Genomic DNA, 72089 nt, shown 5'->3' with positions numbered 1-72089 from the left:
TATTCAGTTCGAGATAGTTATATTGTTGCAAGACCAAGTAAACGCTGGATTACAGTTATTGTCAAATTTCCCCCCTCCCCCCTGCGACCTCAGTTTGGGCTCCAGGGGATGGTGTCAGAGGCCTTGTCGTGGCGAGGGGGCCCGAGCCTTGGCGCCTTATGCCAGGCCGCGAACTGTCTGACACCAACGCGTGACTAATAGCTGGCATACTACAGCTCAGGGGCCGTGATCGACGTAGGTCAACGTATAGTTTGGAGTACAACATATGAATGTCCCAAGTGTTTTAGTAAATCCAGGCAACGAACAGTTCCAGTTATCTTTTATATATTCCAAATTATTCAATATATCTAGTGCAATGATTATGGTACAGACGTTTCGTAATCCTATCCTGTCACAAAAATCATATACCCGAATGGGGACATCCTGAGACTTTCGATAACCCCTCAATTACTGATTTAGATGGGTTGTTACACTTCAAAGGCAATGTCTCGCTATGGTACGTAACATGTCTGGCAGAATTGACACGCTGTTGGTTTAACACGATACTAATAAAAAAATAAATCAAAGCCCTTACATTCCAGATCAATCAAAGCTTGTCTTTTTCTCCTGCCTGCTTTTAGAAGCTCGTTATCATCATCAGCATCATCATCATCAGCATCATCATCATCATCATCGTCGTCATCATCAACAGGGTTTCTTGCAACGTTTGGATTTGGTACAACTGCAATGGAATAGTTTTCTTTAAATCACATACAATAATTAAAAATGTGTCTATTGAAGGGATCTTCCTGCAGGATGACCATTGCGAAGCCTTGGAATTATTATCAGACAATAGGGCACGTATAATTGAGTGATAGGAAATAAAAAACCAAGTGTTTGAAACCTAGGTGTATGAAGGACATTGCTAGTGAATTTATTGGAAAATTGAAGACTAAAACAAACACTGTCACTCAGTTGAGCATATGGCAACTAAAATAAACGCGATAATTAAACGTCATTTACCGTTTTCTGCAGGCATTGCTTCACTTAACAAGAAGTTGTGAAGGAGGCAGCAAGCACTGATGATGTCATTGACTTTCTCTGGCTTGTAGTACAACACACCTCCAGACGAATCCAAACATCGAAATCGCGTTTTCAAAATGCCATTCACCCTTTCTATAACATTGCGACCTAGGTGACAAAAATGTTTACATCAATGTGTGTGCTCTATATAGCTCCTGCTTTAAACAAAAAGACTTAACAACAAATTGGTGCAATATTGAAGTCTTATATTATAGCCCTATATTATTGATGTAACAATATGTAGATTAATAAACATAAGTTACCTGACATGTGACGTTGGTTGTACCGTTGCTCATTCGGCGTTCTAGCTTGAAGAAGGGGAGTCATTAAAAATGGCTGAAGAGGATAGCCACTGTCTCCAAGAAGATATCCTTCAGGCATTTCATGATTCTTAAATCTCACCAGTACGCCACAGAATCGCCAAATGAAAGCATCATGAGTGCTACCACCCCATTAAGCCACAACATCCGTGATACGGGTTTCGTTGTCACATATCTGTAGCATGATAAAGGACTGTTAGTTGTCAGTTTGTCTATTGTTAGATAGAATATCATTTACCAATTGCAAATTAATGGAATAATTTCCATGCCTATCAAGATAGCCATTGGGTTCCTCAGCTGGTTTTTTAATTAGGATGTGGGTGCAGTCAATTGCTCCAAGAACATCAGGAAAAACGCACCTGGCTCTGAATGACGCCTGCAACAGTCGTATTAAATTTTAGAATTCTATTACACAATCTATCGTCTCAAAATAAATACCAACCTTGATAGCTTCCACTTCGGCATTTCCAGTGGGAAAGCGTATATAATGCTTCATCGTGGCATTGATCGCATCAGTCACTCGACCAATAGATCTAGTGACTGATAGTCGGCTCATTTCATGTTCGTAATTGCTTGCAAGGCTGTGTTGGAAAGAGCCAGAGCCATAGAAAAGCAAAGTAACTAAGACTTCGTCTTGAGAATGTATAAACCTTGGGGGCGCTCTTTCAGTAGATTCGGCGTTAAAATTTTGACAAGTGCCTCTACTTTAACCTTTGTCATTCGATACTGGCGCAAAAATTCAGCATCCGGCAAAACAAATCCATCTCCTCTAATTCTTCGATAAATTACACGTTCCTCTTCGTCTAAAGCAGCATCAGCCATCAATACACCACCGATCGCGGCCATTGTAGGAAAGAGAATAAATGCTGTCGTCTGCTTTCGGTGCGTTCAGCAATGAAATGTAACCGAAATCCCAAACTGGTTAACCGGGTTTTAAGGTTGAACGACATCTCTTTCCATGTAGAATTGTTTAAAATTCCCACCCATCATCTGCCTGTTTTTTCGGTCTATCACGTCACAGAATCCAAAATAGTGACGAAAGCGTTTCCGCCACTCAGAAGAGAGAATCCAATTTCGCTCCGGACCAATGAGCGAGGAGAATCCAAGTGGGCGCGGAAGGCTAAGCCTGCAGAATACGGCTGCAGGACAACTTGTGTAATGAATTTTAAAAGAACTATACGATCATATTTAATGCTTTTTTATTAAAACTTTATCAATGAAAAAACAGTTGACATCGCCAGTTATCATTTCAGTATTTACATGTGTGGACACCTTTCCACTAAAACCAATAATTATCCGTTAGAAATAGTTCCTACGATATTTATAACACAAGATTTAAGAAAATTTTAATCAAATCTAATATTAGATCTAAACATGTAAAAAATTACACAAAACCAATTAAAGTTTTTACATGACGAAGTTAACGGTCTAATAATGTGACCAATATCCCTGGTTTTCGTAAACCTCCCGAACTCTACTAGGCATTGAATGATGATACGCCTGGAATAGTTCCACGTTCAACTTGAGATCGCGCCAAGCATTTTGTACCGCTTCCAACAACTCAGCAGGGTTCCTGTCGTTGACATGGTCAACTTTCCGAACCATTTCTGCCCACAGGTTTTCGATTGGGTTCAAGTCACAACCTTTTGAAGGCCAATTCATCACCTTCATGAGAAATTAACGGTTGCAACGTATACAATAGAGATGAAATCAGTCTAATGTATTACATTGTTAACTACAGTCACAAGATATTTACCGTGAACCATGAACCGCACTAAGCCTTTCCAGAGCTTTAGTGTTCACTCTTGCCGTGTGGATCGGAGCTCGGTCGTGCATAAAAGTGAAGTTACCGTCGGGGAACCTTTCCAATATGCTAGGAAAGCAATCGTTCTCCAGGAGTTGGACATATCGTTGGGCATTGTTCCGTGCTTCGATATGAACCAAACACCCGGAATTCGTTGCCGATAGCCAGCCCCAAACGTTGATTGAGAAACGGCCGCTGCGTTGGACCTCGGCGACGTAAGGCTCATTGTAGCGCGTGCAGGCAGGTCTCCTCACCCATATCTTTATAACATTAAAGAAATATAAATATTTGAATACTCAAGTTCACTGATATTAATAGACTATGTTGATCTTATTTTGTCATTCATCTCATTGCTTCCTCTCAATAAATGAAATTACCTGCCCATTATATCCGACGACGAAACTTTTCTCGTCCTAGAAAACTACTCTTTCCCACTGCTCTAAATGTAAACGAGAAAATTCCAGCCTCCCTCCTCGGTTCATGGCGCTCAACTTTTCTTTAGGACTAGCGATCCTTCCATGAAGGCGTTGACTTGCCAAGACTCTTCGTACGGTCCTCACACTTGTCTGCAGCTCAAGTTCCGTTCTAACAAGCTTCGCTGTTAGAAATGGCTGTGCCCTGCTTGTCCTACCAATTAGTCGAACTTCTCTATTGGTTAAAGCCCTTGGTCGTCCTCCTCTTTGCCTATCAGCTCCACCGTTAAACTCGTTATTTCTGTCACGGTCAATCCAAGTAGCCACTGTCGTAGGTGAAACATTTAACTGCCGAGCGATTTCGCGATTACAAAACCTTGCTCATGAAGTTCAACAATTTGACGACGAATTAATACTCTATCAGCCATTTTACTTGTTCGGAGAATATGAAATTTAAGTGATAAAAAGAGTGGTTTGCGGTATCTTTTATATAGTAAACTTGCAATAGGTGAAAATATTTTTTCGTCGAGTGGAAGGTAAAAATTAGTTTTTGGTTGAAAATAGACATTCTTAAAAAATTAATTTAACGATGGAGGTGATAGGCAAGGAATAAGACCACCAAAGATTTGACCTACCGAGAAATGTTTTAAGCGTGATACTTGTGAGCAACTTCAAATAAGTTTAAAACCGTAAGATGAACTTTGGTGAGACAGAGTCTTTTTGAAAGCTTCGCGTGGCACTTAAGAAACGTGAAGTTTTTTCTCGAAAAGTCGAAAGTGGCTTCAATTTGGAACAGAGCAGGGTTGTTAATTTTTTTTTATTTTTTTCAAATAAAACAAAAAAAAATCCATTTTTTTATTTAAATCGGATTTTTTTTATTTTAATTGATTTATTTGATTTTTATTGAACTACTAGATAGTAAATTACCAACATGAAAAGTCTTGAGTCAAAATTAACCCCATGCAAAATAATCATGACATTTTAGCAGCTATTGGATATTGTTGCTATTCAAATGCTTGTATAAAAAGACTAGCTTGACCGCTATTTCATTTCTTAGCCTATCCAGCAAGACAAACTGAAGTTCTGGGAAAAACTTAAACTGAAATATAACAACATTATGATTGTTTTTAATTATAGGTCTTTTCTAGTTAAGTTTCTTCTCGAGTTTCTTAACCTACTTCTTGGAATCTTAGAAAACATTTTTTAAAAATAAAAATATATTCTTGATTTTAATCAAATGATTTTTTTAAAAAAATCGCTTGATTTAAATCAAACTGATTTAAATCAAGCAACCCTGGAACAGAGCACACAAATTAGACACTCGAGCAGTTAGAATGTATAGTCTTTACGAATGATAAACGTTTCGTCGTCGGACACGATGGCCAGGTAATTTTTTAGAGGATGGATGTGCACCAATTTATGCCCCATCCACTCGAGCACTCGAAAGGCTTAATGTGGTTTAGTAGGGTAAAAGTCTTAGAACGAAAGTTAAAGAATGCTATTTTTTTACAACTCAAATAATAGGATTTATATGTAGACTTTTATAATTTCTCTATTAGGTGATGAAATGATCTTCAAAAAGCTGCGATATCAAATAATCAATGGTTTTAGCATTTTTCAAATATTATAATTTTTATTAAGCGCTATTATTGCTATTTTAGTTTAAACCTTTTCGTATATTTCTATGTAAATATTGTAATAATATTGTAAAATATAATGTTTACCAAAAGTTCTACCGCTAAAAATTTTAAAAATCAATTTCTATTTATGTAAAAAGGCGGATCTCAGTCTGTTTTTCCTTCCAAGGGTTTTTATCCTACTAAGTACCATAGGAGCATGGATAAAAAAATCCGCGTGTGGAAATTTGTTTTCACGCTATAGGATAGGCAACTCCCCTATTTCTGACGACAGGTTATTCTGTATAATCTGATTCAGCTTGGGTTGTCAGCACGCGCAAAGCTGGGTCACAATGTAACGTAGCTTTTTGCGTGATGACAAGAGACGAAGAAAATAATGATTCTCTGGAGTTAAAATATCCGCGAGTTTTAGCTCAAATGTATGGGCGGAAATTCTAGTAGGCTTCGAAAATAGTTGAAGTGCCTCGACTGTCGAGTGTCGACTTCATAGTCGAGCCAGTGACTTTTAAAATTTCAAGTAATACTAATTTAGACTATTAGAGAAGGATGTTAGAGTTAGTATTATAAATATTTATTACGTTGCTAAATCTTTTGGGAATCTCAAGAAATAATTTTCACTATTTTTAATAGCACAACGTTCCTTGATGATGTTTGAAGGACCCACCAATTGATTATATACGACTATGCACGTATTTGAAACTAACGCCTACAGGTCCATGCATTTGAGATAATAGTCTCGCGGATATTTATAATCCTTTTTTTTCTTCGTCTCTTGTCAGCACGCAGAAAGCTACATAACATAGAGACCTAGCTTTGCGCGTGCTAACAACCGAAGCTGAAAATAGAGTATATACAGAATAAGCTGCTGTCGGAGATAGAGGAGTTGCCTATCCTATAGCGCGAAAACAAATTTCCTCGCGCGCATTCTTTATCCAAAACAGAAGGTTGAAATTTGGCAAAGAGTTTCCTGAGACCCCGTGAATGGTATGAGTAATTCTAAAACTCCCACAAGTGTTCTTTCAGTGGTTAAACTTACTTTTCCCTTGAAATGAATGAAAGTCAACGAATTAATTAGAAATAGTCCAATGCCTGATCTATTGCATTACCGGATTGCTGAAGTGTTTCGGATTATATTGATATTGTATTTTTTCTATGATGGGGATAATTATCGGGGGATTTTTCACTTTTCTCGGATAGGGTTAAAAATCGAGGATTTTGTCTGGGGATGGGGGATTTTGTACAATTTCAGTAATGGGATATTATGCCTGGGGTTCTTTGTCTTGGAAGGGTTTAGTCCGTATACCCAAGTGAATCGATAAAACCTAAAAGCTATTTTTCAGTTCTAATATGTAAATCGAGATATTGAACACAGTACCAGCTGTTTATACGTCAATCAATCCTATATCGCGTTTTTTGCATAAGAAAATAAACCGTCGTAAGTATACCAATACAGAAATTAGTACTGGAAGACCAATAAATCAAACCCATGTTCTATGCCCTATATACCATTTGTTGCTCAAATTTCAAAGACACCACTAATCTAAGACATCGAGTTTTTTTACATTGGGAACTTCAATTTAAATCTTAAGGACGTATATGAAAGGTCAGACACTTTAAGGCTTAACATCTATAAAATCATTCGTTATAATTTGAAAATATTCAAGATTTATTTTTTTCCAAGTATTCATGATGCATTTTTTCTCTATATATCCTTGAAGATTTTTTTTTCAAGATGGATTTTTAGAAATATTCACGAAAGATTTTTTCTTAGTTATCATGATTGATTTTTCTAAATTTTCATGATTAAATTCTTGAAAATATTCATGATGAGATTCTTAAAAATGTTCATGATCAAATTTTCAAAAATATTCATGATTAAATTTTTGCAAACATTCATGATAAAATTCCTGGATATTTTCATTAGTGAATAAACGTAAATCGTAACATCATCTCCAACGATGGCAGGCACTTGTTTACCGTGATTATACACTTTGGCGTGGCTGATGAATTAAGTGATTGCCATGCTGCAAGCTTAAAAAACAAGGCAGCCTACCTACTCGGAAATAAAATACAAAAGGTATTTTTTTCTCGTTTCATGAAGCCCAGCCCTATTATTATTATTATTATTATTATTATTATTATTACTATTATTATTATGAGTTGTGCTAACTACCTACGTGCAAAAATAGAATGTGTCCAACGTATATTCGTGGTATATTGTCAAAAGGTATTCATTAGTACAGCTCCCTATGATTACCACACATTACTAGGTATCCTTGATCTTAAAACTATAGATTACTTGTGTCGGTTAAATGATGTAAAATTCATTTTTAAATTGGTTCGTAATAAGATAAACTTACCTACACTCTTGGAGAAATTACAGTTTTTAGTGCCGCGAACGCATCGCTATCATAAAACCTTTTGTGAAGCCACGCGTATACTGAATCCCTTACAACGAATGCAAAAAACTGTTAATAACTTTGATAAAGAACTGGACATTTTCTCATGTAAATACGCTGATTTAGTTTAGACTTGATATTTTTTTTTATTTTAATTACTAAAATTGTTTCCTATAATATATAAATAACAGAGCGTTTTTTACCACCTGTAAAGTTTATATTTAAATTTGTATTGTCTGTGATATTGTGTATGATCGCGTGTGAATTCTCGTGAGCCGCAAGGCTTTTTTTACACACAATAAACTGATTCATTCATTCATTCATGATGTTGATGACTGTGTAAATTCCAGTGAACTACTTATATAGTTTTTTATATACACATTAAAAATCCATTTCATTCATTATTTGAAGACTACTTTTTTAAATACAACGTACTATAATTAACCTTAGATTCAACAAAAAATACTGGGTGTATCTGAAATGGACGTAGGAGCGGAAGTATTTGGGTTCCTGGGGCCAATATAAGGCGAAACTGTTCTATGACATTTTGTCGTACGCCATTCCATTTGGAAGTTACTTGAACCTAGCCCTTGCTAGTTTGCATAAATCACAGCATGTTGACTTCGTCTAAAACAGTAGGAATTAGGTTCAAGATAGGATGATTATTGCAAATCAGTGGTTGCCAGGTAAAACAAAAAAAGCCTCATAGCTATAGAGTAAATTTTTAAGGAGTAGAAAGTTGTACAGTTGGTGACTCATAACGAACATCATTGTAAAACAACATGTTACGATTAGTTCGTTGAAACAACTGACCGATACAAACGGGAAACTAACAGCGATAAGTAGCGCAAACTAATAAAGAACACCGACATTTTGCTTCATTCTTCAAACAATCGAAAGGTTGCAAAAGCGTTCATTTTGGTTTGTGTACAAGACTACATATCCGGCGACGTCTTGTTTCCATTAAATTAGCAAATTTATTTTTTACATGCTTTAAAACACTTTGAACCTTTAAAAGAAGAACCCTTTTTACCGTTTTTATTGGCAATTTTCATAGAATAATTCTAAGGAATAAGAATGTACATTTTCTTATGGGTACATTACACTGCATCTAGCATTGCACCTATGTCTCCTGTCGTTCTCAACGCTGGATTAGTAAACGTCATAAGTCTAAAGTTTTAGGGTGGTCTGCAAATTTACTAAGGTTTAATCGTTTATTAATTTATTTGCGAAGTTTTTTCTTAGTTTTAAGTTAACCCTCCACTTTTGGTTTTTTCTCAAATTTTCTTTAGTTTTATTTGCGGTCATCCGTTCGGTTCCGAGGTGAAGAACGAAAATTTCTTCTTTAAATGTTTTCTCTGCTATTACTTTTGGTGGTACCTCGTAATCAGTGTAGGCCAATCACGAGCCTTTCAACCCTTTCTTGAACACGTTAGTAGTGTGTAATCTTGAGAAGGAATGCTAGGTTTCATGAAGCCCACTCCTAAGTACGCTATTCAACATAGCGTTCCTAATTTGTTACGGGTGAAGTTTTGGGTGAGGCACCAAGAAAAATGCCATTACTCCCTCGCTGTAATTTTTTGGAGAAAGGAATGTTCCCTTTTTTGGTCACTTTGAACCATAAAAAGTTTTAACTCATTTTCAACATTTAGGTTTCATCAGTATTTGTTGATTTTTATAAGGATTAAATTTTACAAATTATGCATTTTACTGCTCAGTTTTAACAGGCGTTGCCCATCATCTATCCCAAACATTTGCCACTAACATTCATTCACCTATACCCATTTCGATGAGTTGCAACATTAACCTAATCTTTAAACTAAATGCAACCTTTCGATTGTTTGCAGATTGTTGCAAAATGTCGGTGTTCCTTTTTAGTTTGCGCTACTTATCGCTGTCAGTTTACCATTAGTATCGGTCAGTTGTTTCAACACACTAAATCGTAACATATTGTTTTACATTTATGTTCTTTATGAGTCACCAACTGAACAACTATCTACTCCATAAAAATTGACTATAAACTCTATGGCTATGAGGCTTTTTTTGTTTTAGCTGGCAATCACTCATTTTCAATAATGATATTTATCTTGAACTTGATTCCTACTGTTTTAGACGAAGTCAACATGCTGTGATTTATGCAAACTAGCAAGTGTTGTAATCGCGGGTTCTCACTCATACCCGAAAACACACGACTACGTAGTTTCAGTTAATCCAATATATTTATTCACATATAAATCCGGTTAAATTATATATACAATCCGTTAGTAAATAATTAATAAAAATTCCGTTAATAACAGTAAACAAGTAAATAAAGTCAATTAGTCTATAAAATAATGTTAACTGCTTCTGACGCCGGTACTCCTCCAACTGCCCTGATTCCCGGGCTACGTTTGAATTTATCCCCTCGGACCTCCGGTTTTATGATTCGAGAAACAATCCGAGTCGTATTTTGGTTTATTTTAAATTTATTATTATACTGTTGGAAAAATTCTTATACATTTCTAATATTTTCGGAGAGCTTACTATACGCATCTTCTTTCGTTCGATTTTACTTTGCCTCTGACCATATTTTTCGATATTTCTTTAAAATTTCCCTACTTTAACAATAGGTAGTCTTTTTCTGTATATATGTATATAAATAACTAATACTGTCAAGTTACTCTTCTTGGAAAAATTTCTATTTCGGTTAGTCATTTTATGGTCAGATATTTGTAGTATTTTAAAGTTAATAATATGAAGTAAATTTTTTATAAACCTTTTCATACAAATCAGTATACTTTAGATCCAATTTAGAGTCGAAATTATTCTATGAGATTTTGGTGTCCAGGCCACCTTTTAAAAATGATAATTTAGCATTTATTTAATTCAGTCATAAATGGTGTCAAAAATGTCATAAATCATCTTCGAATTTAAATCGCCAATAGAGCCAAGTGTAGTCTGGGTGTACCACTATTACAAAAATAGTACGGAGAATATGTTGTTTTAGTAACGCCTGTCTTTGGTGGTATTTTAAGACGTTTCTGACTAGTTGGGATGCTTTTTACCAATTCACTTTTGATGGTGCCACTCGAGAAGGTCAGTTTAGGAGTTTAGGAGATCTTTGGCCGATTGAGTAGTTGAGGAGATATTTCGCGACATTTCCTTAACGTTAATGTGAGACGCAGCAGATTGAGAAGATGATGGCTTAGACCATGAGTTAATAATACGTCAGCTCCCTATATGTAACTCAGGCAATTCATTTTTATACTCCAGTGTTTTCTCCCGCGCCGCCGGCTTCCCAATTATATGCGACGCTCTGCGGCCGCCACGTGAACGAAAATCATATTTACTCTTCTTTCCGGTTTTTCCCCGGAAGCGCGTGTAGTGGCAGCTAGCCAATGATATCGGAGCTATTTAAGCAGCCGAATACTTTGCTCAGTAGCCTCGGTTAAGAAAACAGTTAAGTGGATTGGATTTAGCTCAGTTGTATAATTTTCCGGTTTGAAGTCACAATAAAAACTTTTATCTTTAGAATTCTTTATCAATGTAGGTAATTTACATGAGTTCCTGCATTTTTTGTCTCAGTACTGATATGACACAAACGCCATGATTTAATGTTAAATTGTTAAAACAAACATTCAGGACTAAAACGCTCCCTTGGTGAAAAAGCAGCCGACGACTCGATGTCGAGGAACCGTACGAGCGGGATTTTTTTTTCGACAAGAGAGAGCGCAACATTCGGATTTTTTCCCGCGCGGGCGAAATGAGACGAAATCGCTGGATACATTACGCCTATGGAGCCTGAGTAACTTAAGGCCCTTTCAGACGATCCAACTTTTTGACTCAGCTTGATGGGTCAACTCGAGTTGAACCAACTAGTTGGATCGTGTGAATAAAAGCTGGATGAGTTGAGTCACCAAAAAAGTTGGCTAGGAAAAATTGGATCACTGATCCAATTTTTGCTGACTCAACTTTTTGATTTCATGTCTTCAGCCAATCAAAATGCATTACAGGAAAAAAAATAATAATAATAATAAAAAAAAATCGCGGGCTATTTCACCAAGGGAGGTTGCGTTTAAAAAGTTCCAGGCGTCTGCTGTAAAACTGAAGCTGCTAAACGGGGATTCGGGGAACACTATTTTATTTAACAATAAATTTAATTTTGCCGAACTTGAATTGCAATTTTGCAAATGAATTCTAAGCAGAAAAAGGTAAGTGAACTTTTAATAGTATTTGTTATCAAAAATAAAATGGTATTAGAATAATTCTTGATTGTTTTAGACAACCTTCCACTGGACAACAGAAAAAACTAGGCTCTTAATAGAGTTTCTTCAAAATAATGAGTTTTTGTACAATTGCAAAGATGAATTGTACAAGGATAATGAAAAAAGAGAAATCAAGTTTCGAGATATCTCTGAAATTATCGGATGTTCAGGTACATTCTTTTTTTCCAGTGTTTGAGACACTCTTGTAGTTATTTAACAAATTTTACTTATTTCATTAATAGTTTACGAGGCCAAAGACAAGTGGCAAAAGTTGCGAACATACTACAACAAAGAGCATACCAAGGCCAAATGTAAAAAAAGTGGAATGGGAACTGGTCAAATATACACCCCTAAATGGGAATATTATACATCTATGACGTTTCTTAGTTCAAGTTTGGAACCAGCACCGTCTACGTCAACTCTTGATTTTATGGCAGATGGAAAGGTACAGTCCCGGACAAAAGTTTCTGGACATTTTCATTTGGCTGCCATTTTGTTCCTATTTGAGCTAGAGTAACAAAAGAGGACTTTCTAAATAGGTTTACTTCTAAAAATTATTTTAAAATTACAAATGACACTGTGGCGCTAATAGGGAGTTAGCCATAGCGGAAATAGTAAAGCCCCCCGATAATGACGTTACGAAATAATGCTTCAAATGGATCAACAATGCTATCGTTGCACGCGTCTTGTCACGTTGAATCCTAAACTGTTTTCAAATTGTAAATCGGTTCAGACAATCAAAAGTTATGACAAAAAACGTGACGTTCAAAACAATAGCAAATAAGCCTAACGATTATTTATTTCTTCTATATCAACTTAGCTCAGTAGTAAAACATTACGATCAGAAAAACAGGATGTTCAAGCCATAGCATAGTTTTACTCTGAAATTATAGAAATGAGGTTTGAAGAATCACGTTCAGTAATTTATTTGTTTATTAGTTAATTGCCAGAAGGGTCTCGATTTTAAAAGGACAAGAATGTTCCAACTTAGAAATAACGGTTTTGGATGGCGCTTTGGAAAGTAGAAATTTTGGATTTGTGTGCAGGGTAGTGTTAAGTCTGTGAATTTGGAATAATAAGCAAGTTGTGATTGCTAAAGTGGAAGGATTTTTGACATTAGAAATTTTGCAAATATTCTATAATGCGCGAAGTTTGCGTTTTGGGTTGAATTCTTCTGTGGCTTTTCTGTAGTAAATGTTTTAAGCTCTTAAAGAATAAAATATTTTGTGTAGCTTCTGGGTGGGTGGATTTTTGATGATTAATGTTTTTGTGTCTTTTCGGTAAATAATGTTTGGGTGTCTTTTCGGTATAAAAATGTGTGGTTGGATTTTGTAAGGAAATGTTTTGAGTGCTTGGAGAATAAATATCTTGGCAGAACTCCAGTTTGCAGAATAGGTGACGTGTCTACCATGGAAATGACATGAATTAGAGAAGAATCTAACAACGACAAATTCTTGAAGAAGGATGCGACTATTAATTCTCATTGTAAAATGGATGGTAATCTCCGAAGATAATGGTTCGAATTATTATATTATTTAAATTAAAAAGACTCATTCGCCCTAATGACATGAAAATATTGATATTCGAATACTTCTCCTTTTGTCTGGAAGTTTAATTTTTCCACCACTTTTGAAATTAGACAACACCACGTTTGAAATTAGAATGCCATATATTTTTTGTTAAATCTAAGGTTAATTATAGAACGTTGTATTTAAAAAAGTAGTCTTCAAATAATGAATGAAATGGATTTTTAATGTGTATATAAAAAACTATATAAGTAGTTCACTGGAATTTACACAGTAATCAACATCATAATAATAATAGTAATAATAATAATAGGGGCGGGGCTTCATGAAACGAGAAAAAAATAGTTTTTGTATTTTATTTCCGAGAAGGTTGGCTGCCTTGTTTTTTAAGCTTGCAGCATGGCAATCACTTAATTCATCAGCCACGCCAAAGTGTATAATCACGGTGAACAAGTGCCTGCCATCGTTGGAGATGATGTTATGATTTACGTTTATTCACTAAAAAAAATATTCAGGAATTTTATCATGAATGTTTGCAAAAATTTAATCATGAATATTTTTGAAAATTTGATCATGAACATTTTTAAGAATCTCATCATGACTATTTTCAAGAATTTAATCATGAAAATTAGTAGTAGGGACTACCTAGATACGCATGGATCCAAGATGGCCGCCACCCCAAGATGGCCGCCACTACCCAACTCCAACCAAACTTCCCAGACAAGTCCGGACTGGCCCGAGCTCGGGCGTGTTATTTTTCAACCCTAGATTGATGAACTGCCAACCCTAGATTGTGTTATTTTATGGAGAAATCTTACCTGATAGTCCCTACCTTCCACCGTGCTATGGGTATTCCTGCCTTCCACCATGCTATGCCCCCGAACAAGTCTAAACCAACCCAGACTTGTGTTATTTTGCCAGATTTCTGTTTGAATTTCCCACCATAGAACCTTTAAATATGTCTGAGAAACAAAGACAAATATACAAATAAAGATTTTATTGTTCTTATCTCTAGTGTAAAAAGCATCTTGTTCAAAGTGACATTTTGATTTTCAAAACTTGATATTTTAGTCGAAATCTTAACTGAAAGCCGCTCTTTAAATCGTAATTAGCGCCACTAGCTTTCTTCATGCATTCTGATGGCTGACGTCAAGTGGCTTAAGATAAACGATGCCGGATGAATTTTGATGAAAGACAGGCAGGGTAATCGAGGATTGTTAGAGAAAGATATTTTAAGTAAAGTCCTCCATTGGTTCTCGAAGATCATGGACCGAGGCTTGGTTGTTTTTTCGTTACTTCTTGTGTCCAAAATGTATCCAGCGGAAGAAGTAGCAGGATTTAACTTAAACTCGATTTTCCTTCATTGCGGTAGTCAGTTGTATGTACACATATGACACCGCAATGAAGGTTGATTCTTGGCTATCAATTGGATCAGGGCTACTTTCTTTTTCCATACTATAATCGGTAATGTTTTATTTAATTATGAAAAACTAAATTTTTGTTATAAATGATTCCGAAAATCTTACTTGATAGCCAACTTAGAACCCGACAAGTCGGGTTCTAATGAGTCGAATTTGGTCTCTTCCCAGACTATTCCTGAGAAGAGCCAGATGGAACAATCGAATTTGGTCTCTTCTCACGCAACAAAAGCTGTGTGAGTCCACGATCGCCGGGTAAAGACATCTTCGTACTGGTACTGAGTAGTTTTATTTATAAGCGTCTAGTTAAACAACTGATAACTCTCTCTTTAAAACATGGTTCTTATATACTAAAAGATCGAGGTCAAATTTAATATTAGAAGAGTTCTCTAGGCAATGCTTTCGATAAATTTATTTGTTACCGACCCCCAATCTTTAATCTATTTTATTGGATGCGGTTTAATTAACTATTCACGACTTTCACGTAGATGCTGCAAGAATGACGACTTAAAACCTTCCTTGTTTTAAGGAAAATATTTTATTGGATGCGGTTTAATTAATTATTGACGTAGATAGTTCAAGGATGACGACTTAAAAACTTCCTTGTTTTAAGGAAAATATTTTATTGGATGCGGTTTAATTAATTATTGACGTAGATAGTTCAAGGATGACGACTTAAAAACTTCCTTGTTTTAAGGAAAATATTTTATTGGATGTGGTTTAATTAATTATTGACGTAGATAGTTCAAGGCTGACGACTTAAAACCTTCCTTGTTTTGAGGAAAATATTTTATTGGATGCGGTTTAATTAAGTATTCACGACTTTCACGTAGATGGTTTAAGGATGATGACTTAAAACCTTCCTTGTTTTGAGGATAATATTTTATTGGAAACGGGTTAATTAACTATTGATGTAGATGTTTCAAGGATAGCGACTTTAAAGGCTTAACAATTTTGTTGTTTTGATGAAAATAAACTGAGTGTTTTTCAAGATTGCCAATGGCTCAATGGTTTAAGGCAGGGTGTACTATTGTGATACCCAAAAAGGTGGCGAGTTCAAATCCCGGCCAGTCCACCGAGCCATTGGCAATCTTTTTTATGTATAAAATAACGTTAGCCTAAGAGATCAGTGTTAGTTGGTGAACAAGCGTCAGTCATGAATGACGCCTTTTTTTTAACTCTAGCGTCTAATACGTGTCTAGATATATATCCAAACAATACTCAGTCAAGTTTTAAAAATTATTTGCATCAGCCCCTTAACTTGACTAGTGATTATGAAGTTGGGTTGGCGGAAATCATATTTCCAAATCATATTCATAAGCGAAGAGTTTAACAAGTTTGAAATTCAGGTTGTAAGTGACCCAAACCGTGACAACTATGCAGCTGTTAGAGAGCCTGTTGAATATCAAAAAATAGAGATACCTGTCAATCGTTATACCAAGACCAAAGAGTACGAACTGCCCCAAAATTTTGTCGAGCTGTTAAATGATGATGTAGACAGTCATCCGTATTTAAAAGGCAAATTATCTTTTAAATTAGTGAATAAATATAAAGACGGGGCCCTGGGAAAACAGTTAGATACAAACTTTCCCGTTTACCTGCAAGTTTTAGGAGAGGAAAACATACGGTTCAAAATACCAGCTGATTCCCCCTTGACCACGCTATTTGAATTTAAAGAGAATAATTACGAAGATGTTCCCTATATATCCAAATATCCTGTATCAAAGCATGCTAAAAATATAAGTTTAAATTACACTAATAATTACGTGGAAATCGAAATTGATAATGTTGGAGATAGTTTTAAAAAAAAATTTGATTACAAGTACATTCCCAAGGCCGCCATTAAACGTAAAACAAACTACGAAGTTCCGCCAATAAGAAAAAAGCCTCAGCCGGAATATAGGCCTGTACCGCCATCTATACCTATTTTACCGCGAACTACGCCTTTTCTTCCGATACCTATTGCTACGACTGAACCCGTAGTATTTGTACAACCACAGCCATCCAAAATAACCCCTCCCCCACCACCACCCAAAATAACTATTCCAAAACAAACCTCTCCAAAGCCTTATTATCCAACATATTCAGGGCCTGACCCCTCTAAAACGCCAGCTTCAGGTAAACAGTTACCTCCAAATTCGACTAAACCGATACCTCCAAGTTCAAATAAGCCGATACCTCCAAGTTCGGATAAACTAATACCTCCGAGCTCAACTAATTCAGCCGCTACTACAACGATTAATTCAGCATCTACCACAACAACTAAACCAACATCTACTACAACAACAACAACTAGGCCAACCCCGTCTACTTCAGATCCCTTAAAGATTCTGACTACAGACCCACCAAAGGCTGAATTACCGAAGCCAAAGCCGGAGCCAACGAAGTCCGAACTACCAAAACCAAAGGCTGAATTACCGAAGCCAAAGCCGGAGCCAACGAAGTCCGAACTACCAAAACCAAAGGCTGAATTACCGAAGCCAAAGCCGGAGCCAGATCCCCTGAAACTTCCGGATTCCCCCAAAATTCCAGCTCCGGACCCATATAAGCCTGATCTATCAAAACAAGAGGCCCCGAAACCCTCTACCTTCGAACCACTGACGCCGACCCCCTCACCAACAGAGGTTGAGGAAATATATATATTTCCAGACCCCTCAAAACCTGACTTACCGAAACCCGACTCACCGAAACCCGACTTACCGAACCCCGACCTATCGAAACCCGACCTATCCAAGCCTGATCTCTCAAAATCTCCAGACTCTACAACATCCTCTACTTTTGAGCTACCCGTATTACCGACCCCCTCCCCACCATCGGTTGATGAAAAACCCTTGTTTCCGCAGCCGGTTGATCCGCCAAAGAAAACACCCGAGCCGATTATCTCTGAAAAGCCTAAGCAAATTAACCCCGAAGATTATGATAACTATAAATTATTGTTCTTACCGCAAACTTTTAGAGCCAGTAAAACGCCAGAGAAAAACGCCGAAGGGCTTTATCGAGCCGTAACGCGTACTTTAGAAAAATTAGTATTTAAAAAAATTGAAGTAACATATCACACTATAGATAATCGGGGTGATGCTATCATGTATAATTTTAAAACACCGGAATGGGTGGAAATTAAATTTTCTCCCCAACTAGCTAAATTGCTCGATCTTGACCCCAATAAATACTACACAGGACGCAATCAATCTGGTCCTTTGAGGATGACGGTACAAGAATATACCATAAACGAAAACAATGCGTATCTAGAATATCGAGTCAATAGAACCATAAAGCGCTATACCCCTTGGGAAGAACCGTGGCTTTATTTCTTTTTTAAAATGTCAGGCGAGTTTAGATCGACAGATGATTACAAGATTTATGAAGATATTGCCGAAAACCTACAAATAACTGCGCGCAATTTTGACCCTCTAAGATTGCAACAGGCCGAATTTAGCGTTATTAAACAAGGAGCGGAGCATTATTTTAGAGTCCATTGTCCGGCAAAAATTGAGATGCTCTTCCCAAAAGAATTGCGTGATATATTAAATTTAGAAGCTGAATACGTTGGTGGGACGTTTCTATCCACTAAACCTTTAGAGCGTAATTTTACGCATTTCAAAACAACTAATGACACATTTGTCAATTATCGCGTTCATGACTCGCTAATGTATCTATTTACTAAGACCAGTTTCACAAAAATCAAAATACCCGCGGGCGAATATACCTGCGATTTGACGGCGACCGGGGCCGTAATTCCCTTCTCTTTACACTTAAAAATTATAAATCAGTTATTGGGTGTTCAAGAATATATGCCCCGCCAGTATTTTAAAATGTACATTCTCAAAACGGAAACGGAAAATAGATACTATGTTCGTCTCGAAATAGAACCAGGTGTTCGCGTCTCGGTAGCTGGACCAATGGCCAAGTTATTTAACATTCCCGAAGAGGGAGAATTTTTTCAACATAGTCACTCGGGAGTAGCTTTGGTAAATCCCCGATTAAGATCAATGACCCTGACAGCTAATAATAATTTTTGGACTAGCGAATACGATGTTGATAGATTTCCAGAAGATCCCGACTATGCTGACCAACCGTATGTACCCGGATCTCAAGGCAAACGAGTTGACAATTACGCGTGCGAGATACCTCCCGGGGTTTGTTATCATATTAGCGATGTTTTAAGTGCTATGAGCGAAGCCATGTCCCCGGCGCATAGGAAAAGTCTGAAATTTACGCAGAATGTCGACGGAACCGTGACGGTTTCAAAACTGAACGATACGGTCTCAATTTTGTTTCCCAAAACAACACCCGGAAGAGGCCTGGGACGATTGCTAGGTTTTAGTAGTAATCAGTTGGATCGGTATCTCAATAACGAGACTTCGGAGTATCCCGCTGATATCATGAGAGGCGTCGATGCCATGTTTGTTTATACCAATATTATCCGTCAACAAGTGGTGGGTGGTGGTCAAGCCCCTCTGCTACGTTTCATAAAAATGCCAGCTTTTTCGCTACTAGACGAAGAGAACCAGGAAATATTTAATAATATCGATTTTATCCAATTTCAACTAGCGATATACAAGAAATTGAAATTGAATTGAAATCCGATTACGGGGAAAATATCCCGTTTAATTTAGGCAAAGTATATATTAAACTGTTTTTTAGGCGTCGACGTCAATAGAACTTGAGCAATGGTGCCTAATAGATACACTCTGTATTTCCAAAGAGGATCCTCCCTTCCGGCTTTACACGCAAACGTTTTCCAATCGGGGGGTCGTTTTAGTGTCGGCGGTATTTTCAATTCTTTATTGCGCAAAATTACACCCTTTATTAGGCCGGCCATTAATACTTTAGCGTCCGAAGCTGTTGGGTTAACGAGTAGAGTAATTAGCGATGCACAAAACCCCGGAATATCGTCTCGAGAATCGATTAAACGAAATGTCAAACAATCTATAAATTCCCTACTACATAAAGGCGTGGACCGGTTCGTCAACACTCAGAGCGGGACGGGCCGAAAACGAAAGAGGACTGCTAAAACAAGCCGGAGCAAACGTGTTAAGCGACGCACTAAACGCGATTTTCTAGACTAAACATGTCGACCTACGAAAGTGTTCTATCCGATTTTGAAATATTTGAAAAGCCAGTGGTGAATAATAATATTGTGGGGACTAAAACGACTGCTCATTATCCAATTGCCCCACTAACTAATGCTAAATATGTAGAATTTATCATTCCTCCCTCAAACAATTATCATGATTTGACTAAAACTCTTTTGAGATTAAAATTTCGCGTTTTACACGAGGACGGCACGGCCGTTCCAGATGCGGAAAAGAAAGTCTCGGTAACAAATTTAATAATTGCCTCGCTATTTTGTCAAGTAGAATTATTTCTTAATGGCGTCGCTGTCCAACAACCTAATAATATGTACCCATATATGGCCTATTTTAAAATACTTTTAAATTATGGACAAACGGCGGCCAATTCCTGGTTAACTTCTATGTTATATTATTTGGATACCATTATCGATCCGGCGACGGCTTTAGAAGACGCCAATATTAACAAAGAAGATAATGGTATTGGTCGTCGCGCTAAACGCGTGGCAAAATCAAAGACATGCGATGTAATTGGCGAATTATTTCTGGATATGTTCAAAACGCCCAAAATTCTTACTAGATAATATCGAGGTGCGAATTAGACTTCATCGAAGCTCCACGGATTTCGCTATTATTCACAATGAAACGGGCAAAAAGTATAAGATTGATTTAACGGAATGCACCTTGTTTACGCGCGAAATTGAGGTTAATCCCGAACTGCAACTAGCTCACGCTCAGATGTTAAACTCGGGAATAAACGCTCGCTACGAAGTAAACTCTATTGTTATGAAAAATTTCTTAATAACCACCGGAACGCAAGATTTTATTAGGGACAGCCTGTTTACGGGGCAATTACCCTCGCGAACTGTCGTGGCTTTCGTTACTAATAAAAAATTTGTAGGGGAAGCAACTTCCAACCCCCTGGATCTCCAACATTTCAAACTCGATTTCATGCAATTCTCTTTAAATTCTCAAAATTATCCTGATATTCCCTTTACGCCTAATTTTGACGACGATCAATACGTTAGATGTTACAATTCTTTATTCGAGGGTCTCGAGATATTAGGTCTTGACCGGGGAAATATAATTTCTTACGATTTATATAAGAAGGGCTTTTTTGTCGTTGTTTTTGATTTGAGTAGAGAACATCTCGCGTCGTTAGGTTTAAATTCCATGCCCCAGACTGGTAACTTGCGGTTATCGTTAAGATTTAGCTCTCCGCTAACCGAAAACGTCACGTGTATTGTCATGGCCGAATTTCCAAACATCAATTAATAATATCTAAAAACAGAGAAATAATTTATAATCACCCCAACGTATAAAAGACTAAAACTTTATAAATACAATATCAGTCGCGAGCCAATATGCACCCAGTACACACCGTCACGCCAAAGCTCGACATTTGCGTCATTGAGTCAATTGAACCTAAAATATTAATTCAAAGATCGGATACGCGTACAAAAACTATATTAAAACCTAACGCCTGGTACGCTTTGTTTCGGTTTCAAAATGAACTCACGTCCTTTTTTGACGGAAAAATACCTCGCTATCATATTTGGTTGCCCGTCAAAGAGCGCCTCAAGCTGGAATGCTTCGTCAACTCGAAAGATGAACGTATAATCGATCTTCGATACTATGAACGAGGCAGCGGCAGTCGTTATTTCCTGAACTTTAGCACCAGCGAAGGATTCAGCCTGAACAAAACAGGATGGCAGACATTGATTGATTTAAAGCCGCTGATTGACGAGGATCTCAAAGCTAAAGGGATAGCTGTCTGTCGCATGCGCGAATTAATTTTAAACGAGCTCACTACCACTTTGTTTGACGTCACTTCCACTTGCGCCAACGTCGAGTGTCGAAAACAAATATGCCACTCTCAAAGCTGCTCGGAATTTGACACAAATTTCAGCGATCGAGTCGAACGTAATTTGCACGAAGCGCTGCCTCAATTGGATCGTGAGAAAATTTTGCATCAATTTGAGACTGAACACGGATGGATCGAGGATCAAGAGGATATTTACGCTTATTTTGTCAACAGTTTTGCCGATTTAAAGAATGCCTTGATTTATGGCTATTAAAATGTACTGATATAGCGTATTTGTTTAACTGATATTGTTTTTATAAAATACCTTTGTGTGTATTAAATAAAGTTGTTTATTGGGAAACCATTTAGTCGTTATTTATACTTGTTGAGACATGGACGCTAAAATTAGAAAAATTTATTACGACGTGGCTAATCCGGCCGCCTATGGGTCGCTAGCGAGGTTACAAAAGGCCTTACCGCACGTGCCAAAAGCAAAATTAGTCGCCTTTCTCGAGAAACAACCGGCCTACACGAAACATCGTTTTAGACGCTTCCGATTCAAAACCAACCAGGTGTACGCTTCGAGCATGGACGATGTTTTTCAAGCTGATTTGTTGGATCTACCGAAATTGAAACGTTTTAATAAAAATGTTCGCTATGTTTTGTGCGTCATTGACGTCTTAAGCCGCTACGGATGGACAATACCTCTTAGAAACAAAACATCTGGCGAGGTTATCGAAGCTTTTAAAAAAATATTTCGAGAGAGGATCCCTTTAAAAATATACACTGACTTTGGTGGGGAATTTAGTTCGCGCAACTTTGCTTCCTTCTTGAAACGGCACAATGTGCAAATACATTTTGCCCGGAGTCAGCATAAGGCCAGTCTAGCGGAACGCTTTATTAGAACAATTAAGGAACAAATTACCCGGGTTATTACAGCCACAGGGAATAAAAATTACGTTAAATATTTACCTTTAATTACTCAAGCCTATAATGAACGGGTTCATTCAACTACTGGAATTGCACCGGCTCATGTTAATATAGATAACGAGTCAATCATTTGGAATAAACTGTACGGGAAATCAAACGGCATTAATCGATACGCACCGAGGCTTAAAGTTGGTGATCACGTGCGTCTCTCTATAGCTAGTCGGGTATTTAGAAAAATTAGCTCGGGTGGCACATTTACTGACGAAATATTTCGCGTTGTTGACGTCATACCCAGGTCACCACCCGTCTATCGCGTAGCGGATTTAAAGGGGGAGCAAATTTTGGGTGTTTTCTACGGCGCCGAACTACAAAAAGTCTCGTTACCTGAGACGGGCCTTGTCAAGAATAAATTATGAACACTTCGCAAATAAACGCTCTTTTAACTTGCGACAAAAGAACGCGACCCTACTATTTAGGATGCTTCCCCGTAAATAAACTCCCAGCACATCCTAAAAGGCCCAAATTTTGCTTTATATTCAATAACGAAGCAGCTGGAGAGGCTGGAGAACATTGGATAGCATGCTTTTCTAACAATGACACGGTAGAAATGTTTTGCACTTACGGAAAGTCGCCGCGATACTATAAAGTTAATTTAAAACGATACGGGAAACGAGTTGTTTACAATAAACAACAAATTCAACATCCATTTTTTCAACTGTGCGGTCTGCATTGTAGTCTGTACCTAGCGCTCCGTTGCGAGGGCGTGGCTAGACAGACGATATTAGACGCTATTTACGCTGATAACCTTAAACTTAACGACTATGTCGCCTTATTATATTTATCTTTACATTTAAAAAAACATGTACACAGATATTGTTCACAATAAAACCATTTTTTATTTGTCTTAATATTACATTTAATCAATATCACGCCATTTATGGTGTTTAGCTCTTCGTTCGTTAGATGGCACTACTGGACCGAGATTTTGAAGTTCGTCTTTCTTTTTCCGAGGTTTTTTCTGTTTTTTCTTGTTCTTCTGTTTAGCGGAGGCCGTCTCAAACAGGTTTTCCAAGTCCGTTAAATTGTCCCCGTTTGCCTCCGCTAAATTCTCTTGTTCATCGACAATTTCTTCTTGAAAAGCGTCCGGATTTGCATAACCGACAGCCCCTTCTTCTAGCTCTCTTTTTGGCGTAAAAAATGTGTTTTGCAAACGATTTGCAAGAACTTCGGCCTGCCGTTTCACCATATCTCCAACATAGGTCGGCCCATATTGCTGGTAAAAATCTTCTCGTGTTGGTGTCCCCGCAGCCGTTTCACTTTTAAAAACCTTTTGCCGAGGCTCGGTTCGTTTAGGCGTAGTAAAAGAACTGCCCGATGCGCTTGTTGTCGGTGATGACGTGGCATAGTTCGGCCATGACAATTGTTTTTTTCGCGGGGGCATTTTAGGGGTGACCGGTAATGGCGGCGTGGGGACATTGGACATTGTTTGTGTTACGACCTCAAATTTAGGTAAAGGAATTTGTTTCTCGATACTTAAATATTTCTTAAAAGCGTCTAAATATTTATATAATTTATCGTAGGCATTCAATGGCGATTTTAAAATATCCTCAATCTCTCGGTCCAAGACCGAGTGTTCTTGGGCAGCTGTTGAAGTTACTGCGCTAGCGGGCACAAGCACCATTTGTTTCATAGTTTAGCAGCTATGGCTTGGACAATTGAAGGCAAAATTGCTGCAAGTAGCGTCGTAAGAAAGCCACCTGATTGCTGCAACAACAGCTTTTTTTTGCTTTTCTGCGACAAGGTACTTGATCCGAGTTGTCTAATAATTTTCTTGTACTTTGCTAGCTTTTTCTTACGGTCTTTACTCAAATAAATGCCCCCGCCCTTTAAATTCTTACAAATTGTCTGAATGCTCTTTAATTGGGGCGTGCTACTATTGTTTAAGAGGGTTCGCCGTTGTTTACAGCTAGTTTGACGCAAACTTTGTAAATAAGGGACAAATTTGGCAAACTTTGTCGAGGGACGGGCTACGACGAGTCGGGAGCGTTTTCCTGATCGATGTTTAACGCGCGGGGCCATTATTCAAATGACAATTAAATTTAATCTACATAGACATACATAGGTGATTCGTGAGGTAGAACACGCGACCTTAATCGTAAATTTTCCGGAGTTTCTTGTTTTAAATCAATTAACAAATAACTATAGGGTTCTTTAGTGGCTAGTCTGTACGCATCCGTAATTCGTCTCGGGTTATCTGGACTTATTTGTTGCGCTAAATATCTAATAGAGGCAACATCTCGAGGATTTTTCATTATTATAAAATAGGAAGAGTTTTGAGAAATTATCCGCGATTGGCTACCCTTGGGAAACAGTTGTTGAGTAATAATAATGACCGTATACCCTAAATGATGCGACGTCACGCACACTAAATCGGCAATATGTGCTTGCTTAAATAATTGACTAGCTAAGTCGTCTAGTATCAAGTAGGAATCGCGATTCATTTCCCAAAAGTCTGGATCAGCCGTTGGCAATCCTTGAATAAATTGAATTCCCGGAATCAATTGTTTCAATTTTTCGTAGTTTGGCTGCCAGGCCGCGTAGCAATAAATAACCTTTTTATGCGGTGGGTCAAACATAAGCTGATGATTTTGCAATAAGTTACTTAAAAGAAAACTCTTCCCCGCTTGCGTTGGCCCCACGATTAGAAACTGAGCGGGTGTTTGGAACTTTAAAAAATGTGAGACTGACTCGGTTGGATTCATCTTGATTAATAAACATTTTTATTTTAATTAACAGTTTATATATATATATATATATATATATATATAATCAAAAATACAATTAACCCAAAGACCCTTAATAAACACAAATTAGAAAATATTTCAACAATATTAACGAAGCCCTTTTACCCAAAAAAAAATTCCCCTATGAAGTAATTGTTTTTTTAAAAAGTTTCTCTTCTAATTCCAGACAACGCTGGCGGAAGCGTTGGGCGTTGAGGAGGTTAAAGTTGACGCGCGACTCGGAGGGTGGTAAGATGTAAACACGCACTACTGTAGCGAACACGACGGATGGATGCGCACGCGCACTTTTTCGGTTCCCGACCGCTCTTCGTTGGTGGTTGGGCATGTCTGAACCAGATGGTCGCAAACATCCGTGCCATCGTTGGTTGGGAAGTCGGGAAACCCTTGCCGCAGTGGTTTGTTGTTGCACGGCTTTTTGGAAACCATCGCGCACGATGGACTGTGCTTGCGGTGCTCCCTGGATGGACTGTCCGTGCAACGCCACTGATACAAGGTGATGCCGCAAAAGGCGCATCGCGTCGTCTGTGTTTCTACATCTGCAAGATAGAAACCGGCTTTGGCCAGGGCTTCGATGGGAACGCAAGATTCCCACAAGCCCTCGAACGTATGTCTTCGCCTAGCCTCGTAATTCATGCGCGAGAGATGTTGAGGCGGATGCTGACTCTTTAAAACCGTACGGTCGACTGGTTCTCAAATCCGCGTTCAACACTCTTTTGTCCGAGGTTCGGCGAAACTTCTTGGTGAGCTTAACGGTCTCCAACTGCAGCTTGTATTTATCCCGTTTAAAATTAAAGGGGACATTGACTATAACTTCCTTTTCCGGATTCATCGCCACACTTTCAAAGGTTTCAAAGTCAATTTTTTCCAAATTTTCTCGATTTAAAGTTAGGCCTTTAATTTTTTTGACTTCTTTTCCTTTGCTAGTGCGAAACGAGTAACTTTTGGCACCGGTACTACAAAAGGAAGTTATATAATCACCGCCGAGTTCATCCGCCCAGCAACCAATATGGTTGCCAGTTGGAATGTCAAATTTTCCCGGTAGATGGCGGTAGATTATTGAGTCAGTGTCACAATACAAAGCTGCACGGTCTAATTGAAGCAGCATCTTGTTCAATTCGAGTCGCCCGTAGCACGAGACGAAGCTCCCCACGATGGCCGAACCCAGTTTGTAATCCGAAACGTAATCGCTTTTGGCCTTATACGATAAGAGAGCGATTGAATCTGTGATTGGCCGTAAGTCGACTAATTCCAGAGTGTAATCGCTCGCGTATCGTATTAATTCGTAATAGTTGTTGATAAAGATGCTGCGAATCTTTCCCGTATTTAACGCCATGCGACCCCAAAGAGAATTTAAATTAATTTTTGCGATATTACGCAGGGAGGGATTTGATTGAATATCCGCCACCGTCAGAGAAAGCTTTTCATTCCGGTTTATATCGGCGATATACGCTTCTTTTTGCAGAGGCGTTTGCGCATGAGCGGGAAATCCGGAATTCTTCACTTTCAAGGCGATAAAATCAGTCATGTACTGCGAGAAGAAGTATTCCTTTTTGGGATAGTGGTACACCTCGAATATATCGAGGAGTTTATAACCATGTTCCAAAGCGGCATAGACTTCAACCGTTGGCCAGACTGATTCGAAAGCCCGTTCATTAACAGTGTGATCGCAGGTTTCCGCTCGCAATTCTAAACACGTGCGACAAAGGGCGTAAGCTAATTTACCACCGCTGCGAAAGGGAATTAGGGGGATGTGAAGATCTTGGGGGGCCAGCAAACGGCAACTCATAACACCAAAATACCACCCCGGCGATTTGTCAAAATCTCTGTTATAGATAATGGGATGGCCGCTAGGGTAGGGAAAATCGCGACAGACTTTCGGATACAGAGAAATAATATCCTTGTAGAAAATTTTCTCCTCGCCTTGCACGTGGCAGTTGAGAACAAAATTTTCCGTTCGTCCCCCATAGAGAGCGCTACGAGCTGATATTTGAGGTCGAAAAGTTAAACTTTTGCAGAAAGCCTTAGCTTCGGCGTTTTCTTTTAAAAGCTTAACAAATTGACACTCAAAAATCGATGTGTACTCGTAGCCGGGCATCTGCTCTTTAATGAACAACTCTCTATCTAGAGTTCGCTCGTACAAAATCTGTTGCTGGCCTTGAGTTGGGTATTGTAGACATTTAGTTTTTGACATGGACAACCGTGATAGTAGCAACCGTGGAAATCAAAAATTTTGGGTGGAGTTTCGCTATAGCCGTCGACTAAATAGCGACCCACGCGATACTCGCCCCCGTAGCTTAAAGCCGTGCGCAATTTTATATTTTCCGTTTTCTCCACCCAAGCGAGATATTTTAAGCTAATTTGACTATGATTAAATTTTGCGTTATAGCCGTTAGACGGAACAATACCCATGCTGTAAGGTTTATAATAGTTGTTAAGATAAATAGTGGTTAGAGCACCCGCCAAAGTGATATTTTTTAAGCAGAAAGGGTCTAATTTGGTTAGATCTAAGTAAATTTTTCTAAAAGCTTCGACGCCTTGTCTCAGGACTCGGACATCTTGAATGCAATATTTAATAAGCTCCTCTTTGTTATTGTAAATAGATCCTTCCATTGACGCGTACCAAGCTTGAAAATCTCGATAATCATTGGCCTTCATTTGAGCTACGTTAAAGTACGAAGCTTCAGGGATGACGCCAATGTAATTGAGATTTTCTTCGGTATGAAAATCAAATGGAAAGAATCCTTTTGCCACATCGCCGAGGCTAAACATGCTGGTGAAATTACGCAGAGGCTGACTAATATAGTTATAGCTATCGAGGAATCTAATTTGCGGTCCCTCGAGATGAATCATGAGAATTTTACTGCCGTCAAAAATAACGGCAGGGGTGACGTGTCTATGCACTAAAGCGTTAAGAATTAAGAAGTTATCAAAAGCTTTCGCGTAATGAGCTACGACTTGCGTGTTAGTAAAGCGCGGTCGGTACGTTTTACGTTTTTGTCCAGTCAAAACTACCTGCTCTACGCTAAATAAATAATTTAAAAATTGCTCGACGCAATTGGCGCCGTAAAAAATTTTGGTTTCAAAGCCAGCTTCAGTTTCTACGTCGCACACTAGTAAAATGGGGACGTGGATATTATTTCTGAGAATAGTCTCAATGTCGTAATAAATAAACCGTGAGGCTTTCATTTTGGTTTCCAAAGGCATAACAAAATGCTCGCCAGGCGGATGAACTATTTTACATTGAGAGCATTCGGGATTGCAGTCGTGATCCTCGCCCATCAGCCGCCCACACTCTAAACATCGTTTTTGACTATCGCAGGTGCCATTAAGTAAATGAGTTTCGTAGCAGGGGCCCGGGAAAAAGTAGCGGTGGCATTCGTCGCAGCGTTTTAACGCCTCCTCGCTGGTTGAATGAAAAGCTTCTCCTTGGCAACGGAAACAGATATAGGGTTTCGTATCCTCGGGGCATTTATGCTCTTTTAACAATTCACGTTTGTAAAAAGATTTTAAGCATAAATCGCAAGAGGTACAACCGCCCATCATGCCGTGCCAAGTTTTCGCGGGGTGGATATGATCGCCAATTTTCAAGAGATAAATAAATTTAGGAGCTTGGGGTCCTTTGAAAAATATGGTAAAATTATTCGCAGCATCAACGATTACGATTCGATAATGGGGAGTTAAATAATTTTGAAATTTTTGAATATCCTCTAGAGTGACGAACCCTTCGGGGACTCCGGCTTTTCGGTGTAAGATTTTTGCAATATTACCTTGAAGGTCACTATTGCGTCTCAGTTTGTCAAAATTGTTCCGATTAAAGGGAGGACCTTGCTTATTTTGTTGATAAAAATTGCGATCGGCCATCTCTTTACCCAGAACTAAACTTCGAGCAAAACAGAGATTATCATTGTTCTCCATAAAAATAAACTGGTTATTTTGTTTAACAAAATAATCCAAATTAACCAAAGTTCTATTTTTAATGGATTTGTAATAAGTCCCTATATTCGCATCGAGGTTTAAAAAAATTATGTCAAACTGAAAATCTTCCCCATTAAAGACAAAGTCTCGACTAGATTGCGTCACTCTATAGATGGTCCGCATAATTCGCTTACTGGTGAATTTATCAATTTTTATAAATTTAATATTAACGGGGGTCGTCAATCCGGGGGAGCTTAAAACAAATCGAACCCGATTATACCCGGGATTCTCGGTTACTAATTTGCGAATAACTTCGTCGAGAATTTTTCGAAAAATTCGAAAAAAATCTCGCGTTGGGATATCATCCAAATTTTTAAAAGCTATTCGCAAATCGATTTGTTTACAATGCCATTTGCGACTCGTTTTGTCTAGCTGCCGCTCAATTGTGTAGTACCGGTTTACCTGCACGTTTTCTTCTCCCTCACTACCCTCCGAGTCACTCCCGCTACTACTGTCGCTGCTCATTTTTTGAATTTCTATCAGAAATAAGAAATTAGAAAAAAAACTTGGCTTGCAAATTCATTGCTAAATATATACGTACTTTGCTGGGAGGCTGCTGCTTAGCTTCCTCGTCCTGCTTTACAACCTCCACCAGCTTCTTGAAGGCGTTAAGGAATTTAACGCCTTCTTTGTTGTTTTTTTTTAAAACTATTTTCAGTCTTTTGTGGTTACACTCCCAGACCTTATCAGGCTGGGAGTTTCTAATATCGAAAAATTTATAGACTGCCGCGTCTATAAAGTAATCCCCTTGGCGTGGGGGGACTTTAGTTTCGTAGTACTGCCCTTCCTTTCTAACGCGAAAGGAGCCCTCAATACCACTGGACCCGACAATATTTTTCTGCAGGACGTCCTGCACAAAGCTTTCGTCGTCCGAGTCCAGCAGTATTTCGAGGGGTTCTGGCTTCAAGAACTGGGTGATGGTTCTTTTTCCACTGCTGGTAGAAGGGGCTGGAAAATTTTCTTGCGACGACGGCGGTGAATTAAGGAGCGATTGTGATAGAGACTGCGATTCTTGATACTTGTTCATGGTGGCAAGTTAGATTGTGAAAATACAATGCCGATGCTGCAGCTTTTATACCAAAATCTCAGGGCCATTTTTTTAGAATACAGGCCCAGATATGGTTTTTTTTTTATAAAACCACCTTATTTTACTTTTATTAAGTGTATCAACAAGCGATTTGTTAATTTAACCTTAAATGCATTTTTTATTGACGAGTTGATACTGGAGATTATGAAGGATATTAGCGTAGATACGCATATAAAAAACACCTATATAGTTTAATATTAATATACGTTTATTCATATTTAAATCATGTTAAAAATAATTTTACTTCCTTCCAAAATAATTACTTTTAACCTTCATCAAAAAATTTTCCTATAAGGAAATTTCATGCATATTATTCAAATTATATTATTCACATCACGCCCAGACAGGCTCAAACAAACTTTGCAGACCCATAAAAAAAAAACCTGCCCCCCTCGGCCTTCTGTCAAGGTAACTCCTTCTTAACCTTCGCGCATAAATTTTTTCTATCATACGATCTTATTTGAATTATTTAAAACACGCCTAGACAACTCTTTGCATATGGAAAATAAAACCTAGACCTCGGAGATATTTCTCATTCTATGAATATATACCTAATTAACTTTTTTCCTTATTATCGAAAAAATAGTTTCTTAAGAATCTTGAAAGCTAGAGACTATTAGATCTAACCTCCATAATTTACTATATAAGCCCCGTGTTTCAAGGTGAAAGTTATCAGTTGTTTAACTTCTGTTTCTTAAGCACTCTTTTACAAAGATGTCTTTCACCAACACACCTCGTTTGCCCTGCCTGGCTGTCATCAAAATACAAGCTCGGGCCAGTCCAGACTTGTCTGGGAAGTTGGGTTTAAACACAATCTAGGGTTGGTTCAGACTTGTTTGGGGCATAGCATGGTGGAAGGCAGAAATACCCCTAGCACGGTGGAAGCTAGGGAATATCAGGTAAGATTTCTCCATAAAATAACACAATCTAGGGTTGGCAGTTCATCAATCTAGGGTTGAAAAATAACACGCCCGAGCTCGGGCCAGTCCGGACTTGTCTGGAAAGTTTGGTTGGAGTTGGGTAGTGGCGGCCATCTTGGGGTGGCGGCCATCTTGGATCCATGCGTATCTAGGTAGTCCCTACTACTATCTATCACGAATATTTCGAAAAATCCATCTTGAATATTTGAAAAAAAATTCTTCAAGAATATATAGAGAAAAAATGCATCATGAATACTTGGAAAAAATACATCTTGAATATTTTCAAATTATAACGAATGGTTTTATAGATGTTAAGCCTAAAAGTGTCTGACCTTTCCTATACGTCCTTAAGATTTAAATTGAAATTCCCAATGTAAAAAAAACTCGATGTCTTAGATTAGTGGTGTCTTTGAAGTTTGAGTAACAAATGGTATATAGGGCATAGAACATGGGTTTGATTTATTGGTCTTCCAGTACTAATTTCTGTATTAGTATACTTACGACGGTTTATTTACTTATGCAAAAACGCGATATAGGATTGATTGACGTATAAACAGCTGGTAGTGTGTTCAAACCTTGTTCAATATCTCGATTTACATATTAGAACTGAAAAATAACTTTTAGGTTTTATCGATTCACATGGGTATACGGACTAAACCCTTCCGAGACAAAGAACCCCAGGCATAATCTCCCATTACTGAAATTGTACAAAATCCCCCATCCCCAGACAAAATCCTCGGTTGTTAACTCTATCCGAGAAAAGTGAAAAATCCCCCGATAATTATCCCCATCATAGAAAAAATACAATATCAATATAATCCGAAACACTTCAGCAATCCGGTAATGCAATAGATCAGGCATTGGACTATTTCTAATTAATTCGTTGACTTTCATTCATTTCAAGGGAAAAAATAAGTTCATACCATTCACGGGGTCTCAGGAAACTCTTTGCCAAATTTCAACCTTCTGTTTTGGATAAAGAATGCGCGGTAGGAAATTTGTTTTCACGCTATAGGATAGGCAACTCCCCTATCTCCGACAGCAGCTTATTCTGTATATACTCTATTTTCAGCTTCGGTTGTTAGCACGCGCAAAGTTAGGTCTCTATGTTATGTAGCTTTGTGCGTGCTGACAAGAGACGAAGAAAAAAAAAGGATTATAAATATCCGCGAGATTTTTATCTCAAATGCACGGACCTGTAGGCTTTAGTTTCAAATACGTGCATAGTCGTATGCATTCAATTGGTGGGTCCTTCAAACATTATCAAGGAAAGTTGTGCTATTAAAAATAGCGAAAATTATTTCTTGAGATTCCCAAAAGATTTAGAAACGTAATAAATATTTATAATACTAACTCTAACATCCATCTATAATAGTCTAACTTAGTATTACTTGAAATTTTAAAAGTCACTGGCTCGACTATGAAGTCGACACTCGACAGTCGAGGCACTTCAACTTTTTTCGAATCCTACTAGAATTTCCGCCCATACATTTGAGCTAAAACTCGCGAATATTTTAAATCCAGAGAATCATTATTTTCTTCGTCTCTTGTCATCACGCACAAAGCTACTTTACATAGAGACCCAGCTTTGCGCGTGCTGACAACCCAAGCTGAATCAGATTATAAGCTGTCGTCAGAAATAGGGGAGTTGCCTATCCTATGCCGTGAATACAAATTTCCTCACGCGAATTCTTTATCCATGCTCCTATGGTACCCAGTAGGATAAAAACCCTTGGAAGGAAAAACAGACTGATGGCGAATTCCACTGGGTCCTCCCGGAGCGCTCCCATGGAGCAATAAAAATGAGAGACCCTAATTACGGAAAAACAGTCTTTAACGATCCGGTAACTACTCCTCCCATGTTTATTGCTCCATGGGAGCGCTCCGGGAGGACCCAGTGGAATTCGCCATGAGATCCGCCTTTTTACATAAATAGAAATTGATTTTTAAAATTTTTAGCGGAAGAACCTATGGTAAACATTATATTTTACAATATTACTACAATATTTACATAGAAATATACGAAAAGGTTTCCTCTAAAATAGCGCTTAATAAAAATTATAATATTTTAAAGATGCTAAAACGATTCATAATTTGATATCGCAGCTTTTTGAAGATCATTTCATCACCTAATAGAGAAATTATGAAAGGCAACATATAAACTCTATTATTTGAGTTGTAAAAATGGCATTCTTTAACTTCCGTTTTAAGACTTTTACCCTACTAAACCACATTAAGCCTTTCGAGTGCTCGAGTGGATGGGCATAAATTGGTGCACATCCATCCTCTAAAAAATTACCTGGCCATCGTGTCCGACGACGAAACGTTTATTATTCGTAAAGACTACACATTCTAACTGCTCGAGTGTCTAATTTGTGTGCTCTGTTCCAGAGTTGTTTGATTTAAATCAAGCGATTTTTTTAAAAAAATCATTTGATTAAAATCAAGAATATATTTTTATTTTTAAAAAATGTTTTCTAAGATTCCAAGAAGTAGGTTAAGAAACTCGAGAAGAAACTTAACTAGAAACGACCTATAATTAAAAACAATCACAGTGTTGTTATATTTCAGTTTAAGTTTTTACCAGAACTTCAGTTTGTCTTGCTGGATAGGCTAAGAAATGAAATAGCGGTCAAGCTAGTCTTTTTATACAAGCATTTCAATAGCAGCAATATCCAATAGCTGCTTAAAAGTCATGATTATTTTGCTTGCATGGGGTTAATTTTGACTCAAGACTTTTCATGTTGGTAATTAACTATCTAGTAGTCCAATAAAAATCAAATAAATCAATTAAAATAAAAAAATCCGATTTAAATAAAAAAAATAGATTTTTTGTTTTATTTGAAAAAAAATCAACAACCCTGCTCTGTTCCAAATTGAAGCCACTTTCGACTTTTAGAGAAATGAAACTTCACGTTTCTTAAGTGCCACGCGAAGCGTTCAACAAGACCCTGTCTCACCAAAGTTCATCTTACGGTTTTAAACTTATTTGAAGTTGCTCACAAGTATCACGCTTAAAAAACTTCTCGGTAGGTCAAATATTTGGTCGTCCTACTCTTTGCCTATCACCTCCATCGTTAAATTAAGTTTTTAAGAATGTCTATTTTCAACCAAAAACTAATTTTTACGTTCCTCTCGACGAAAAAATATTTTCACCTATTCCAAGTTTACTATATAAAAGAGACCGCAAACCACTCTTTTTATCACTTAATTTTCATATTCTCCGAACAAGTAAAATGGCTGATAGAGTATTAATTCGTCGTCAAATTGTTGAACTTCATGAGCAAGGTTTTTGTAATCGCGAAATCGCTCGGCAGTTAAATGTTTCACCTACGACAGTGGCTACTTGGATTGACCTCGACAGAAATAACGAGTTTAACGGTGGAGCTGATAGGCAAAGAGGAGGACGACCATGGCTTTAACCAATAGAGAAGTTCGACTAATTGGAAGGACAAGCAGGGCACAGCCATTTCTAACAGCGCGGCTTGTTAGAACGGAACTTGAGCTGCAGACAAGTGTGAGGACCGTACGAAGAGCCTTGGCAAGTCAAGGCCTTCATGGAAGGATCGCGTGTCCTAAAGAAAAGTTGAGCGCCATGAACCGACGAGGGAGGCTAGAATTTTCTCGTTTACAGTTAAATTGGACACTAGAGCAGTGGGAAAGAGTAGTTTTCACGGACGAGAAAAGTTTCGTCGTCGGACATAATGGGCAGGTAATTTCATTTATTGAGATGAATTACAGAATAAGATCAACATAGTTTATTAATATAATTATCAGTGAACTTGAGTATTCAAATATTTATATTTCTTTAATGTTATAAAGATATGGGTGAGGAGACCTGCCTGCACGCGCTACAATGAGCCTTACATCGCCGAGGTCCAACGCAGCGGCCGTTTCTCAATCAACGTTTGGGGCTGGCTATCGGCAACGAATTCCGGGTGTTTGGTTCATATCGAAGGACGGAACAATGCCCAACGATATGTCCAACTCCTGGAGAACGATTGTTTTCCTAGCATATTGGAGCGGTTCCCCGACGGGAACTTCATCTTTATGCACGACCGAGCTCCGATCCACACGGAAAGAGTGACCACTCAAGCTCTGGAAAGGCTTAGTGCGGTTCATGGTTTTACGGTAAATATCTTGTCCCTGTAGTTAACAATGTAATTCATTAGACTGATTTAATCTCTATTTTATACGTTGCAACCGTTAATTTCTCATGAAGGTGATGAATTGGCCTTCAAAAGGTTGTCACTTGAACCCAATCGAAAACCTGTGGGCAGAGATGGTTCGGAAAGTTGACCATGTCAACGTCAGGAACCCTGCTGAGTTGTTGGAAGCGGTACAAAATGCTTGGCGCGATCTCAAGTTGAACGTGGAACTATTCCAGGCGTATCATCATTCAATGCCTAGTAGAGTTCGGGAGGTTTACGAAAACCAGGGATATTGGTCACATTATTAGACCGTTAACTTCGTCAGGTAAAAACTTTAATTGGTTTTGTGTAATTTTTTACATGTTTAGATCTAATATTAGATTTGATTAAAATTTTCTTAAAATCTTGTATTATAAATATCGTAGGAATTATTTATAACGGATAATTATTGGTTTAAGTGGAAAGGTGTCCACACATGTTAATACTGAAATAATAACTGGCGATGTCAACTGTTTTTTCATTGATCAAGTTTTAATAAAAAAAGCATTAAATATAATCGTATAGCTCTTTAAAATTCATTACACAAGTTGCCCTGTGATCTTATTTAAAACCTAATTACTTCCAATAACCGAAATGGCGACATTGAACTGCACGCAAACCTCTATCGCGTTTTTAGCAAAAGTAAATAAACCGTCAAAAGTATACTACAACCGGAAACAATACTCGAAAACCAACAAATCAAACCCGCGTCCTAAAGTGTTATCTAAACCATTTATTACTCAAACTTGAAAGACACCACTAATCTAAGACAACAAGTTTAATTTTAAACTCGAAATTTTAATTTAAATCACAAGGACGCCTACGGAAACCTCAGTAGCTTGTATGCTTAACATCTATAATTGCTTAACATCTATAGTTACTATTTGACTGATAATCTACTCCGAGTCCAAACAGCTTTACCTAGAGGTATTTGACTGATAATCTACTCCGAGTCCAAACAGCTTTACCTAGAGGTATGAAATTTTGCAGGGACGGTACTCAAAGGCAGTAGGCGGGCTCTTAGATTTTTTTCAATTCCTCATCGTCTTGAAAAATGGCGGCGTCTACGTGTTTCAACCGAATCTATAACATTTAAAACACTGGTTCCCAATTTCCGTAAGACTGACTTCATGTCTTTTGAAGCTCGATTTGCCACCTTCGTTTAAAATGGCGGCCTGAAATGTAATAATATATCTCGATGGGCAACGCCGGTTGTTTTTTTTGCTACTCTGTAAATACTAAAGATTGAAGATGGATTTTCTATTCTAAATATTCAAGTTGGAATTCTCCCAAATATTCATGATATAATCTCAGTAAAACTTCATCTGCGAAAAAATACATAAATAAAATAAAATTTCCATCCGAAAAACCTTGGAGAAGCTTCAACCTTTGAGAGGGCAAGAAAATGGTATTTAACTCTTTACATGGGCGCCCGTTAAATTTCCCATTTCAAGTAAAAAATCCAAGGCGTCTTAGATTATTGTGTAAATCTAAGTGTCCCTCTATCCATATAGATTATGAAACGTAAACTTTAAACTACAAAAGAATAATATCAAATTATTTAAGGGCAAATAGTCAAGGTTAATAATGGAAGCAGACTCAATTTAGTTTTTTGCCAAATTAACGATAGTAAAATTGAGGTATTAAATTCTCAATGTCACAAACCAAGGCTACTACCGACTATATTATAGCAGGAAAAGTATGGGCTATTGAGTCTGATTGTTTTCCGATGATCCTTGAAACTGCTCTACTCTAAGCTAAAAAATATATAGAGCAACCTTCATACGCTGAAACACGACACAATTGCAAACGCTGTGATTTTTATCGTTTGTAGGGCCTCTCTCTTTTTTTTGCTCTATGTTCCAAAAACAGCCATAATTTTCTAAAAACCAAATTCTTAAGTAAAGTTTAAAGGGATAGTTATCACGTTTAAAATGTGCTGGGAATAAGAAAACTTGCAAGAGTAAAGCCGAGAAAGCGGGAAATACGTTAAAATTATCCACGTCGTAAAATATTTTCATGTCATAAGAACTTGCGAATAATTTAACCTGTAGATATATATATTATTATAATTCAAACCATTCTCATCCACTTTGAATTGAACAATATGTCTTCTCAACCATCCTCATGAATTTGCCGTCGAAATATTACTCCCACAATATTATTTTCAGAGCCTTTCTCAACATCCAATTCTCAAGCGTCCAAACATTAATTACCGAACGTCAAATAAGTTCTGTTACACCTCTATTTTAGTCATGCCACCTATTTTGCTCCATAAACTATCTCTGTTACACCTGTATTTTAGTCATGCCACCTATTTTGCTCCTTAAACTTTCTCAAAGTATATTCATGAAACACTGTCCATCATTCAATACCACGGCTCGTCCAACTTTTAATAGCGATTCAACACATGACGCCGTCTGCCGTAAAATATCCGTCAAAAGAATTATCCCCAAATATCCACCCACTGTATAAGCAACTAGTAAATCATTAAAAATCTTTAAACATATCCAAATCTCTAAATATTTAGACGTTTACAAACCGCCACCAACAACCCTCCACTTCCCAAGACTGAGTCTAATTCATAAGTTCCCATTTCTCATATGTCAGTGTGGACCTAAGAATACTTGGGCTGGAACATCTTGTTTTTCTAATCGTAATGTTTTACTACTGAGCTAAGTTGGAAATAGAAGAAATAAATAATCGTTAGGCTTATTTGCTATTGTTTTGAACGTCACGTTTTTTGTCAGAACTTTTGATTTTCTGAACTGATTTACAATTTGAAAACAGTTTCGGATTCTACGTGACAAGACGCGTGCAACGATAGCATTGTTGATCCATTTTAAGCATTGTTTCGTAACGTCATTATCGGGGGGCTTTACTATTTCCGCTATGGCTTACGCCCTATTAGCGCCACAGTGTCATTTGTAATTTTCAAATAATTTTGAGAAATAAACCTATTTAGAAAGTCCTATTTTGTTACTCTAGCTCAAATAGGAACAAAATGGTGCCCAAATGAAAATGTCCAGAAACTTTTGTCCGGGACTGTACTTTCTCAAAATTAGCTCATCCTTTGCTCACAAATCCTTATTATTTCACTTACTTCTACGTGTATGATTACTGGTAGAGATTTCGCTCCACGAGTTTGAAAAATGCCGATTCTCTTCTCAAATTGTTTGAAGGCTTCAAAAGTTCTTTCCTCGCCCTAAAAAATTAATAAAGATATGATATGAGAAAATGCATAAGCCTAAATGATAAAGGGAGGTTGAAAAGGAAAATGACGTTTTTATAAAAGTTTCTACTAATTATAAGACCTATGCGCATAATGAAATATCCAGGAAATTGTTTTCTAATAAATTAAAATTCAAAATCGATTCACAATGTTTCACTATGCTGATATGTTTGATAATTATCAGAATAATAAATAAAAATAACTTGATTTTCCTTTTCAACTTCCCTTGAATGAACCTCAGCAGACCTTAAGCGTAAGTTCTACTTCTGACAGAGCAATAAGTACTTGCACAAACTTTTCTAAGTTTCTCTTGCACTCTTCGTAGGATTTTGTTCCAATTGTAAGACGAAACTCCAAGACAAACTATTTTTAAATATATTCGAAGCAAAAACATTCAAAACATGATGTACATACATATAAAAACAGGAAGAACGTAATATACAACTTTCCAATGATCAAAACAGTGATACTTGTCGATTAGTGCGCTGAAATCAAATTCCTTATTTGAATGAAGAAATTGTGTTCGATTTGTGAATGTCTCCCTTAAAATTGCTCTAATTGAACACCAGTCTCTGTCCTTTTGATTGCAGTCTTTTTTTAGCTTAGCAAGGAGCTCTACTTCCTTATTTTTGACAAAGGGTTGCCAGTGAAGTTCTGCCTTGAGTAACTTAAACGAACAATAGCTTTTAACTTTTCAAGCTCGTGTTTAAAACACAGCACACGAATACTCCTATCTTACCTTGCATTACTTTTCATTACAGTTTTAGTTTTGTTATTTAATGATTTTTGCCCATTATTTAAGCTCTCTTCATTTTATTTCGATGTGAACGCGTTATGTTCATCAGTAACGCTGTTATTTAAATCAATTTTAGCAAGTTTCAGAAACCATTTGGGTCTTTGGAATCACATTTCCTCTTTCCTCTTTCTTTCCTTATTCGTAAGCTCAGCGACTTAGTAAATTGCCTCTAAATAAAGATTACTTAAATTATTCAAAATATCAGATGAAAAACTATCACATTAAATCCGGCAATTTGAATCAGGGTCGTCAAGAGTGTTTGATAACCCAGGCAGAGATAAAATGAACGAATTTCCCCCCTCCCGGCGCCCCTAAAAGTAAAGGCCGAGGGACAACTGACCCAGTCACCCATCCCGGCAGTTGCTGATTTGAATTATCTCACTAACATAAGCTGTTGTTCCGCTCCTTTCCAATGAGGGATACTTTTGCACCATTGACAAACCAATATTTCTGTAGGCGCATTTATTCGAACAATCGGGATACTTAACATAGAGAACAGCACATTCAGAAATAAACGTGTCCCCACATAGGCGTAGAGTTCTATAGGCCCGTGGGGCGCGAGCCCCCAAAAAGTTTAGAAGTGGCCACGGGCCCCTCCAAAAATTTGTCATCCATAATACCGAAATCATGAAGATAGTGACCTCATAAAAATAATTTTTGCGTTTAACTGACCGCAAAAAAACCATTAAAACCACTACAGAGCAGTGTTTTCCGAACAGAGTAGTTTTATTTTGTTCTGTAAAATGTGAACAAGACGACCCAAGGGCTGGGCCATAATAGTAGCCACATCGTTAACAACTTAGTTATTCTTACTTCAATAAATTCACTTATGTTATAATTGAAATAGTGCGACATAAACAGAGAATTTGAAATTTACTTCTGTTATATTTGTAATAGTGCGACATAAACAGAAAACTTGAAATTTACTTATGTTATAATTGTTATAACCCGGTTCCGAGAAGCTTTTGCTTTTAAAATTCCCCACGATTTCTTTGAATGTTGATATAGGGGAGTGGGATTGAAAGCGTGAAATACTTGTCGACGGGTGATAGGAATTTTAAAGGGAGTAATAAACCTTCCATTTTAAGGCTATACCATAATCCTCTCACTCTCGCTTGAAACATAGAGCAAATGTGAACCAAACAATGCTTAACCTTACTAGTTAAATTTAATGCAATGCTTAATCATCTCATATTAACTCTTACTTCAATGACGAACGAAAAATATCACCTCACCACAATCCTCTCCCATCAGCTCCCATTGACTCTCCCTTCAATGAGGAAAGAAAAATTTTATACTGCCAAAGGCAGTACAGAGATACTCCTATAATGCCACCGCCAACAAGGCAGGTCATACTAATGTCCACATCGTAGATGCATATCATACGATGTGGCTAAAAAGTGTAGTTTCTAAGAGATTTTTTTTCCATTTCGTTGAAAAAGTGAATTAACGGTCAAGTCAGCAGCGGCTGGCAGCCCATCCTAACCAGATTGGCTGGTTTTCATGGTTTTCACGTGAAATAAATTTAGATACTACAACAATTTCGTTGACCGTTGACACAAATAATGGAAGGAATGAGGGATGGGATTGAAAAGTGCAACTGGTCTTCTGAAAATAACCCGTTTTTTGCATGCTCTAGTCTAGTATAGTCTGAAGGTGCCTTTGTGCCTGGAGGAGCTACACGATATTCTCCAACTCCTGGGAAAGAACCCCCCCTTTATGCGGAGGATTATAATTCGGTAGGGCGGCGATCCTTCCGCTTTAAGAACCGATTTACCAGGTACATAAAAAGGAACTAATATAAAGACTGAATATTCTTTAGTTAAAACTATACACAATACCAAAGATTTTTTGGGGGAGCGAGGCACGAAGATCTTATCAATCTGGGTAGCTTTTGCTTAGACTATTTAAGACGCCGTGTATCTGTTTTTTACGAGGATTTTATTCTGTTCTCGTGGCTACGTCGAGCGCAGCCGCTGGAGGGTCGGGAATCGGGATACCGCCGATACCTAGCCGAGGCTTAGTGTAGTTTTCGAGTCTACTATTATTCACAGAGCTATTTTTCTGTTGAAATTAAAAAAATTCTTATAATATTTAGTTGAAGACTTGTTAAATGACTCGAAATTTTCGAAACTTGAGCTTTAAAACGTTGAATATAATATTACGACTAACGAACGACACCGCAAATTTGCCTACCGAGCTTCCTGGTTATGTCGACGGCGAGGTCGAGTCGAGGTCCCATGCAAGAAAATAGTAATAGCCGTCGCCGATTGGTCTGGCGTTAAAGAGGCTATCTACGGTTAGGGGACTTATGATTGGTTAAAAGCTTTTTTGTTCGTCTGTTTAGTTTTTACTTCGAGAATGTCATGAAATATATGGCCAAAGCCATGGAAAATTGGGACTTACGTACTTTGTGTGAAGCATAATCCGCTTTTGGAATAGTGCGACGAATGTAAGGCCAGGGATACTAGATGCTTTAAGAGGGATTTGATGGGAGACAGAAATTGCGAAAGAGTTATCGGCGTGTCATGCGCAGTACAGTCTACCGGACTTCTAGATTTTAGTGCAATTCAAAGCCGAATCAAGGATGATGGCGGCAGGATGCGAAATCTGAGAGAAATAGGCGCGCTGTGGAACGGCTTAGGTCCGGTGGAACGCAATAAATGGGGGAATACTCGGAAAAGGAATTCAATTTGTCCTCGATAGGGAAAAACAAGACGGCGCGCATTATAGATACCCGTTAAAAAACCCTCTGCCGCACTCTCGTCTGAACGTACGTTAAAGGCTCGGGCTGATAATCCTTCTTTAAACATCTACTACCCCTGTTAAGGTGCGGCGCTGGTAAAACTCCATAGAGTTGATAAACAATTTTCAAAATGTTTTTCGAGGCACAAGTATAAATTAGTCTTATGGGTTAAGTCGCTAATATGGTTTTCTAAGTTGGTGATTTTCCCGAGTTTTGAAAGTGGTCTCGAAATTTTTGTAAGCATTTTTACATTCGCCTTGTAATGCTTAAATACGGATAAATTTGTTTTAAAACGGCCAAGATTATCTTTAGAGGAAAACATATTACATGGATATACTTAATAAATATAATATATAATGTAGTATATATAAATTTAGAACTTAATATTCGTTAGGAATTTATATACATCATATGCATCATATGCATCATATGCATGCATCATGCATGATGCTATCTATGTATTGGTCCAGGCCGGTTGGGCCGGGCCCCACCAAACATTTTCGAAACTCTACGCCTATGTGTCCCCATATCCATTATCTTCTAACGTTCCAGTTTCTAAAGCGCACAACATGATGGGAGAAAATTTAGGCAATTCAAAACCCTACATGTAAAAAAAAATAATTTTAAAAATAAACATTTTAGAAATTAATTTTAATAGACATAGCATCCACGGATAACAAAATAATGTTAAAAACGAAAGCATCATTTATAAATATCCCCCAAAAAAAGAAATATAAGCTGTCCATTAATATCTAAACTCTATGTGCCATAAAAAGATATTAAGTTTAACGAACCTTAAAGAATGTTGATTCAGTAGTATCTTTTTCCACTTCGATAATAGTTCTTTGTGTTTCATCTCCCGGAATCGAATTTTTTGCACTAGTCACGTCACTTTTTGAACTACCATTAACTTAAAATTGCTTGGTTAAAATTTTCTCCATTGGTTTTGAATTTTGAATGTTGATAATAGGCACTGGCGGTGAGGCATCTGCTTGAAGTGAGTCTGAAGCGATCAATCCAATTGACACTTCATTTGAATTTTTATCTGCGTCCATCTTAGGTAACGAATCAACTTTTTCTGGAACTACTAGAAAATTGTTAACAATTAAGCTATAGATTTAGACCTAGTAATGTTACCTTTTTCGTGTTTAGTAGGTAAGCATCCGCAGTATATGCACTTATTGTCATCTGAAGAACTTGGCTTTTCATAATCTTCACATTCGCCTTTACATTCTTTACATTCCCCCTATAGCATCCTTCTGTCCAGCATTTTAAACCTACATTTGTTTTAACAGCAATTACTCTGACACTATTTTAAAATCTTTATTTTTAAATTCAATTTAAGCTTTAAAATTGTTTAAAATTATTGGTGGATAGAATAATATATGATATAAGATCATTTGATTCCCACCTTTGAACTTAAAATCTAGTATTATTTAAGTGTTCAATGAAACAAGTATATTTGCTCACTATATAATTATTTGGTCCGAAGGTCCTAGTTGCTAATGGCCAGGGATTCTCCAAATCAAACCTTCTAACTACACTTCTGAGACTAGAAAATTCTACATGAAAGCTATTCAAATGCGGAACGTAAATTGATTTCTTAACCTCCCTGATGAGAAAGAGATGACATTTTTGAGAAGGTATTATTTCATCAATTATCGCAAATGATGGTGCCTTGTTGGACAAATTTGAAGTAACGATGCGTATCCCAGGTCTATATAGATGACCATGCACACACAGCTCTTTTAAAACTAAAATACTTGCAATGGGGGTTCATTTTCAGCTTCTAGACATGGGGCAATCAATATTTTTGTATCTCTGTCGAGATCGGTAACCTGAATTTCACGAGAAACTTTGAACTCATCACAGCTATACAGAAAATTTTCATTTGGAGAACCCAATGTATTACTTTGAAAATAGCAACTTCGCAGAAGATGATAACGACTCATACTGAGTGCAATATTTTTAAAAGAACCCCATTTGCGACCCTTAAACACATTGAAATGCGCCTCAAATCGCATACACCATTGATGACGTAACGGTCCAAAACGTTCTAACTGTCTAGGAAAATGAATAAGGTAATGGAACTTGGGGGTGAGATTAATGTCAGGATATTCGATTAAAAACATTTTGTGATGGTCACTTATGGCTGTTGCTAATTCTGTGGAACTTTCCTTCATAGCGTAAGGACTTGTACTTAAGAAAGTTATTCTAGCTAATAAGTTAAAGCAGAGAAGCTTTTTCTCATTGGGTGGCACTTTAGTTGCTAAAATGAAAGGCAGTATTTCTAAAAGCGTAAGGCAAGAGGATGCAGTTAAAGATATGTGACCCTTCCTAGAAAGCGCCTGGGGATCAATCAAAGTTGGTTTGGAGTTTGATTCTAAATAACAGTAATCGTAACATTCCAATTGCGTATTAAACCACTGTAAAGTAAAACATTTCTCCACAATAACAAAATGAGTCAACATGGCCTTAATCTCTAATAAGACAATGCCTTCCAAAAGCACGTGCATTGGGTCATGAATCGCTGTATCTAAACTAACATTATCGAGATCTAATTGAGCGGATTTACGGTTTATCCCATAGGCTTTACTCCAATCTTTTCTATTTGCCTTAGTTTTTATTTCGTCTAATATTTCACACATTTCTAAATGGTCCTCTGTGGTTCTTAGGGTAAACTCATCTTCTCTAAATTTCTCAAATATATCTGGCCTTTCGCCTAAACAAGTTCGGCAACATTTCTTTGCGAATGCCACTCCTTTTAACCACCAGAGTTGGTTAAAACAGGTGTATCAGCAGGGGTTCAAACGAGTAATGCTTTAAAAATTGTACCATTGCCTAAAAGATCTATCCCATGCTGAAATTCATTCATTGTCACAATGAAATCTGATAAGATACTATTCATTCCTACTTTCCTGATATCATCGGACTTTGCAATCGCTAGAAGCTGTTTCACATGTAGCCTGGAGCGAAACTGGGGGGGAATATTTGCTATATCATAGGAGAATATAGTTAGTTTGTGAATTTTTCTATGGGTGCCAATAGGGTTAACTGTCTCAATATCGTCCACGTGAAGAATAATTTGAAGACAAAGATTTAGACATTTCGTGTTCTTTAAAATATAGAGCATCACACCAGTCTTTCATTACGTTGTTATCACTACCATGAGAATTAAGAACCCAAAAATTTACATCAGGAACCTTAACCAAAGACTTAAGGCTCTCTAAAAACGGTACAGAATACCCATAAAAGTCACATGATTGTAGCCGTCCTTTAACCTTTTTTACCCGTCTTCCCAGATACACTGATTCAACATCTAACAACTGAAATTTACCTTTGTAAAACTTCTTTCGAGACTCATTAGCTAGGAACAATTTTGAAATACTACTAAAATCAAATCAACTAATTTTAATTAAAATACCTAGGCCACTGGTCCAGTTTTAAAAAAATCCTTATTTCCCTCACTGATCCATCTATCCTTCAAGCTTTTACAATCACCCATTGCATTATGCTCACCATGAATTAATTAAGGGATAGCGTTAGTTAATCCATGAACTCACTAATCTGCCTAAGTAAGGCAACTTAAGCCTTGGTCGAAACTAACATCTAAAATATAAATAAAAAGTGTATCTTAAATAAAGAATTTCAACCGAGACACACAATTGAACAAAAATTAGACCCACCAGTGAAGTTTTTAAAAATTTTAGTGTTATAGTTATTGAAAAATATCAAGTTAAAGATTCAAGGCGGTGAAATGGCAATTTAGCGTCGTCTACTGTAGACCAATTAGCGTCGTCTGCTGCCCCAGTAGAACGAGTGTTCCGCGTTCGAGTCGGTTCGAGGTAGATTCGTCGGTTTATGGTCCAGTCGGTAGTTACGACTAAAATCCGACTCTTATCCAACTTCAGTTGCCAACTCCGCTTTGCAGTCGGCCGTGAGAACAATAAAATAGAGTTGGCTGATAGTTGTCTTTAAGTCGGTTAATGTAATGAAAGATTAGGTCGGCTGCTCGACTCGTTACCAACTAACATGCGTTTCTATCAAATAAAGGATAACAACAAGGGTCTAGAGGTCGACATATCCGACGGCCTACCGATCACACTGAACATTTCTGATTTTGTTGTAATGAAGCTTCTTCCGCGATTGAGTCGGTTCGAGGTGCATTCTTCGCTTTATGGCCTAGTCAGCACTTAGGACTAAAGTCCGCCTCTTATCCAACTTCAGATACCAGCTCCGCTTTAAAGTCGGCCGTGAGAACAAACAAAAAGAGTTGGCTGATAGTTACATTTTATGTCGGTTGGAGTAAGAAAGGACTAGTTCGGCTGCTCAACTCCTTACCAACTAACATGGGTTTTTATCAAAATAACAACAATTAAGGGACAAGAGGTCGGCATATCCGACTACCTACCGATCATACTAAAGATTTCAGATTTAGTTATAATGAAGCTTCTTCCGCGTTTGAGTCGGTTCGAGGTAGATTCGTCGGTTTATGGTCTAGTCGGCACTTACAACTGAAGTCCGACTCTTATCCAACTTCAGATACTAGCTCCGCTTTGAAGTCGGCCGTGAGAACAAACAAAATGATAATTAAGTTGGCTGATAGTTACATTTTATGTCGGTTGGTGTAAGAAAGGATTAGGTCGGCTGCTCAACTCCTTACCAACTAACATGGGTTTTTATCAAAATAACAACAAGGGACAAGAGGTCGGCATATCCGACTTCCTAGCGATCATAGTAAAGATTTCAGATTTAGTTATAATGAAGCGTCTTCCGCCTTTGAGTTGGTTCGAGGTAGATTCATCGGTTTATGGTCTAGTCGGCACTTACAACTAAAATCCGACTCTTATCCAACTTCAGATACCAGCACCGCTTTAAAGTCGGCCGTGAGAACAAACAAATAGAGTTGGCTGATAGTTTCATTTTTTTTTCGGTTGGTGTAAGAAAGGATTAGGTCGGCCGCTCAACTCCTTACCAACTAACATGGTTTTTTTTATCAAAATAACAACAAGGCACAAGAGGCTGCATATCCGACTACCTACCGATCATACTAAAGACTTCAGATTTAGTTATAATGAAGCTTCTTCCGCGTTTGAGTTGGTTCGAGGTAGATTCTTCGGTTTATGGTCTAGTCGGCACTTACAACTAAAATCCGACTCTTATCCAACTTCAGATACCAGCACCGCTTTAAAGTCGGCCGTGAGAACAAACAAATAGAGTTGGCTGATAGTTACATTTTTTTTCGGTTGTTGTAAGAAAGGATTTGGTCGGCTGCTCAACTCCTTACCAACTTACATGGGTTTCTTATCAAATAACAACAAGGGTCGAGAGGTTGGCATATCCGACTACCTACCGATCAATACTAAACATGTCAAATTTCGTTATAATGAAGCTTCTTCCGCGTTGAGTCGGTTCGAGGTAGATTTGTCGGTTTATGGTCTAGTTGGCACTTACAACGGAAATCCGACTTTTATCCAACTTCAGATGCTAACTCCGCTTTGCAGTCGGCCTTGACAACAATAGAATAGAGTAGTCTGATAGTTACATTTTAAGTCGGTTAATGTAATGAAGGATTATGTTGGCTTCTCGACTCCTTACCAACTAAAATGCGTTTTTATTAAAGTGCACTAGTGTAACAACGGTTTAAGATTATCTTAAACATTAAAATAAATATAATTAATATTATATATTTTCTTTGATAATTATTAACCTTATTGCGCGTTACATTTAAAAATAACTATTGAACATTCTTGAGAGACTAGACTAATATTGGCGTTTGAAATGAAGTATACGCCCATTGTTGTCTTACTCCAATCGGTACATAAGGTTTCGAATCTTAGTAATGGATAATAACAGCACAATTGCGTGAACCTTTGGTGGAAACTGCACCATTGGGAAACTAGAAGTTTCTTGTAACCCTAGCCGATCGCTAACCTTAACGATGATGAAGGAGTAGAAGCCAGTAAGTACACACTGGTGTCCATGTGGGATGGAAAAAAGACCAGATGAAAGTGGTGTTTAGAAGACAGTAACTACAACCCTTAAAGCCGACCATAAACAAGCCAAAAGCCGACCATAAACAATCCATAAAGCCAACCATAAACAATCCACAAAACCGACCAAAAACAATCCATAAAGCCGACCATAAACAAGTCGTAAAGCCTACCATAATCAAGTCTTAAAGCCGACCCTAAACAAGCCATAAAGCCGACCATAAACAATCCGTAAAGCCGACCATAAACAATCCGTAAAGCCTACCATAAATAATCCGTAAAGCCGACCATAAACAATCCACAAAGCCGACCATAAACAATCCATAAAGCCTACCATAATCAAGTCGTAAAGCCGACCCTAATTAAGCCATAAAGCCGATCATAAACAATCCATAAAGCCTACCATAAACAAGCCATAAAGCCGACCACAAACAAGCCATAAAGCCGACCACAAACAAGCCATCAATCCGACAAATAACAGTCGATAAAGCCGACCGCAATTAGATTAATAATCCGACCATAACCAGATAACAAAGCCGACTTCTTGTTTGATAATGTAAGAGCTGGTCACGCTTACTTTTTAGAGTCGGTTAAAGTGCTGGCAAAATTTCTACAGCCGGAAGTCGGGCCAACGCTTAAAGCGGAAATCTGCTCAATATTGCCCCTTGACTTATACTTCACCTCTAGACACCAAAAAAAGAGAGAAAATGTGCTGCCACCTATAACTTTAAAATTTCGTTTATGAGCAGGGCTATTTTTTGGTACCAGTCCTGGAAATAAGCTTATTTTCGTTCACCTTCACCCCTCCCCCACTCCCCACCACGCCAATTCCACAGCAGACGATGTTTGGGTTTCAGGACAGAAACTCGATTTAGTAGTAGATAAAAATATTTCGTTTATCATGAAAAAAACCGAAAATGAACTGTTTTCCATTGTTAAATGTGAATGTGGAGACGCTTCGCTAACGTAAATAAAATACATAAAGGCAAAGTTTATTAAAATTTTTATTTTAATCCTTTTTGGCTAAATTGAAGAATAGCCCCTGCTCTTCCAAACATAATAAATCATATACCAAAAGAAAGCTTACGCCTTCCTCTATTCATTGCACACCATTATAATCAGCGCAAACAATAATTAACATTAACATTAAAAACTAATTATATATATACAGGGTGTTTCTGAAAAGTCCATCACAAATTAAGGGGCGTGTTTATGGAACCAAACTGAGCGGAAAGTACCAAAGAACATGGGGTGTACAACATTTTGTTACGGAGATATGGCCTTCCAAACATTCGCCCCTAAAACAAGGAAATATCCAAAAATGAGGAGTAACACTTAAGACCGACTAACCAGCTTGTTTAAAATTACTAGACAATTTCAATAGCCTTTAATCGAACAATTGATTTCTACCTTTACTAATCAGAAGCGTATAAATGAGTAGAAGTATGCCTACGGTGGTAATGTAAAATTAATCCCAAGTGACATGATGTTTCAAGATCTTCCCAGCACCAAGTAAAATGGTTCTGATTGAAGGGACTTTTATTAGCACAGCGTAAACAACGTTATTTTCAGGAATTAGTCCAAATGTCCACGGGCGGCATTACAAAAACGAGGCAGTATTTCGAATGATACTTGGACATGTTGGAAGATCCCTGGCTTGTTCCTGTTATCTCAAACCGTAAAGAGCTACGCAAATCTTCATCATCACGGACAACACTCTTGTACGTTAGGTATGACCTTGAGAAAACCTAAAAGGACATCTCGAATGTATTTGAAAAACCCATCTCCAATTAAGGGGCGTGTTGTTTGTTTCCAACAGAGTAAACTCGCCCAGAGAACAATTACAATGCAGAGCCACGTTTCGGCGTTAATGGCCCACAAAGGTGGTCCCAAACAAAAGAACAAACTTTAATTTGTTTCGTTCAGTAAGTATTTCATGTGTCATAGATAAAACGCCATGATTAATGCACAAAGAAATAGGCATACTTCTACTCATTTATACGCTTCTGATTAGTAAAGGTAGAAATCAATTGTTCGATTAAAGGCTATTGAAATTGTCTAGTAATTTTAAACAAGCTGGTTAGTCGGTCTTAAGTGTTACTCCTCATTTTTGGATATTTCCTTGTTTTAGGGGCGAATGTTTGGAAGGCCATATCTCCGTAACAAAATGTTGTACACCCCATGTTCTTTGGTACTTTCCGCTCAGTTTGGTCCCATAAACACGCCCCTTAATTTGTGATGGACTTTTCAGAAACACCCTGTATAGCAGTGCCAAGGGCTTTGCCGGAACTCGCTATGATGATACACGCGTCCGGTACCAAAAAATATAAATACAATTATAGTTTCAAACATTCGAAGTTTCAGTGATCAAAGAATCGCATTTTTAAAAATACAAACCGCACCTAACCAAACCAAACCTAAAATAACGTCTATTTTTTTGCCGCTCCATGGTTATTTACAATACAATAATACAGTATGTGAAAATCAGTACTTTCACGACTCCCATCGCTAGAGAATGTGATAATTATTGCAATTTTCAAAGGAAAACTTACTTGGTCATAGGTCATTTTCTCTGATTTTATTATATTCATGACAATTTCCTTACTCTGACGCAAATGAAGCCTATGGACACCTTTTGTAATAATTAAATAATAACAGCGTGAAACTCAAATTCAAAAAATTTTATTTTCCTTGAATATTTAAAGAATTTATTTTATATTAATTAAAAAATTAATCGACTAGATAATTGGTTTTGGTCTAGACATAATTGATTCGCGTGCCCTTATTACAGTACATCGTAAATACAACAATATAAGTAAATCGGCCAATAATAATTTTGCAATAGAGTAATGGTAGTTCCACGTATGTAAACGTCATACCCTTCGACCTCTTACCTCAGTGTCATCCCCCTACTGTGTTAGAACAGAATTTCCTCTTACAAGAGCGCGCCCAGAGGGAAGCATACACCGGCGTCTACACCCCTTTCTACCACCAGTAGTCTATTCTAATGTGTCAAGTTTATACAGCAACCTTCAAAGCACGCACTAACTCGCATGCTACTTAAATTTATGTAGAGTGGGACATAAACTCAAGAAATAAAATTACTTCCCAATAAATACTTACTCCACACTGTGGCCACGACGCTGTAAGGTGAGATACACCGTGGCTACGACGCTATAACCTGCGATATACGGTGGTCACGACGCTATAACCTGCGATATACGGTGGTCACGACGCTATAACCTGCGATATACGGTGGTCACGACGCTATAACCTGCGATATACGGTGGTCACGACGCTATAACCTGCGATATACGGTGGTCACGACGCTATAACCTGCGATATACGGTGGTCACGACGCTATAACCTGCGATATACGGTGGTCACGACGCTATAAAGTGTAAGTCGCAGAATACAATCATAGAAAGTGTAAATTTGACGATTTCATTTCCCCAAAAATAAATGCTATAAATTCTATTCAAGGGGTTCCCGATTTCTATTGGATTTCGAAAACAACACCATTGCAATTAATCTCCTCCCAATAAGGAGAGGCGTTCATTTAGTGTCACTAAAGGTTTAAATATTGTATTATTTGGCCGACTTTTTCAACTGAAATTGGCCACATTTCAGTATTTAATTGGCACTGGAGAAGATACTGTGTAAGTCCTGAATTTAGTATCAACAGTCGCGTGCCAAGGGAAGTGAATTCTGCTACCATACTAGTTTCTTTCCTTACCGACTGAAGATGTTTTCATAACCAGTTGCTTGACATACTTGTTTTTCGTGCTACCTTCATAAAGATAGACCAACTACGCACCATCATCCGTCTGGTTATAACATAACCACACGTTCCCATGGGTAATGTTGGAAAAATGGGTTCTGTAAAAATGCACATGGGGAAAAAAAAGGTTTATGTTGAAAGAGGTGACGCGGTGCCACATCAAGCACCGATACCAAAGGTATATTGTGCACCCCGAGCTGGTTAGACTGCAGCCAGTCCTGTCGCCTCAATGAAGCGGAGAATCCGATTAGCCGCGATAGAACTACGCACCATTATCCGTCTGGTTATAACATAACCACACGTTCCCATCGGTTATGTTGGAAAAACGGGTTCTGTAAAAATGCACATGGGGAAAAAAAAAATTTTATGTTGAAAGAGGTGACGCGGTGCCACCTCAAGCACCGATACCAAAGGTATATTGTGCACCCCGAGCTGGTTAGACTGCAGCCAGTCCTGTCGCCTCAATGAAGCGGAGAATCCGATTAGCCGCGAGAGAACTGTATGGAATGGATATGAAAGTGCTCCAACCTCAGAGCCGCGAGGTAATCGCAGCTACAGATGATATAGGAGGAGGTCCCTTCTGCCTCCCTGCAGAACGGGTCATCAACGATGCCCATTAAATACAGGACTGTATTAAGCCGACACTGTCCAGAGTCGGTCTTTGAACCGTCAGACGGTGATAACTACAATGTCATTCGCATACCCAAAACAGTGACAGCTCCTATCCCCGAGCCGACCCAGCAGTTCATCCACCACCAGGCACCAAAGAAGAGGGGAAAGAACCCTTCCTGACGGCAGCCACGGTGAGTGGAATCTCCAGGGATTCCCCGAGAAGAGACACCATCACCCTACGATACGCGAGCATGGATTGTGTCAAACGACACAAATACCAATCCACTCCCACCACGAAGAATAACTTCCGTGCTTATTCAATGAAAAGTACTAGAGTCAACCACTAGGGTTGAGCGTCTAGGCACATTTCATGTAAGGTATATTTTTTTAAGGTTTGTTTCCTTAAAAGCGGGATTGATGTTTTTCCCGTAATTCCTCCTTCGAAGGACCCGGCACCATTCCACGTGTTTTGGAAATCCTCAATGGATGATCTTCCTCTAGGTCTACTTTTTGTTTCAAAGTACCCTACAAAGCATAACACCGCGTCACTTACATTGCCGAATACAAAAACGACAGTTTTTACCTTGAAATTCTTCCTCTCCTCAAAAATGGAGAGCATTAGCTCTTCAATATATAAATATTTTTTTTTCATAAATGGGTACGATGTACCACGCCTTGGTACGTTTGCTATAGGCACGAGTATCCCTGTAAACCAGAATACTTAGTTTTGTTTGAAATGATCAAACTAGCGCTTGCACGAGTATAGAACGTTATGTTATTTTGCCACGAACATAATAATAATAAACATAGTTACTTTGGTTTCCCATCTTTGGTATACGCCCTCTGCCTGTCACAGTGTTGGTTGTGGTCAATGGCGGCCAACTTGACCCTAATTTGGTAGCCCCAGTACCTGTGCCACATATTAGTGTCTAGCTCATGAATTTCCAAAAAAAAAAAAAAAACCTCTTACCCGAAAGCGATTCTTTTTGGTGCATACATTAGTATTAAACTGTGGTAGCTCTCGAGAAAGCCTGTGTGCCTGTTAAAAAAAAATTGTGGACTACTAAATGATGGTAATGTCGAGGTTCTGATACATACCTAAATTTTGTGAAGTATCCCATGTTTTTTATAAGGTACTTCCTTAAAACTTCACTCCTTAGTTTAATGAACGTGGGAGAGTTGGCTTCCAGCCACGGATGTTTCTCCCGCTGTTCATCAGTTAGGGGCTCGTGATCGCAATGGTTGAACTTGCCAATTTCCATGTGCCACTCATGCTCGTTCAGCACATGATGGAGGCAAGTCAACCACAAACTCTGCGTTTTTGTTTAATGCATAATGTTTCTAGGTCTGGTAAAATTGTTAAATTACCTTCATGGTAAACACCTGACCCTCGCAATTCTTTGCACACCACCAGAAGTGATTCCTTAAAAGTGGAGCCCAATGGCACAGCGCCCGGTGCTCTTTGCTTTTAAGTCCAATCTATTGGAAGTTCGAATAAGACAAACTGCCAATAAAAATTTTGAAAAAAATTGCATACATCATTTAACCTCTTGAGAATAATTTTTCCCCCATGCCAAGTGTCCCAAGAGTGTTTGACTCCAGGCAAACATGACTCGTCTTTTCCTGTAAAAAAATTTATGTAAAGGAAAAATTGGCAGAACTGTGGTTAGTCTAGAAGACTAGAACTAACTTAGCTCTCCTGAAATGGCCGAATGAGCGTCTGTAACGACCTCCTCCACTCTGACATTGTGTTGTGAGCCAAGGGTCAACACTTCTTGGGCAGCAGCTTTGAAAGCTAAAAGTTCCATGTTAGGACTTTTGCCCTCCGCATGTCTTACATCTTTGGTCATAACAGAGACAATTTTTTTTGTCTCCGTGTCCGCCAAAGTGTAAGAACAAAACATAGCAGAGTGTCCGGGACTGTCCATCCTTCCATCACCAGCTAGAATGAGTTTTCGTCCTGATAGTGACTGAAAAGTTTCCTTTTGGGTTTTAACCCAGAAACGGTCAACCGCAGGTTTTAAGAAATGGAGTTGATAGCTGAATGAAATAAAGTGTAGCGAATTGTGTAAAGGTCATAAGAAATTATAATTTAATGCCGTTATAATAGATTAACTTTAACTAACATGTCAATCCACTACAAAAGTAACAAGGGAAAAGGATTAGGCTATCCGGGTTTCTCGCTACTTGACTCATTTCAGGAAGCGTAAGTAATACTAAGATTGATTTTCTACTTCACCCTCCCTTTAATGGCTTAAAAGTCATAAATACTGATCCTCTTTCATCTTCGGTTCTACCGCTGATGGCCACACACACGAATATATCTTATCTTTAGTCCTGCTACCAATTAGGCAGACCAAGCGCACCCGTACAATAAAGTAATACATTTACCAATTCTATTTTACTGGTACCTTTTGCTGGTATGTACGTTAAAGGCAACTCTCAATGCTTTTTAGTGAAATAAATGAATAATAAAGATTGTCAAAATTCGTTGGAGGGAAACTGCTAAAAGAAGGGCGAACCCTTCTGCTTTGAGTAAGGGAAAGATAAGGACTAATGACTTGAGGATATGGTTTTATGACTGTTGGGATTTGAAGGAGACTTCTTTGGCCAAGGAAGTCCGAAATTGGCTTATCTTCAAAATCTACCGGAATAGAATTTTTGCAGGGAGGTAACAATTATACAGGGTGTTTCTGAATGGTCTATCAGAAATTAAACGGGGGTGTTCTTTGGGTGATTTCGACTCAAAAATATTCTATGCCATTTTGCCCTAAAAGAGCCACCGTTTTAAAGTTATGATTGGAGTGTTTTACGGATGACCCCTTAGTTAATTTAGCATCGCCTTTCAGTTTCTTAATTAAATTTAAGGGATCATCCGTAAAACACTCCAATCATAACTTTAAAACGGTGGCTATTAGGGCAAAATGTCATAGAATAATTTTGAGTCGAAATCACCCAAAAAACACCCTTAATTTCTGATAGACCTTTCAGAAACACCCTGTATAATTTCGTGGTATTCACATCAGAAAAGATCATGAAAGGGACTTTAGGGGTAATTCACATGTTAGACTTTCATTATACTGGGGCTTCTCAATATTGACCCCACTTTTTTGGCGTCTTTGGTTTTGAGGAGATCTAGTCAGAATTTAGTGAAGATTTGCCCAAATAAGACGTTCAAAAAGTAACATGGAGGAATTGCCTATCGCGATGAGATCGGGCGCTTTGGAGCCGTTCAAGAACTGTTGTTCTTGTCGGTCAGTATGTTCTCGCGTTAGTGGCCGCCTATCCTGCCCTTGCAAGGCCAACGGTGTGGAATGCACCGAGCGTTGCAATTGTGGGTTGGTGGGGAAGAAGGTACTTGTATGCCAAAATCAGGCAAGACCAAGTACCTCAAGTGCCCCACCACCCGAAATTCACGATCGGGAAAGGTTGGTGGTGGAAGAGGAAAGGGCCAGTGAGGAGTCGGACTCCCAAAATGAGGAGCCGCCAGAGGCAGCCTCTGAAGAAGAACCTTCTGTGGTGGAGGTAAGCTTCATTTATTTTCTTCTTGGTAAGGGCATACCCTAAACTAGACCTCACATTACGTACTTAGCACCCACCTAATTTCAGTATAGGCTAATTTGTGTATTTGATTAATGATCTCGTTTATCATTACAATAGACTACTCCAGCGGAAACAAGGCCGAATATACGGGAAACAAGGCCGAATATACGGTCGAGGAAACGACCTCGCCTGTCCACAAGGGGTAGATACCCTATGGACCCAGCCATGAGGGTGGCATTCGTCGAATTGGCGGCTTCGGACGAAGCAACGGCAAGGTCATCAGGCGTCGAAATATCTAGATCTGTCGATGTATGATAACTAAATGGTTCTTTATAATCGAATTGTTAAGTAATTGTAACGAAATTTTTCTAGGATATTATCGACAATCTAGATACACCAACGAAAGATCAGTTGCTTCGTCGGTTGGCGCGTATGATTCCAGAAACGGAATCAATTTTAGGCGAAAGTAAAACATTTTCTATTATATACTTAGTCAACCCATCCCTGTTTTACCTTTATTTTTTTCTCCCGTGTATTTGAAGTTTAAAATTATCATTTGTTGTACAGTTTTACGTGGAAATGAAGCAGCACCACCAACGTCTCCCACACCCCCAGGGCAGCCACAATGGTGCGTTTGTGGGGTCTGCCAGCACATGCCCACAGACAGAGAAAATGTGTGCTGTGGAAGAGTCAGGTGCTTGACTCTTGGGCCCCAATTTCAGTTATTTTGCTTAGAACCCATGGTTCTCATTTTGACGATGCGCTTGAGGGGCGAATTAATCCTGGAAAGAGGGTTAGACATAGATAACGAAAACTTGAGATTTCAGGCTTACGCAAATCTGTGTCTAACCCTCTTTGGGTTCCTTGGATTGGGAAACAGGATGGTATTGCCAGCCTGTGGCGTAAAGCGCATCCGACAGTCATTTCCCAGCCCAGATGGGAACTATCGAGGGTTTCAACCAGGGAGATTCCCTGGATAACTGGAATCGGGGCTCAAGGGGGGGACGGAACAGTTTTGTAAATAATTTTGTGTATAGTTTTGTAAATAATTTTGTATATAGTTTTGTAAATAATTTTGTATATAGTTTTGTAAATAATTTTGTATATAGTTTTGTAAATAATTTTGTATATAGTTTTGTAAATAATTTTGTATATAGTTTTGTAAATAATTTTGTATATAGTTTTGTAAATAATTTTGTATATAGTTTTGTAAATAATTTTGTATATAGTTTTGTAAATAATTTTGTATATAGTTTTGTAAATAATTTTGTATATAGTTTTGTAAATAATTTTGTATATAGTTTTGTAAATAATTTTGTATATAGTTTTGTAAATAATTTTGTATATAGTTTTGTAAATAATTTTGTATATAGTTTTGTAAATAATTTTGTATATAGTTTTGTAAATAATTTTGTATATAGTTTTGTAAAAAATTTTGTATATAGTTTTGTAAATAATTTTGTATATACTTTTGTATATACTTTTGTAAATAATTTTGTGTATAGTTTTGTAAATAATTTTGTGTATAGTTTTGTAAATAATTTTGTGTATAGTTTTGTAAATAATTTTGTGTATAGTTTAAGTAGTATACTACTATAATATTTTAATAGTTTGTTTATTAATTAAAATGATTTTGCATCTTTATGTTATTAGTTTCATTCTATTTACACATTTGCGGTTTCCCCCTCCCTAGACAGTTACATTCAGTGGCTACATTTCATCAAAATATGTCATTATACTAGGAAGGAAGACTTTCCTTAACCCTCCCACAAACCTATATAAGCACCCAAACATGGTGGGATCAAAAGAAAAACTGGGATGTAAGCTGTCTACAGATGAGAAAAAAAACGGATAGCCCCACTCTCCCCCTTAGCGGTGGGGGTTCCGGTAGTTGAATACATAATGTATGTAGAATGACGTGGGGGAGGACATAGAAAGAGGAGAGCGAAAACAGTTTTGGGGTAGTAGGTCTCTACTACCTACTCTGAAAATCTAAAAAAGAGGCGCGCCTGAATGGATTCGATCTTAGGGTAGCTAGGAATGAAAATTTTATTTGTACAAAGGAAGGTCCCAATACAATTTGAAGGGAAGGCGACATGGGAAGGCGATTTTATCTACGTTTATGGCTCCGGCCAGTCGTGGGTAAGACTGGTTAAAATGTCAAGTTCAATAAGGGTAATAGCGAGGAAAGGCTAAAGTACCTCCCATTTTTCTTCGTCCCTTCTTTACAATTTACCTATAGTTCATCTCCAATAAATCGCACAACTAAAAACATTCCTGAAACACAATCGTGTATCCCCTTAATTTCTAATAACGTCACATTTCAAATAATATTAATGAAACTTTCTCTATATGTCTCTTCTATATTGGGGAGAAAGTAAAAGCACCCCTTTCTCTATATTCGGCGTCTCTTCTATATTGGGGAGAAAGAGAGTGGCGTCCGTGGGTGGTCTGTGGCTACCGCGTCCTATAATTATAGGCCCATACTTTACATCTTAGATTTTGACATTTTCTTATCAAGCATGGAGGTTGCCAAGAAAAGATAATTACCAAGATAATAACCATAACTTTGTAGGCGGTTTACTAGTGCCTAATGTGCTTAATAGTATTAATGCAACACATGGTTATTTTTGTATTAAATTTAATTCAAGTTGGCAACCTCAAGCAGCTGCATTCCTTTAGGGTAAGCCTATCTCCAAAGACATATCCCTAGCCATTTTCATTTATTTTAATAATCTTCAGAACCTCGCTCTACCCAATAGTGAATTTACGCGAGTTACCCGTACCAAAATTTGAGTAAGAATTCAGAAACCAAACCTAACCATCCAGCATAATCTGATGTATCACGCGCAAAAAGTGCAGTAGTGCACGAAAATTACCAACTTGTTTTTCTTCACTCAAAAAAGCCCGCGAGAATTCAACTACCTTTCTTTCCTCTCTCTCCTCTCCGAGCGGGATGCCCCCTCTCCCTCTTCCCCCTCTCACTAATATACCAGCCTACCAGGCAGGCAGTTCTCTCTCTATGCGTAGCTTCGTTTCCCTCTTCGTATTGCCATCGCGTACGGTAGCGATCTCTCTCCCCCCGCACACTTTCATTTTCCCTCTTCGTATCGCCATCGCGTACGCTAGCGATCTCTCTCCCCCCGCACACTTTCATTTTCCCTCTCTCTCTCATCGTTCGCGTCAGTTTCCTTTCTTAAATTTTACCGGAATAAAATTCCGTGTAAAATCATAGAGACTAGAAAACCCCATATAGTCTCTATGGTAAAATTAAAAAGCGCTCGTGCTTGGAAATTGGGCCTTCTATTCAAAGGGAGAGGAAACTGACTTTTCCCCCTGGCTCATATCTTAACTTGGTTCTGCGCACGGTGGTACATAAAGTAGAACAATATTCAGGGATTTCATTGTCCTAAGGTGTTTGGGAAGCTAGAGGGGCAGGGTTCATACTCTGTATATGAAATTGTGGATTACCTGAAAAAAGTATCTTTTCCGAAGAAATGCACTTTGCAATGTTTCATGAGCAATGCTATTTTTCCATACTGATTCCCAGAAAGAACTATTCCATTGGCAAGTGTTAAATTTCCAGAATATAAGCCATGGAAATTGGGTTGGCTCTCCCATTTGCCCTAAAAATATTTCAGGAATTTGATTGTGTAAAATAAAAAATCCAATAATAGCATTAGGAAGTAGGGACAATTTACCTTTAAATGTTTTCCACCTGCTCCTTCCGAGCATTTCCATGAATATATCAAGGCAGTTGCTCGCTTATGGATTTTATAGTCCAACTTTGAGTGACAATAGGAACACTTTGTGCCAAATGCTTTTTGAATAAGAGACGTTAAAAAGGGGGTGTAAACAAAACACAAGTTTTCACTTATGATTTCGTTTGCACTCAGTTTTTTGGGTTCCATAGGCGGGGGCTAAAACGCAAGGTGTAATTATTCATAAATGTCCTAGTGACTTTTGAACTCTGGAAAATTTACTTCATTATATTCAATTACAAAATCTTCATAATCAGTTTCTTCCTCATCTTCGGAATCAGGTGATTCACCTTCAATGCTTTATATATTTTGTAAATTTTCAAGCCATTTCTTTAGGTAAATATTATTATAAAGTAATACTCAAGATGTTCCATTTGTTCCCCAAAGGTTTCTTGTTCGATAGGGTCAGCTTCCCTATGTTTTTCACCCCCCTCTTCCTCTTCCTCCTCCTCCTCCGGCTCTCTAAATTAATTATTACATTTATGAACAATGAAGTTTAAATAGTAATAGACCTCAGTAGGGTAATTAGTATGGTGTATTACATGTCTAGTTCCTCTTCTTCCATTTGAAACAAAGACCGCTTAACTCCTTTTATTGGTGAAGGGGTTCCTTTAGGGGGGGGTATCAGCGAGGGGAGACTCCATGGCCAAACCAAACTTTTTGTAGAGCGGGGTCTCTGGTTTGTCTATGAATATTCGAAATTTTTAAACCCTTTCTTTTAAATTTTAGATATAAATTTTTGTAAAATATGAACCTTTCGGTCTTAATCGAACATATTTCCTTTGAAGAGGAAACCCTGGTGACGTTTCCATTTCAAAAGTGGTAATGGGTTCTGTTTGAATTTCCTTTGAGAGCATGTTAGCACTCGCTTGGGACTCTCTGCTAACCAAATCCTTGTTTCTTTATGATTTCGTAGGCATAGATATATTAGTTACCGATATATTTATTATCATATACTTTTTTCAAAGAGATATTGTCTTTGTATTACTTAAAATGACCGTGGATCATTTTGGTAAATTTTAATTTTTGAGGGTCATATTCGGGGACTATAACCTCCCGAGCAACAACTTCGATTTTTTAATTGATAACATATTTGAATAGATGCATAAATAAGCTTTTATATATATATATATATAAATTGACCCTGCTATTTAGTTTCTAGGGCACAAAATTGACGTTTTTGCTTTTTCACGAAAAATGATACTTTGAAAAAAAAAAATTAAATCAATCATTTTTTTTTGCAAGAGCTCAAAATTTCTACTTCAAATAGTGATTGAGCGTTACCTAAACAAATTTTAGGAATAGTTTATTTTTCTGAGCCTCTAGTACGAGATTTTTGGAAAGATTTAACTGGAGCTGGCAAAATGCATAAAATACAATTGATACGAAACATTTGTTTCTATCGACGTCCATGATACTTTGCACCTAATTTTGTCACATTGCATAAATATTAGAAGAAAGTCAAGTTCTTCTTTGACGGCTTGTTGTACCTGGGGCACATACCACTCTTTATCATATACCGCCGCTACATAGTCACCGATAGCAATATCTTCAAAAGCGAGGTTATGGGGGTTTTCATGTATTTGATTCTCTGTTTGGTAAAGTTTAACTTTCGAACTCATTTCATCAGCAGAGATACGTTACATATTGAGTTCGGAGACTGATACAGGAATAAACTTATGATGACTTCGAGTTCCAATCACATTTAAAGCTTCACAGAATCTTTCTGCCATTGAAATTCTATATGTTTTAACTTCACCTTTAGTCACGTAGATACATTTTATTCTATTAATGTGTTGATTAGCCCATTGATAAAAATGAACTGGATCGATGAAGAGTAGCTACATCACATATGAACACATTAATAGAATAAAATGTATCTACGTGACTAAAGGTGAAGTTAAAACATATAGAATTTCAATGGCAGAAAGATTCTGTAAAGCTTTAAATGTGATTGGAACTCGACGTCATCATAATTTATTCCTGTATCAGTCTCCGAACTCAATATGTAACGTATCTCTGCTGATGAAATTAGTTCGATAGTTAAACTTTACCAAACAGAGAATCAAATACATGAAAACCCCCATAACCTCGCTTTTGAAGATATTGCTATCGGTGACTATGTAGCGGCGGTATATGATAAAGAGTGGTATGTGCCCCAGGTACAACAAGCCGTCAAAGAAGAACTGACTTTCTTCTAATATTTATGCAATGTGACAAAATTAGGTGCAAAGTATCATGGACGTCGATAGAAACAAATGTTTCGTATCAATTGTATTTTATGCATTTTGCCAGCTCCAGTTAAATCTTTCCAAAAATCTCGTACTAGAGGCTCAGAAAAATAAACTATTCCTAAAATTTGTTTAGGTAACCCTCAATCACTATTTGAAGTAGAAATTTTGAGCTCTTGCCAAAAAAAATGATTTTTTTTTTTTTTTTTTTCAAAGTATCATTTTTCGTGAAAAAGCAAAAACGTCAATTTAGTGCCCTAGAAACTAAATAGCAGGGTCAATTTATATATATATATAAAAGCTTATTTATGCATCTATTCAAATATGTTATCAATTAAAAAATCGAAGTTGTTGCTCGGGAGGTTATAGACCCCGAATATGACCCTCAAAAATTAAAATTTTCCAAAATGACCCGTAATTAAAAGACAACGGTTAAAGATAGAATAAATCTGAAACCATATTCGGATTCTACGCTTCCAATACTCTATCATTAATAATGTTTATGAAATTATCTCGAAAAGTGAAGGTGAGTTGGACTTTATGTTTAATGGTACGAAAATGTAGTTTCCCAGACTCGAAAAAATGGGGGTATTTTCAAATTGCAATAAATTCCGAACCAATTAATATTTATCGCACGAAATCTACAATTGTTTATTATTTGGCCACAATTTAGTGTGCCTAAAATTTCATGATGATCGGCCGACCCATGGTGGGACGAGTTGTCTATTACTCGTAGATTGATCCTGGTATGTCTTTCACCCTTGGAAATTACTCACACCGTCGAGTGGAGGTAGAGAGGGGTGTACACTTCCTCTGGGCACGCTCTTGTAAGAGGGGATAATGTACGCGCCCAGTAGGGGGGGTGACACTGAGCTAAGAGATAGCAGGGTATGACGCTTGCATACGTAGTACTGCCATTACTCTTTAGAGTAATTTATTTCCTATATATTGAAATCCCTTTCACTTTCTAACCCAAAATTCCGATTCCGCGAAACACTCAAACGGCTAGCCTGCATAGGGGATATTTTGCCGATAGCAAAATGTACTCCCTTTCCCTTTACATTCTTAAAAGAAACCATATAGTACAGCAGCCAACAAGCATATTTTATTTAAATCGTGCACTTTTTGATAAAAGCATGAAAATTGGTGAAAAGGTAGTACTATATATGTAGAAGCGATTTAAGATTGGAGGCAACGTGCATTCGCTGTGCAAAATTAATTATAAGTAATTAAACATGCCTCGAAAGTGTAGTGATACCTGTATGAGATACCCCTATACTGGCCCTTTTACCCGCTATACGGAGGGGAGTCGACTATAATTCACGACTCTTTACGATCGCGGGGGACCGACACTAAAGCCAATTTTTAGGTAAAACTACCTTTCTGCGGCTTCCAAATTGAATAATGAACAGAAATGTTCATAAATTAAAAGCAAATTAGAATTATACATCACCAAATTTTATTCAATCATAAAAATGGTTAGTACTTCATATAATATTCAGAATATAATATGTTGAATTATGAGGTGTTTCTTGAATAATGAGAAGTAAATCATATACATTTTACCAGAATTTGACGGTTATATCATAAATTTCTGATTTTACATGTTGACTAACATCGGCGTTAAGCCAAATTGCTGCACTGATAAATATGAGCGTCCTTTCGGCATGCAAAAATGATAACGACCGTTCAATTTTGAACAAGCCTCTATTGACGAATTCAGATTTAACCAGAAACATTCCGTTTTGAACAGGAGTATTTTAGGCGTTCAAAACTAAGCACATTCATTTCTGATCAATATACCGTCATATCGATCATAACTTAACGCTAGCACTAATTATTGAACAGCTTATATATTACCATTCAAAAATTAATCTTTATCTCATTCAATTTTGAATAACTGCCTTGCGCTAATGAAACGTTCAGACATGGTCGTTTTAGCGTTCAAATAGGAATGTATTAGAATTCGAACTAATTTCGGCGTTTAAACAAGATCATTTTGACGTTCTAACAAGAGTGTTTTTGGCATTAAAACAAGAGAATTATGGGCGTTCAAACGTGACTATTTTTGGTGTTCAAATGAGCGCGTTTTTGGCTTTTTAACGAGAGCGTTATGAGCGTTCACACGGAAGCTTTTTTCTAATCAAATGATTGGTTTCTGGGCGTTCAAAGGAGTGTTTTTGACGAGTTTTTTGCTTATAAATACAGGTTTATTTAATCACAATTTTAATATTATAATTCAACAAGTTATTTTTATTATATTTTGATGTTCAAGAACATAATAATGTGCCAATTTTTTTACCATTATTCAGTCGATTTTTTTGTCTCCGAAATTAGGCTCGGACTATTGATTTTTCCAGGAACACAAGCACACAGACACAAATTACGAAATATTATTAGAAAAAGGAGGTTACAGCTAAACTAAATTACAGGCTTAACTGGCTGATTAATAACAAAACTAAGTTTGATAGGCGATCGTCCTCTCTAAATAATCGTGAAAACTACTAGCAAAGTTTTATACAATAAACACCTGCCTTTTTCAAAATATTGCTTGTTTTATAGGTCAGATTAGGTTAGGCTTGGTTAGTGTTAGGTAAGGCTTAGTTTAGGTTTGTTGTCTTTAAGACCTACGGTTCCAAAATTTAAGCATTGCGGAACGTTTCATTATTTTAATGTATGATCGCTGTAGTTTGGAATCTGACGTAAACATTGCCAGAAAAATGATGTTCTCTCAAAAAAACAGAGATAAGGAAAACATTCCACCGATTTGTACTCGTGTATACTATTTAATTCTCATTAAAATTAAACAAATTATATTCAGTATATATGAAGTACTAACTATTTTTATGATTAAATAAAATTCGGTGATGTATAATTATAATTTGCTTTTAATTTATGAACATTTCTGTTCATTATTCAATTTGGAAGCCGCAGAAAGGTAGGTTTACCTAAAAATTGGCTTTAGTGTCGGTCCCCCGCGATCGTAAAGAGTCGTGAATTATAGTCGACTCCCCTCCGTATAGCGGGTAAAAGGGCCAGTATAGGGGTTTCTCATACAGGTATCACTACACTTTCGAGGCATGTTTAATTACTTATAATTAATTTTGCACAGCGAATGCACGTTGCCTCCAATCTTAAATCGCTTCTACATATATAGTACTACCTTTTCACCAATTTTCATGCTTTTATCAAAAAGTGCACGATTATATCCTGTGGCGGCCTAACTAATACAATTTCAAGCATCACGAGAGAGGGAGATCACCTGCTGGGGTGTCAGCATTCCAATGGTTTTTGACTATAGATTCATTCTTTATCTAACCCCCTTTCTAAATCATCTATGAATAAGAAAAGAATACCCGAGAGGCTAGCCACTAGACAAAAAAGAGTAAAAGTGAATTCAAATATTTAATATAATTTGAAGTGAATCCAAATATTTCGAGTGAATCCAAATATTTCGAGTGAATCCAAATATTTCGAGTGAATCCAAATATTTCGAGTGAATCCAAATATTTCGAGTGAATCCAAATATTTCGAGTGAATCCAAATATTTCGAGTGAATCCAAATATTTCGAGTGAATCCAAATATTTCGAGTGAATCCAAATATTTCGAGTGAATCCAAATATTTCGAGTGAATCCAAATATTTCGATTGAATCCAAATATTTCGAGTGAATCCAAATATTTCGAGTGAATCCAAATATTTCGAGTGAATCCAAATATTTCGATTGAATCCAAATATTTCGAGTGAATCCAAATATTTCGAGTGAATCCAAATATTTCGAGTGAATCCAAATATTTCGAGTGAATCCAAATATTTCAATTGAGTTCAAATATATCAAATAATTTCAAGGTAATTAAATTTTAATTACAATTAATTTCACAAGTGGCTCGCCCCTTGAGAATACCACTCAAATCTCACTCTTTCGGATTTCAAGTAGTAGTAGACTCGTAGCTTCCCCCAGTGCTTTCCCTCTACAAAAAAAAAGCTAGACCTTATTTGTCCATAAAAAGGGGGTATGAATTTTGACTATCCCTCCAAACCTAGACGAGAACATGTAAACAAGAAAGATGGCCGCGAGCTAGAACGTTCAGGAGCGTTAAGCCTCGGTCTTTTGTGTATCGGGGACGGGTCCGAGTAACGGGAGTTTCTCAAGCATTTACAATACTGTATTACGTTACATTTTCTTATCAAATTTTTAAATATACACCTACCACTCCCTAACATCATAGTACAATTATTTTTCACATAATTAAAATTTTGAACTAAAAATAACGAGGTAGAGAATTGGCCAGTAACGAAGTATAAGAAAAACTCACCGTAATTGGTCAAGAAGGAATGATGCAAATTTATCATTTTGAGATCCCATACCCATTCTACTCCTTTCGACTGCCCATCGTTCAAACACACTTGAAGAAAGTTTGATTCTATGCGTACTTTCTGATAAGCAAAACAGAAAGCGTTCAGTAAGGTCTAGCATACCACAAATTCAAAGAGTACCAAACATTTTACCTTTACTGGCCATTTTTAATAAAATATTTCGCGAACACACAGCGCAAATTCCACAGAAAAAATATCGCCCACACTAACTTTGTTTTCACAATCCAACAAACACTAAAACGCAGCGCAAAATCCGCAGAAAAAAAATCACTCAAAATAAAATCGTTTACACAATCCAAACTCCAAGTCTCAACTGAACGTTTTTATTTTAAATTTACCGTACTCAAGAGAGAGAAAAACACGAAGCAATTACAAAAAATGGACTGGCGAATTACACACTCCAATAGAGCATAATTCGCATTACGCGTCGAGTCCAGATTCAGGGAAGATAAAGTCTTTGTAACCCACGTGACACAATTCATCCACTCGTAGGGTATGGTCCTTTTTCAAATTTCAGGCCACCGCCCCGCACGCGACCGCCATCTAGCGTTCTAGATCGGAAATAAACCGCGCCGACGCTACCTTTAAACGGATAGGACATTTCGACGGTCGAAATGAAAGTTTACCGACGCTTTTACGTCAGTGTTGGTTGGACCTCGAACCGACTCCGTTGGCCCAACGTCGATTTTGCTACTGGGGTGAAGGGAAATCTTTTGAGGTACTTGCATTTTTTAATTAAATTAACATACTTAGACTTAATTAATTTTGATGAAACTTGAAAAAGGCACACCTTGAATAGTTACTTGTTAATTTAAAAGTGTTCCGAAACGTAACTTCGCTTTAGTTTTTAAATGATTCGATGTGCTGGAGCACCAAAAACCCCATGTTATTCCTATGAGAAAATCGGCGAAAATCTGTGAATTTTCATTTAACATTACAGGAGGGTGTGGGATCTTATATAGAAGGGCCTACCGGTCCTTCTAGAATTGGTTGTCAACAAGGTAAAATGAAAAGGAATTTACCAACGTTTAAATAAGGTTGACCATACCGACACCTAGCGGTGAAAAAATATCTTTCCCTATAAACCCAAAGAGATTTTCGCCTCTAAAATATACTTTCCCTGTAGTTCAAATAATAATAATAATAATAATAAAGCTTTTATTTCGTGCAAATAAACAGTACAGCGTAGGTGTGACCTTCAAGTATTTGCACGCGGGGACAATCGGTAAAATGATACGTCGTTTGTGTGGTTTTAAATTATTAGGGGGTTTAAAAGTTAAAACTATGCTCATTTTGGCTCATGTTAAGTAAGGTCTATTTTTTTCACGTTTAACTTCTTATCATTGAAAATGTCAACATTGGGGGAGGGGGGTTGAAAATATGGTCGTCCCGTTTCCCTATAGGGGGGTCGCAGAAAAAGAGTACAAAAATGGAGGGAGGGGAGGGGGGAGTTTTCCCTGTAATACAAATGGGGGTCGCACGGGAGATCAATTCTCTATACTGCCGTATTATTCTCTTTTGTTACTTAAAAACTATCCCCATTAATTTCTATCCTGTGTAATAACTTTGAAACATCGCGAATATGTAAAATGTAAATTTACAAATAATAAATATTTATTTTTAAGAAAGAATAACATGTACAATATAACAAGTTGAGAAACCAATGTAAACCTCTCCGAGTTAAGACAAAATTAAATGGTTTTTCTCAAATAAATAAATATTATTGATAATAATTTTTTTAATCGTCAGTAATTTCCCTTTATTCTAGTGAAGTTGTTTTAAGAAAGTTTTTCATAAAACCATTTATACAGCTATTATTGAGGTTTGAATTCTAAAGTATGCCTCTTTAAGAAGTTTTGGAAATTTAGGGTATATTGATTCACAATAAATGATAGGAAAACCGCAATTGTGTGAACCTTTGGTCAAAGCCTGTCATTGGGAGGCTAGACGTTCCTCGCAACCCTAGCCAATCGCCGCGTACATCTAAACCCCAACGACGATAATGGAGTTGAAGCCAATATTGCTTTCTGGCGTTCTGTGAACTGCGAACGTGATCCGGATATTGTATATACGTTTGCTCCGATTTTCCAACTGCCAACCTGGTGACAGACAGATATACACCAACATACACACAGATACGTCCAGTGTAATACCTCTCTGTGACGTCATGGTCACTCGGAGATGTTAAGAGTGAGAAAAATCTCAATACCGTAAAAATCATTATCTTTTAGTGGGTTGTTTTTTCGAGGGATAATGAAATGGAAAGACAGTTTTTTCATTGATTTATAAGGTTAAAAAATTTTATCTGCTAGGCCATTTCGAGAAGGTTGTCTAATTTTATTCCGCTGATAGCAGCACAGAAATTTAATAAAAGGAGCTATAATAAACATAAATAATGGTTTTCGAAGCAGAACATATAAAGTAAGCATACGATTTTAGCAAGGTACTTGTACGAACGTTACGTAAATTTAAAAGTATCCCTCGACCAGGTTTATAAACTTGTTCATTTTCGAGAAATTAAGGAATTGGGTGTTAGTTTAAGAATTCAAGAAATCGCAGCCAAAATGCTTCGTAGGCGATATATATTAAATTACAAAAGTAGTACGTTCAACCTGGGAAATTGGCTTAAAACCCTGTTTATGTTTAATAGTTAAAGAGAATTCATGAAAAGCCACGGCTTAATCATTTGAGGAAGCGATCGCTGACACATTTGAGGAAGAGACGGCTAACCCTTTGGAGGAAGCGGCCACTAACGCTTCTGAGCAAGAGCTGAGAGAACAGTTGAACGTCAACAGTTTATGTAGCAGCTTTATACTCAAAACTAACCACGTTAAGAAGACAAATTTAGTGTCTCTGTTCGCAACTAATTTTGAATCACTCGTACTAGCAGATATTAGTTTCAAAATCTCGCATGTGGAGAACGTAAAATCCAACAGGTTTTCATATGCGTATGTTCAATACAAGAAAAGGTTCCAAGCGTTGTACAGGCGAAGTCACTTTTAAAATATTTAATATATATGGACACTATGAAGTCAGCGGCCGTATTCTGCAGAAAAGTTCAACTCCTCCTTCTGCCCGAAGCTCGCTGGTTGGACCGTCAACTATTGCCCTTGGACGTCTAGTTGGCGGCGTCCATCGATGACGTTTACATTCCTTGGGGCAGTGATTGCTGCAAATTCCGCGCAGACTCCGTTGTAAACTATCAAATTATACACTTAATTCAAAGTATTTATTTATCAAACCGACAAAAAAGTAACTGGTAAACACTGATTTTAACGGTAGCTTCGGTCAAGGGGGTCTCGATCGGAGCTAGTAATTTTAAATTTTCTGTCTCTCGACGAAAGTTCGTCTGCTTATGATCCGCGTTCTATAGATGTGACGTCATACGTGGAGAATTTTTTAAACGTAAAAGCAGGAATATTGACTTCGCTGTTTTTGGTATTAATATTCTTTGAATTATAATTTATTTATTAGCTTATTTAAAAGTATTTTTAAGGAAGACAACCTTTTATTTCTTATTTAAAGTGTTTTGTGGATTTATTTTAAAAATCAGGTACATTTGAAATTTTAGAAAGGTACATTTGAAATTTTAAAATCAGGTACATTGGAAACACACTTCTCACTGTCTTTAACTTTTTTCTGTAAACGCTTTACTTCTTTATTCAAACTGCGAATAGTAGCGTTTTGACGAGCAATTTCATAGTATTGAAGCTTATTCTTTCGCTCTTTTTTCAAAAGCCGATGTTTAGCATTGTTTAAGTGCTTGGCTAACGTTCTTTTCTCTTTTTCTGAACGTTCAAAGTTTTTCTAGAAAATGTTACTTTTTCTTAATTCTTCTATGCCATCACAATTGCAGTAACACCGAGAAAACTTTAAACATTGACCTTCATTAATAGGAACCATTTTCAAGCAACTTGATTTTTCTTTACAAACATTCATATCTTCATTGTAAAGCTTTAATACTTTCTCACTTGAATTATTTTGTAGACTAGAATCGTGTAAATTATCACAGGCTTTGATAATTTCAGTATTAACATTGAATAATACGCTATTGGTAGTGTTGTTAGTACTTGACGATTCGGTAGTAATACTAACGTTGATAATGTTGTTACATGACACACTTGAGCCAAAGGAAATAGTAACATTGGGCGTATCAATAGGAACATTGGGCGTATCAATAGGAACATTGGGCGTATCAATAGGAACATTGGGCGTATCAATAGGAACATTGGGCGTATCAATAGGAACATTGGGCGTATCAATAGTAGTATTGGACGTATCAATGGTAGTATTGGACGTATCAATGGTAAATACGTTGGAAGTTTCATTAGATAATATACTTGATTTGGAAGAAATCTTGGTAGATTCTAACAGTTCTGAATTTACTAACTCATCAATAAGTTTTCTTCTTTCTCTACATCTGGCTCTAGACTCTCTTGCTTCTGAACTTTTCACACACACAGACTGTTGGTATGGTAACTTCATAGAAGGAACTGCGCTTGAATTTAACCATCTTTTAGGCTTCGTTCCCATCAGTTCAGCTTTAAAATCTCTTACAAAATCTTCGTCTTTGAAATATTCCGAGCAAATTCTTGCATAAGTAGTATTAATTTTAGGATTGTAACATTTAGAAATCCATATTCTTCGGATTTTTGAGTTTTTTGGTAATGTTAAGTAACTGATATGATTCTTGTCCACATTTTTAGAAGTTACGGAAAATTTATTATCACATCCAGTTATTGCACACTTTGCTCCACCGTACGGCATGTTAAATATTTTATTTAGGTCATTAAAACAAGTTAAAAAATAGGAACTAATCAAAATTAATTGATTTTATCTAAGCCTTGTCCCTAACTTATAGCCTCTACGCTGTATATTTGAGCTATGGTCGTCCGCAGAATCTCCACGTACTACGTCACAGAGAGAGTCAGGGAGAGACCAATCAAATAACGAGAAAAATCGAAAGAAAACGGCGGGATCGAGGCAACCTTATATAGCGCTTTCTTTACGAACCTTGAGCTTCGGTAACTCCATGTGCCGAACGCAGCCACAGCAGACGACATTTACGATCACTGCTTTGATCAAGTAAGTAATGTGGTAAGTGTAATTTATTTAAGGATTAAACTAATCTCTTTAATTTATGAAGTATTCAACTAAATTCTTTAATTTATGAAGTATTCAACTAATCTCTTTAATTTATGAAGTATTCAACTAATCTCTTGTATTATTCCCGGAGTCAACTAATCTCTTGTATTATTCCCGGAGTCAACGAATCTCTTAAATTTTTCCAGGCTACAACGAATCTCTTAAATTTTTCCAGGCTACAACGAATCTTTTAAATTTTTCCTGGCTACAATTAATCTGTTTAGTTTTTCAAGGATTCAACAAAGTTTAAAGGATAACACTAATCCC

At 37.5% G+C, this 72089-nt stretch overlaps 3 protein-coding genes and 2 long non-coding RNA genes across 5 annotated transcripts; 1 reads left to right on the top strand and 4 right to left on the bottom strand.

Moving 5' to 3' along the window:
• Positions 1-1421: 1421 nt before the first annotated feature.
• On the bottom strand, positions 1422-1873 carry LOC149664092 (uncharacterized). Its single transcript, XR_016368473.1, has 3 exons — positions 1825-1873; positions 1621-1758; positions 1422-1557 (listed from the first exon to the last, which is right to left on the bottom strand). It is a non-coding gene; the product is annotated as an uncharacterized LOC149664092 (long non-coding RNA).
• A 14620-nt stretch (positions 1874-16493) lies between these two features.
• Positions 16494-30435, bottom strand: LOC149664091 (uncharacterized). The gene is made up of 4 exons (XM_089841997.1): positions 29946-30435; positions 29834-29884; positions 17515-17715; positions 16494-17484 (listed from the first exon to the last, which is right to left on the bottom strand). Exons 1-4 carry the CDS (start codon positions 30433-30435, stop codon positions 16895-16897), a joined length of 1332 nt encoding a protein of 443 aa, XP_089698123.1. The 3' UTR covers positions 16494-16894.
• An 8647-nt stretch (positions 30436-39082) lies between these two features.
• On the bottom strand, positions 39083-43382 carry LOC149664090 (uncharacterized). The gene is made up of 3 exons (XR_016368449.1): positions 43174-43382; positions 39280-39802; positions 39083-39200 (listed from the first exon to the last, which is right to left on the bottom strand). It is a non-coding gene; the product is annotated as an uncharacterized LOC149664090 (long non-coding RNA).
• Positions 43383-51272: 7890 nt separating this feature from the next.
• LOC149664088 (uncharacterized) lies at positions 51273-67034 on the bottom strand. Its single transcript, XM_089841916.1, has 17 exons — positions 67016-67034; positions 66810-66911; positions 66617-66737; positions 60824-60969; positions 60612-60754; positions 60430-60531; positions 60292-60367; positions 60010-60228; positions 59780-59934; positions 54456-54805; positions 54303-54388; positions 54134-54244; positions 53864-54078; positions 53736-53804; positions 53580-53675; positions 53349-53470; positions 51273-53290 (listed from the first exon to the last, which is right to left on the bottom strand). Exons 5-16 carry the CDS (start codon positions 60632-60634, stop codon positions 53392-53394), a joined length of 1581 nt encoding a protein of 526 aa, XP_089698042.1. The 5' UTR covers positions 60635-60754; positions 60824-60969; positions 66617-66737; positions 66810-66911; positions 67016-67034; the 3' UTR covers positions 51273-53290; positions 53349-53391.
• LOC149664089 (uncharacterized) lies at positions 55686-57952 on the top strand. The gene is made up of 4 exons (XM_089841917.1): positions 55686-56290; positions 56426-56617; positions 56681-56774; positions 56876-57952. The coding sequence occupies exons 1-4, from the start codon at positions 55952-55954 to the stop codon at positions 57286-57288; spliced, it is 1038 nt and encodes a 345-aa protein (XP_089698043.1). The 5' UTR covers positions 55686-55951; the 3' UTR covers positions 57289-57952.
• Positions 67035-72089: the final 5055 nt, after the last annotated feature.

Source organism: Phalangium opilio, unplaced genomic scaffold, assembly GCF_054372755.1.
Source record: "Phalangium opilio isolate 3A_F unplaced genomic scaffold, DU_Popi_V2 ptg000061l_1, whole genome shotgun sequence".
Taxonomy (NCBI): domain Eukaryota; kingdom Metazoa; phylum Arthropoda; class Arachnida; order Opiliones; family Phalangiidae; genus Phalangium; species Phalangium opilio.
This window is presented reverse-complemented; position numbering and strand designations above follow the sequence as displayed.

What these genes read in the sequence shown, in the direction of transcription:
- LOC149664091 (XM_089841997.1), bottom strand. Translation starts at nt 30,435, where the DNA reads ATGAACAAGTATCAAGAATCGCAGTCTCTATCACAATCGCTCCTTAAT. An exon ending in GCAGCCTCCCAGCAAAGTAC is followed by an intron (nt 29,885 to 29,945) that starts GTATATATTTAG and finishes TATTTCTGATAG; the next exon opens with AAATTCAAAAAATGAGCAGC. An exon ending in CGGGAGTGACTCGGAGGGTA is followed by an intron (nt 17,716 to 29,833) that starts GTGAGGGAGAAG and finishes TAATTTGCTTAG; the next exon opens with GCTTTTCAGAGATAATCGGC.
- LOC149664089 (XM_089841917.1), top strand. Translation starts at nt 55,952, where the DNA reads ATGGAGGAATTGCCTATCGCGATGAGATCGGGCGCTTTGGAGCCGTTC. An exon ending in AAGAACCTTCTGTGGTGGAG is followed by an intron (nt 56,291 to 56,425) that starts GTAAGCTTCATT and finishes TCATTACAATAG; the next exon opens with ACTACTCCAGCGGAAACAAG. An exon ending in GGAATCAATTTTAGGCGAAA is followed by an intron (nt 56,775 to 56,875) that starts GTAAAACATTTT and finishes TTTGTTGTACAG; the next exon opens with TTTTACGTGGAAATGAAGCA.
- LOC149664088 (XM_089841916.1), bottom strand. Translation starts at nt 60,634, where the DNA reads ATGGAAGAAGAGGAACTAGACAT. An exon ending in GAAGAAGAGGAACTAGACAT is followed by an intron (nt 60,532 to 60,611) that starts GTAATACACCAT and finishes TAATTAATTTAG; the next exon opens with AGAGCCGGAGGAGGAGGAGG. An exon ending in CCAAAAAGAATCGCTTTCGG is followed by an intron (nt 53,676 to 53,735) that starts GTAAGAGGTTTT and finishes TATGTGGCACAG; the next exon opens with GTACTGGGGCTACCAAATTA.